The sequence below is a fragment of the Cucurbita moschata genome, unplaced genomic scaffold, assembly GCF_002738365.1.
Source record: "Cucurbita moschata cultivar Rifu unplaced genomic scaffold, Cmos_1.0 Cmo_Scf00016, whole genome shotgun sequence".
In the NCBI taxonomy this organism is placed as follows: Eukaryota; Viridiplantae; Streptophyta; class Magnoliopsida; order Cucurbitales; family Cucurbitaceae; genus Cucurbita; species Cucurbita moschata.
Window position 1 is genome coordinate 1,404,570 of NW_019268532.1, and position 69,241 is coordinate 1,473,810.

Genomic DNA, 69,241 nt, shown 5'->3' on the forward strand with positions numbered 1-69,241 from the left:
TTAAAATTGTATTTATTTGGTATTTAGTTTTTTATTTTCAAAATTTAAGCTAATAAATTTATTTGTTTTGCAATCTACTTTTTACAAATATTTTAAAAATTGTGATACTAAACAAATAGAAAAATAATTTTTTTTTTTTAAATTGAGCTAAAGAATTTATTTCAACATTGATTAAAACACCCCTATTTTAATCAGCACCTATAACAATACATTATTTTCAACATAATTTTTTCTGAAAAAAAGGATACATGAAATTAATTCAAAAGAAATCTAAAAAAAAAAAAAAAAGTAAAATTTATTCTAGTGAATAAAAAAGAAGAGAAAGCACACAGAAGATGGAATGTGGTGTTACTTTACATCAGATGTCTGGATTGTCAAATTTGTTGTTTTGTGACCAATTTCAACACATTTTTTGTAGTCTCCTTTGATGACAGCAGCAATGTCAAATTCAAATGGTTGGCAGAGAAGCCACAGAAAGATATCAGCCCTTTTTGGGCATTGCAGCAAGCCTTGTGTACATCCTTGCCATGGATTGATATCCTCGAACATCGCCCGAACGCAGAAGATTTCCTATAAACACCCACGCAATCAATTAGAAAGATTAGAAGGTCAATGGCAACCGCCTCTCGAAAATGCATTACTTTATATGCATGAGTTTCGTATCGAAAAAGTTTGTGAACCCGAGCAACAAGGATCAATCGGTTTACCTCCAAGAGGAAAGCCCAAGCCCCCATTTTATAATATGATTTCAGTTCTAAAGAAATTCACAAGTGAAAATAGTGTTTATAAGTTCAATTTTTCATAACTCCTATGCCAAAAACCTAACCCTAGTTACCACAGTTACTCCGTTAGGTCTTTCGTTCTGGAGCTGGCCCGTAATAGACCTACTTACCTTGCTTGTGGATCATCAGTAATGCAAAGAATGGAGAGAAGACAAAGACAGAGTTTACGAGGTTCAGGCAATGGACTCAACCGATAGGTGAGCTTGACCCTCTGAGCATCCAGCCTATCCCTAATATCTCGTTGACTATAAAATGTTATCAGTCGATTCAATTTCAAAATATATAACTGAACATTAGCTGATCGACTTAGTTCAGTCTTAGTGGGTTCGTATTTTCTTAAATCGATGGGTTAGTTTACATCAGTGTTGGCCAAGACCCTGGCCAACCCGACCCACCAAAATCGTCTAGCTTGGAGGGAATACTCCAAAAAAGAAATTTTAGAATAACGAACTCCCAAAAATTCAGTTGCCCACCAGAACCAGTTTTATCACATCATCAAACAGATCCCAGTAAATAAACATGTAAATCAGAAAGCTTCATCATAAGGAATCCATGTAAACTCACCAGAATCACAGTTTAGCGGGCTATCAGGTTCGGGATGAGCCATCAAAGCAATTATAGCCCTACAAACAGACTGCAGAGTCCATGCTGGGCTCCACGCGTTCTTCAGTATATCGAGGCAGATCTCGCCCGTCTGCAGGAAGGTACAGAGACACATGTAAAGTATGGTTCAACAACTGAAAAGTTCAGAATTCACTCATATGGATGAAGAACACTGTAAACTCTCCCTCGAGGCTGCAGCTTCCGCAACCAGAATTCACTCATATGGATGTCCAACGCTTCGAATCCTCGCCATAAAACATGAGTGCATCTAGCTTCCTACTCCCAATCCCATCTCGAGCGGAGAGGTCATCATCAAACTCACCCATAAAAATATTCACCCTAATTGCAACTCCACCTTGTCCTATAGGGTTTGTCAACTTTTGATGCACTCCATTTCGACCCGGTGGATTCGCTAGGGTTTTCAACCTTATATCGGTCATTTCATGACAATTATTTAAACTCTTCTCCAAACCCGAACACCACACCGGTTGTTTCATTAAATTGATTCATTTCATCGTTACACCTCCCTAGAATCCATAAGATTTTTTAATATATTTTTTATATATCCAAGAGTGTACAGGCCGGCTTGTGTGCACCTCAACTATTCTCAAAGGACAAACATCTGACCCTCAAAGTGACTGATAGGATATTAAATCCTATATACTTCCTTCCATATACTTTCTTCCTACTCAACTCACCCTCATGTATGGAGGCTAAGCATTTATTTGTTTAGTTAAGAGAGACCTAAATCCTGCTGCTAACTACTATCCCTTGGACAGCGGTACCCCCTCCTTAGCGTTTCCCTTTCCTCCCCAATGATCGCCTTCTTATAATCCCTACCGCAATCTTGTTGGTGGAAAATTAGTCGGATCTAATACAGATTATTTCGAGTCGTAATGCAGCTATTAGCCAACTATAGTTAATACTATTAACCATTGCGACAGAAGGGCTCAGAGTCAACCCACAATTTAGAAAAAGATCAAGTTGACTTCTACCTTGAAATGAACGTTTGGATGAAAGATTTTCGTTAAGAACCGCACTTGAGGAGGTTGCAAAGGATATTGCTCAGGCACCGAAAAGGCAAGCTGAAAAACACCGCCCTCAAAAGGAGTCTCTGACGGTCCCTAAATATAATGCATATCAATCACCGTAAGAAACAACTCTTAACTCAGTTTTATATCGGGATCGTTGAGAGCATTACCTTGATTAGGGCTGTCCATTTAAAAATATTGGAATCATCACAAACCAATTGAATATCCGGATCTGCTACCTTCTCTCTTTGAACCTCTTTGTACTCTTTGAACAACCTTGCTCTTGAGGCCTACAAAACCGCTATATAAATTCTCGATGCAGTTCAAGTAAATAGAACAGTCAATAAATTTCTGGAAGCTAATATCTATTTGCAACTTTTAATCATAATAGCTGTTCAGTAACAAATCAGCATGAAGGTAATTAAAATCAACCCCGACATAAAAGAAAATTAGTTTTCTATGATTATGGACAAATATGAGGTAGAAATTTACTATCATACAATCACATTAAAAAAAATGCAGATGAATCCAAAAATATAAAAGCTTTGAAGAAAACCCAAATACTGCATACTGTTATTGATCACCACTAAACAGAGACTTATGTACTTTCCATAAGGGAATGAGGAAGAAAGAATCAGCAGAAGTTCAGACATGGAATGAAATCAAACTTGAACTGCTCGAGGCTATGTTTGACTCGAGGTAGGGATCGCAGTGCTATGGATAAGGATAAAGTTTTGTGGCAGACTTGTTTCTTTGTTGTAAAATGGAGAATTCGAATTGAGAGAAACAGTAAACTTTTAGGGAGGTGGAGAGACTGTGGGAGGAGGTCTGGGAATTTGCTAGGTTTTTAATGTATCCTTGTGGCCATCTGTTACTTAAGCCTTTTGTAATTATAAGATTGGTTTAATCCTTTTCGATTGGAGTCTTTTTTTCAATAGTTAATGTAATAGCCCAAGCCCATCACTAGCAGATACTGTCCTCTTTGGGCATTCCCTTCCGGACTTCCCCTCAACGTTTTAAAACCATATGCTAGGGAGAAGTTTTGACATTTTTAGGAATACTTCGTTCCCCTCTCCAATCAATATGGGATCTCACAATCCACCCCTTGGGAGCTCGGCGTCCTTGCTGGCACACCGCCCGGTGTCTGACTTTGATACCATTTGTAACAACCCAAGTCCACCCCTAGCAGAGATTCTCCTCTTTGGGCTTTCCCTTCCAAGCCTCCCCTCAAGTTTTAAAACACATCTTCTATGGAGAGGTTTCGACATCATTAAAAGGAATGCTTCGTTCCCCTCTCCAATAAACGTGGGATCTCACAGTTAATGGGTGGACTCCTTTTTTGTAGGCTTGGTTCTTTGTATGCCGTGGTCATTTTTTCATAGTTCTTAAAAGCTCGATTCCTCACCTCAAAAAAAAATATATAAAATCTGAATGGCCAAGATAAATTTCAATGAAGCCACAACGAGGAAAAACGCCTAACTTGATAGATTTTGACAATGTTACATTATAAATGAGAAAAGTTTTGAACCTACCGCTCATAAAGTAGATACTAATAAACAACTACTCAAACTACGCTCATATTGACATTTATCTTTGCAGGATTATAGGTTCAAAACAAATATCCACGAGATAAAGAACACCGTAACGTTAAACGAAATGGAAGATCAATCAATTACAAAAGTTAGTAGTTCTACACATTGTCAGTTAATATATACTCGAAACATTGCAAATCGTCCATTAACAAAATGAACTCAACTCCCGCATTCCAAATGAGTAACACTTCTCATAGCAAAACGCAAGTTATGGCTGTAAGGTCATTATATTCACGGTCAATATCATAAGTGTATCTACTTTCAGATGACACAAGAATCAAGAAAAAGCAATATAACTAATTCTAGTCGCTTACCTGCATTATAGATGCTTGCAGACGACACAAGCAGCTTCAAGCCTAGAATTCTCAAATCTCAAACCAACACAATTACCGGCAGAAAAACTGCAATCGGTTCAAGAAACTCTACAAAAGAATGAACTATCATGAGTAAAATCATAAGGATTTGTTGTATCCATAATATATCAAACCCTAGAGAAGAAACCGCGGAGGAAAACAAAAAGAAAAGAAATGGAAATTGATAGATTAGGGAATTTCTTCTGGAGAAACCAGAGAAAGACAAATTGACAGAAATCGATAGCAAATATGATCATTTACAAGCAGAATAATCGCGAATTAGAACAAATCGGAAATTGTGAAAAACAGAACAATAGAAACACTTACAATCACCAACACGATCGATTTGTCGTCCACAAACCAGGTCGAGGTAATTCTAATTCGGAGATGCGCGAAGGGCGAAGCGCCGAAGCCTTAATCGGAGAGGATATCTATGGAACGTGGTTTGCGGTCTATCGTATCAGCAACCTTTCACGACTGGGCGTCTTCCTTTATCCGTTGGACTCCTGCTGCCGAATCTCGGGAATTGAGATTTTACTTTTCCAGTTTTTTTATTTATTTTTAACTCAATTTTCCATTATATATATATATATATATATGATATATATGTGCTTTAGATTTTTTTTTGGTAGATTCTTAATTTTTATCCTTTTAACTTGAATTTCTTTATTTAAAAAAAAAAAAAAAAAAACTGTTCATATTTGAAGCAACTACCAATTTTTTTTTAAATATTATATTAGTCTAAAAATATATATACCGTTAAAAATTAAGATTATTGTAACCATTTAGTTTATCTAAAAAAAATTAATTTAATTTATACCTAACGAGTTATTACATTAATTTTTACTTTTTTTTCAATAAAATTTTTTATTCAGAGTATATTATTTTGAACAAATTTCTAAAAAAAATAATAATAAATAAATCAAGATTTTTATTTCTATTTTTATAATTTAACCTCATAAAAATCTCTTTTCTAGTTTAAAAATAATTTTTTACTTCAAAATAATAATTAAAAAAAATAATTTCACGAACCATTGTATGTGTCTAGATAGCCCAAAGTCGCGATCTTCCAGTTAAAAAAACAACGATGAAGACGTGTAGGTGCACTATTACGTGGTGGGGATTGTTAGTTTAGTAAATCTAACCCTATGTCTTGTTTCTAACCTACAATTTATTCTACTAAAAAAATATTATTTTGTTACTCGATAGAATACTAAATAATAATAATAAATTAGTACATGGCACAATATTACGAAACATGTTAAAAGAATTTATTGATAAATGCGACTAGACTAAAATGAATGAGAGATGAAGCTTACACTAAAATTATTTATTAAAAAAGAAAAGGGAAAAAAAATCAACAGAAGTCCAATTTCAGGGCAGGTGGTCTCCCAAGGCTTTTTTTCCTTTTTCCATCCCTCTACAAGAAATGTACACGATTTCAATACTCAAACAGGCAACAAGAATGAAGGGCTAAAAGGCAAACACTATATGAATGCAATGTAAAACAGGGGAAGGCATTAAACAAGCGAAGGAAAAATGGGTTCTGATGATTTCACATGCTGCCAGCTCTGCCAGGAGTGGACTTTCCAGGTTTGAATTTAGCGATGTCGACGAGGTCCCCGAACAGTTTATCCTCTGGCTTGTTGGCTGGCTTCATGGGAGGCAGATATGATAAAGCCGAAGCCTGAGAAGACGAATGGCTCATACTCATATCGTCTCGAACGGACATGCCATACATTTGCTGCTCGAGATATTGTGGGACTTGCGGTTGTTGACCATGACCATAGCCATAGCCATAGCCAGTGTTGTATGGGTTTTGGTTTCCATACATCTGTTGAGGGTAATAGGGTTGTGGCATCTGGTTAGCTTGCGCTTGTTGTGGAGACATTGGCATACCCACATTTTGCATACCCGGGATCTGCTGTGGGTGCAGCCCCAACTGGTGGTTCGGATTAACATGGCTATTCATGTTAGACAAGTGACCACTTGTTATCGGTTGGATGTACATTCCTACACCTACAACCTCGTTCCCCATTGACTGAGGTCCCTGGGGATGTCCACTGAGTCCGTGTGAGACAATAACCTGAGTAGTAACCTGCATCGGTTGAGAGTAATGAGATCCTGCTACAGGGCTGCCACCATCAGAAGACTGAGCTTCCCATGGTGGAGGTGGCAATGAACCAGTTGTTTGCGAACCTGTCACACAAACCAACGTCGTGTAAGTTTTTCATATGTTTACACGTCGAACTCAAACAAAGAACACAGAAACCCAGGCTTCAGCACATGGAAACACAAAGATGTGGAGTTTTGTCATGTTTCAGCTAAGTGATACCGGAATAAGAATCATGATCAAGCATTCTAATGCAAGGCAAGGGTGAAGCAACATGAGATAAAAGTACCATAGCCAGGTGAAGAGGGCTGCTGTTGTTGGTGCTGCTGAGGAATTTGACCATTCCAGGAAGAACCAGGCCCCTGCATGTACATCGATTGCTCATAATTAGGCGAACCCATGTTCGCGACATTCCCATTTGGATAATATCCACCTTGTGGTGAGTGAACATTTGGCGGTTGTTGCTGTTGAAATTGGGAAGGTGGGTGAGGTTGCTGCTGTTGAAATTGGGAAGGTGGGTGGGGTTGCGCACCAGGACTGATAGGAGGAGGATTTGCAGGATTAGAGGCGGCATTGTTACCATCCGAGAACATGTCAAAAAGAACAAGAGCATTTTGATCAGATACAGGAGGATTGGCTTGTTGCTCTTCAAGAGGAACAAGAGCCAATGAAGTCTCTGCCTTTGGTGAATTGAAGTCACCGCTCAGCAGATCCACATTGGGTTCAACTTTAGCTGGAGGTGCTGGACCATTAGTTGCAGCAGGTGCAGGAAGCAGCAATTGGTTCAGGGTTTGAGAACCTTCGACGGCAGTTGAGGCAGCTCTGCAGAACAATTATACATCAATGCACAATCAAAATATGGTAAAAACAAATAATGAGACATGCAATATACTATAAATAATTACTTATTCTCAGGCTGTTTGCTGTTATCTCCAGTGTCGATAAGAGGCCGGTCTACATCAACGAGTGCTGTAGGAGATTCAGACTTTGGTTTCTGAACAACAGGTTTTCCAGAAGAAATGGATTCATGCCTCGCAAGAAGCCTCTGCAGATCATCATTAAGTGCAAGTCCTTGGCAAAGTAGTGATTCATCCCTGCACCAGAATAAGTAGTGCTGAAAGCAATATACAATGCTTGTTCTACTTGAATGACCCAATAAATACTTAAAGCTAACTCACTCAACAAAACCACAATTAATAGTTCATGTAGGCTTTTTTTTTTTTATTATTTTTTTTTTATTTTTATAAGAGACAATTTGATTGATGAGTGAAATTTGCAAGAGGGATGTATAATCCATGATGTTTACAAAAGACCTTCCCAATTTGCAATGAGGGAGGTATAACTATAGGAAGTAAAAATATTAGACAGTTTACACTAAGATATAGCTTGGTAAACAATATTGTCGAAAAGTTTTGTGTACGTCTGTGTCGTTTCTGCAAATATTCTCTGATTTCTTTCTTTCCACATATTCCAAAAGAAAGCCATGATGAGGTTTTTCCATAATACGGCTTTTGCGTTCTTGAAAGGGTGGTACATTAAGGCCATATCCAAAAAATCCTTTACCTCCCTAGGAAATGTGAGATGTCATCCGAATATATTAAGAATCATTGTCCAGAAATTTTGAGTGTATGTGCATTGCATGAACAAGTGACTTTGTCCAGAAATTTTGAGTGTATGTTCATGTATGCCATTAAAGAAGCAGCGCACACAAGTTTTTTTTTTTTTTTTTTTTTTTTTTTTTTTTTTTTTTTAATAAGATGCCAAAATTTTGTAGAACAAAAGAGTACAAAGACATACAAAAAACAGAAAAGAAGGGACTCCAATCCAAAAGAACAAGACCAAGGTCATAATTACCCAAAAAGAAAAAAGGAAAAAACTAATGACCGACGACCCCCGTGAAGAGGTACTAGATCTAACAACCTTCGAAACCTCTTCTCTCAACTTCTCTTTATCTCTAAAATTTTATTGTTCCTCTCAAGCCAACAACACTGCAAAGAAGTTGACCTGGCACAACACTTCGCTCTCTCCCTAAATGGAGAATACTGAAGTACCTCCTCCAGCAGAGATAGCCATCTCAATTGCACACCCCACTAGCCCCAAATGGGCTCCTCCAACAATCCCAAAGACGGTTAGACATACGAAGTCATTCTCCATGTAATAACTTTCTTCTTGATACAAGTCAGTTGGAAATCTTTTGTAATTCCTTGGCTTAAGGGAAATATGGTTCTACTTTTGTGCGGCCATAAATTGATAAGAAAAAGAAAGATTTAAGATTATGCGGAGGAATGCAATAAAAGCAATACTATAGAATATTGAACTGAAGGAATTCCAAAAGTTCAGTGAAAAGGGGAAGGATTTGAAAGAAGTGGTTTATACAGCTTGGTTACATGCTTTTCCAAGGTGTTCTTTGTCTAATTTTTATGTATATATAATTGCTCTATTTTAAGGATAAATTGAAAACCAGGAAGCATATTTGTGCAAGCACAAACTGGAAGAATATGTGAATGCAAAAAATTAAATAATCATAAAACAAAAATCTCAATAGTCGCACTAACATGCATAAAAGCAACTATAAGTATGAGGTCTTACGCAGTTGAGTTAACAAGATGAACCACCCTCTGCTTATAAGTACGGCACTGGTCAACCAAATCAATAATAACCTCCTGTCTAATAGCCTGCAAGATGAGATACCCCAACATGAATATAGTCAAGAATCCACACAACATCCATTTTGATGGAAGAACAACAAACATCCCAAGTAAGTCATGGGATACATTATAGTTTTGCTTTCATTTTAAACTGATGAAGTACCTCTTTATTCCCTGGTTCTAATGCATTAAGCATTTCTGAAAGGACATCCATAATTCCACGGGCATTTTGAATTTCAGTCAGGCTGGAAATATGGAATCAAAATCAGATTCGTAGTTCCATTACTATTAACCATATTCAAATAATGGACAAAAACACTTTGATGATGGAAATAAGAGAATAAAAGAAGTTTGGCACCTTAAGGTCGGAAAATCAGACTCAGAAGAGGTCTCGGCATTATCCTGCTGATTACGTTCAGTATTCCGTAGATTTGGAGGATAAGATGCCAACGGTTGTGTTTGTGGTGGGGTGAATACAGGTGCAGAGCTCTCAGACCTCTGGGGGAAAACTGCCCCAGCACGCTGAAACAAAGAACCAGCAAAAGATGGTGCATGAAAATATAGAACTCAGTCGATGCGCACAGCCATGCAAAAATGCCCGAAACTCAAAGAATAAAGTATTTCTACTGAATTCAATCAGCCTCAACTGCAAAAACATGCTTCAAAAAATGCCTTTCGACACTTACCAACAACTCCTGGTATGCGACATAGTATTGTGGATATCTTGCCCTAGGTCCTCCAAAAGCTTCTTGCCAAGTATCTATCAGAATCAATATCTTCTCTTTGACGCGAAAATCAGGCTACACCACGCCCACAAATACTGGGAGGTTATTTTACGAAAGAATGACGGGTGAAACAAGAAAGCAACAAAAACATTCTAAATGAAAACTTACCTTCTTCTTCACCATTTTTACCATATCATGAAGAAGGCCCTTCTCTGCCACATGCATATGAACAATGTCCCCACAATTCTTAATGACCGTTTCCAAAAGCTAGAATGTAGAGATAAGACAAAATAAAAAATTAACTTAATCCACTAAAACATAGAATACCAAGATTTAGTAAACTGAACATCCCTGCAGGAAACAAGTAACGTGAGCTTAAAGGTGGATCGGGTTTAGGGTATCCGGTAGCTAATGAACACAATAACATATACCGTACTAAGAAGGGAGTTACAAAAATTTTCTTTTTTTTTTTCTTTTTCTGAATATGTGACTATTTGTGATACTTACGCATCCAATCAGTGAAATCTAAAACCCTAACTTAGATATTGATCAATGACAGTGATTGAACCATGACATAATCCATTTAGAAAAAAAAAATGAATCAGACTCGCAGTAGTTGCCTCCATTAGAACAAAAAAGAACAGATTCAGGAAATAATGTGTTTTTACTTCTTTTTTGGTGAGAAAGAAGATACCATCTACGCGATACTACAGACAGCATATTCTTTGATCTTTTTAAGAAACAAATCCCGTAGCTAGCATGCAGCATAGATATTGATGTCCAAAGAAGTAAACTATTGAGCAACGAATAGAGTAAATAATGCCAAAGAAGTCAATATGATACGGAGTATAAACATAAATCGATCTTAGGACTTACCGTCAAGGCAAGAAGTTGGACTTTTGCGTTCTTGCTTCCAAGGCGTTTCTTTATACCTTTAACCACATCTTTCGCTTGCCTGAAAATTTGTGAAATGGTGAACTCCAACCCTAAAGGTTATGAAAAAGAAACAACAAATCGAATCCAACATCCAACGGAATAAAGGAAGACTCATCAATGAATCAAATTAAACGAAAACCTAATTGAAAATCCTCAACCTCAATACGCAGCAAAATAAGCTCAAAGTACTCATTCATTTATCGGGATGCATGTCAATCGCTGAGTCGCAAGTTATGATACACATTTGAATGCAAAAAAGAACACAGGCAAGAAACCAGTTTCCATTTGGCTTTTCTTGAATCTTCAGTTGGTAAGTACAACAAATTCAAAATCTCAATTCCTTTTGCGCCGAACAAATTCTCAGCAACAAAACACAAAAATCATTGTACCGAAATTCAAACAAATCTTCCGCTCAATCATGTAAAATAGCTCAAAACAAGAACATCAGACTAAAAGAATTACGACAAAAACAATCAACCAAACAAATCGGATGCAATGCGTACCCAGGGTCGTGGTTCAGCATATCACAGATCTCGATGTTCATGGCCCAATCTGGACCAATCAACATATCGCTCGTAGCACGCGCCACCACGGAATTCACCATCTCTCTTCAGCACAAACAACACCGCCCGATCGGAAGAAAAAAATCCTATTCGACAACCGTACAAGCTTCCACCGGCGACGGCAAATTATTTCCCGGATAAAATAGCTTAATATTCCGTCGACTCTCCCTCGAAATCGCCCTCCCGCCCCGAGATCGCCAGTAACCCCCCTTTCCCTCGACGAACAATACTTTCCCCTTTTCTTTTCCTTTTTTTATTTTAATTTTTTGCTCGACGCATTTTGGTTTGCTTTCGAATAGGCATTAGATGGAACTTAATGGAAGGCCACTGAAACAGCGCCACGTGTAAAACAACGATCCACTTTCGTTATGGAGTACTGAGGTGGAAGACTTTTGTTCTGTCGGCTCGACCGACCTTTTTTCCATCAAGCGGTTCCGGTTCCGGTTCTTTTTTCCAGCACCGGCTTTTGGCTGGGAAATTATCCACTGCGACGCGCGACTATGATCTGGCCAATCATTGCTCGATGCTTTTTAAGTGTCCGGGTTCGACGGTGTGGATTAAATTTAGTTATTGTTTATAATAATCTTTTTTTTTTTTTTCCTTCGAATTACATTTTTTTCGCACGAAAAATGAGAGGATAGGCCGTGAATATATTTTCAACGTTGAAAAGGGCGCCAAAAGAAAGCGAAAGCGCGTAAAAAAAAAAATAATAATAATTAAAAAATAAAATAACACACAGAAGAAAAAGGGAAGTATAAAAGGCGTGTTGGGTTCTAAAGCTTAAATAAACCCAACGTTTTCTAGCAGTCTGCGTCTTGGTTATCGAAGAATGGAGAGAGTATTCGGAACGCATTGGAGGAAACCGGCGGATCTGCAATGGATGTTTCCACAAGACGTTTTTCTCTACTTTTCTCGATGCAAATTTCTGGAGTTTTTGCAGCATCGAACTCCGTTTTCCTTGTTCGTACGTTATCCGTGCGAGTTTTCAAGCAGTCTGCGTCTTGGTTATCGAAGAATAGAGAGTATTCAGAACGCATAGGAGGAAACCGGCGGATCTGCAATGGATGTTTTCACAAGACATTTTTCTCTACTTCTCTCGATGCAAATTTCTGGAGTTTTTGCAGCATCGGACTCTGTTTTCCTTGTTCATACGTTATCCGTGCGAGTTTTCATCTTCGTGATGCAGGTATGCATTATTTCGCCGTCTCTAATTACGAAATTATGTTACTGTGCTCGATTGTGAAGAAACTTCTGGAAAAGGAGTTTCGATTACTTGTTTTTTTTTTTTTTTTTCCTTCTTTTACCTGAATCTGCATCCTTCGCGTTTTTGTTTTTGCTGTTGATTATTGCTCTGTTTTGGAGTTACGGCTTCAAGTTGGTGTAAACCGAAAAACATGAATGATGTGGATCTCTTGTTGCTTAAAACTGATGAAAAAAAGTTACGATTATCTTCTTGTAATATTCTACTAAGATTTTTGAGAGCGTGATTCTTATCGGATTGATTCCGCTGTTCTTCCTCCGCCGGTTCAAGCGGAGCCTAAAGTTTGCCTCGCAGGAAAACAACAATAATAGGCAGAAAAACCGAAATGTTTTTCACTGTATATTATAGGTGGATGCTCTCGATATTCTATCTTCAATCTTTCACAGCTTCGATAATCTGATATAGGAGAGAATGCAAAATGTCAGTATTTCTAAGTTCCATCATCTTTTGTTCTGAATTTCTGATAGAGATTGGTCAGTGTCTATAGCCTTTGTCAGTGTCTATCTTCAATCTTTCACTTCAATCTTTCACAGCTTCGATAATCTGATATAGAAGAGCATGCGAAATGTCAGTATTTCTAAATTCCATCATCTTTTGTTCTGACTTACTGATAAAGATTGGTCAGTGTCGATAGCATTAATATTTAGGAAATTGCCACATGCAGGTATCAAATAGTACTCCTGAGATGTTTGAATTATTTTATATTTCTACACTCTTTTGATTTTCTATCGAATTCACATTTCTATAATTTTATATGATTTTCTCTCAACTAATTCGTTGTTTGTAGTCCAGCTGATAGGTTCTTTTTTTAACCAGTGACCATCTTATATGACAGATCTCATTGAGTGGATCCAATTGACCTCAATTTTGGAGGTATTTTGTTACCTCTTGCAAGAAGGTAAGCTTTATAAACTAGATGGTTTAGTTATGTTTCTATTTTGTAAGTCTATTTTCAATAAGTTTGTTTCCATAACAAATGTTATAATAATGCTGGACCAACCACTCTTTTAAAAAATGCCGCAGCAGCATCAAGCACTTAATATTTCAGCTAAAGGAAAACGAACTGAAAGTTGTACTCCGTCATGGATGGCGGTCGATGAGGAAATAACCGGTACGTAATGAACTTTCCTTACATTATTTGTTTATTGTTAGTATCCGAACAATTTATTTCTTTAAACCTCAAATATTAAATTTTTGCTAAATAAAAAAACAACAAATATCATGGTAAAAAAGAAGAAAATGTTGAAAAAGAAATACTAACATTAATATAAATTTCTAGATTCTTACACTTCCTAAGTTAGTAATTTTACTGTTTACTTCAACATTTTATATTATTTTCCTTTTATCCATAAGTTGATGATCTGGATTGTATCTGAACCATAAACACAATAAAGAGGCCTATTAATGTTTATGAATTTTACGATGTCATGAAATAAGAAAAGTATAGGTAGAAAGAAAAAAAAAAGTTATTTTAAGAGTTATTTTCTGAATAAAAGTAGCTCCCAAAAAGAAAAATTATTTAGAATATTTATAAAAGAAATTGACATAAGCCTATAATTATGAACTTCTAGTATTCTATTTGAGTGTTTTGTTCCAAGATTATCAAGAGTGCTACATGAAAAGTAAAGTTATGAATTGTTCAAAGCTAAAGCATGTGTATATAAGATTGAGTAAAATGTCATCTTTATCAGTCAGTTATGAAGTTGATTTGAAAATTAAATGCATCCATATGTGTTATGATGTATAATTCCGATCAGAAAAGTAAATCGTAATGTTATGACAAAATAGGAAGACTCACCTTTGATTTTAAAAATATTACGAAGTCCTACAATTTATTGAATTCATCAATTTTGTATCAAATTGTTACATATAAAAATATGCGTTGTTCGTAAGTGGAGTATAAAGCAATTGTTTATGCCTTCAACTTTTTTTTTTCGAACAAGATTCAAATTAATAACTTATTTAATAACTTATTGAATTAAGAGTATATGCTTCATGAAAATTAAACTATCTTATTTTTAAATTTTGTCTTTTTTTAATATTTTTCCTGTGTCTAATGTATCTATAAATTTTAAGAAATATTGAATAGATCACCGAGGTTTTAGAAATTTTTAAAACTCCTTAAATGAAAAATTGATAGTCTAGAAGCCTCTTTAAGCACTAATAACTCTAAAACTTGGCTAATTGGTTTAACTTGATCAGGGAGCACCCAATGACTGCTATTTATGGAGGAAGAAGAAGCTGACTTCACATGAGCACCAATAAGGGAAGGAATCTGATGCTGCAAGTAATGAAGCTGAAACAGAGTTATTGCAGTAATTGTCGCCACAGTCGCCATACAAGGTAAGAGACTAAAATCCCGCTTAAATCACATTTTTAAATTAAAGCATGATCATTAAAATATATTAAGAACTAACGAATTAAAGTATTATCATTAAAATATATTAAGAACTAACGATACGATGCGCAACCAAAATACAACATTAGTTACTCCCGAAAGACTAACATCTCTTGGAAGCAAGATTTTTTTAGTAGAGTTTAAAGTTTACTCCGGTAGTTTCAACATATCAATTAGTTTATGTTATAATTGAGTGCTTTAAAGAAGAAAGAGATAATTTGGATAAAACCAAAGTTCAAATCTAATACAACTTTTTTGCCCGAGGAATAGATTGTTCGGTTTTCTTTTTTTTTTTTTGAACCAATTTATACCTAAATATTAAAGTGGTATCCATAAAACTCTAAACTAGTAATTATATTAATTTAAATCTAAATTTTCATTAGTGTGTCAATTTAAACTATTTATTAGATTTTGTTTAGAAAATGTTAGTTTATATGTGTGTAAACTTATATTTTATCAACTCAACTCTTAAACTCGGGTAAGTGAATTAATTTAGACTCCCAATTTAAAAATCGTTTATGTATTAATTTTTACAAATCTATTTCAAAATCCTTAATTGATTGAAATAAATAGTCTAAATTGATTCACTTACAAAAGTTTAGGAGTTTGATTGATATAATTATAAGTTTCATATATGGAAACTTACGTTTTTGAAAGACGACATTTCAAATGGTGCAAATTGATACATTAGTAAGAATTTTAGCTATTTAATTTTTCTTTATCAAATATCCTAATCTTCTCTGAGGTCAAAATTGAAAGATCATTTATTTTTTTGAGAGTTGAATAATGATTTCGTTTAGATCCTTCTAATTTGAAATTCATGTGACAGCCTAAAAATGAAACCTTCTCCATTGCTTTAGGAGGTTAAACTTTTTTACTCATTTGCTGATAATTAGTGAACACATCTTTTTATCTATTGAATAAAGAATAGAATACATTAGGTACGACGAGCATAATGCCCCTCCCCATATGTTTTTCTTTTCTTTTTCCCGAAAAGGAATAATTTAAAAGGATATATTGAACAAATCATAAACATACATTTTACGAAATATAATTAACCTGAGATTAAGGAGACTGATTTCCAACTTTTTTAACACTTTGAAATACACTATCTGCAGCCTTTCAACAGGTAAGAAGAGGGACTTGAGAAGCTTCTCGCAGTTGCACTTGCACTAGACGATTTTCCGTTTTCAGTTCCCTTGCCAGGTGTCCCACATTCGCTGAAGTCAAGTATCCGTCGCTCTTTCTACAAAAAATAAATAAACAACGAAAATATAAAATAAAAAAAAGTTGTGAATTTACGTTTTTTTTAGGTAGAAATGCTTCTGTTTTTCAATCAAGATAACTATTTTGTTTTTTAAAATTATATTTATAATCAATTTTCTGACAATATCCTTTAAAAACTAAAGAATGACTAAAATTCGAATTCTATATTTAAAGAAAAATGAAAACTATGATAGAGGAATTTTACTTGCGAATTTCTTTTGTTGTTTTGTTATCTATTTTTTACCGTTTTTTAAAAAAAGTCAAATTTTGAAAACTAAAAAAAGTAAACTTTTTTAATAGATTTTCAAACTTGTTAATCATTCAAATAAAATAAAAGTACGATTTTTAAAAACAAATAATTATTGAAATAGAAATAGAAATAAGTTGGCAGTTTATCCTACAAAAAGATTTTTAAAAATATATTAAAGATTTTCAACGACGTGAGTTATAATCATATAATGAAATTAATATTGGATTTGTAATCTATAAAAAAATAATTTAATATACTTTTTCTTATCACTTGTTGAACACAGAGAACAGATTTAATATACTTTCTAATCAATTTGTAAGAATAATTTTTAGTTGCAAGTACAAATCATTTTGTATTTAGTTTTTCGTGTTTAAAAATTAAGCCTGAATATAAAATCCTAATCCCAGTAATTAAAATCTTAACCCTAATTTTAAAACTAAAAATAAAATTTTAAATATTAATCGAGTAGTTGAAATCAGAAATCTTTAAATAATATTGAAAGAAAATAAAAAGAAATTTAAAATGTCATGGCTTTTATACTTCGTTACAAAAACAACATAATCCATGGTGTTTTAGTTCTTAGCGCTTAGATATTTCTTTTTCAAAAAGTCTTTATACGTTAAAATGTTTCAATTATATCTATATAAAGTTTTCAATTTATATCCCATACTATTATCGAAAATTATAATTGATCAACGATAAATTTACTTTACGATATACTACTAAAAAATTGGTGAAAAAAAAAAAAAAAACTTAGAAATCTCTACCAATTTTTTAAAAATTTAGAAAAATAAAAAACTCTCCCCTCAGATTAGCCCTTCCTTCCACTAAATTTCCACCAATTATCATCAATCAAACCAATGATTTAACATTTTCCAGCAGCCCACACTAAGTTGAAAACTATTAAAACATTTTATTTGAAAATTTTCAAAATATTTTATTTTATTTTTTTTAAAAAAAAAAACCCAAAATTAACCTATATTTTATATTCTATTTTTGTACTTCCGTCCATGAAAATTAAGGGGAGAGAGAGAGAGAGAGAGCGTACCAAAATATCCGGAGCCAAAGTGGAATGGGCGACCCCTTGTCTAGCGTTGGTTGCTGGACTCTTCTCCTTGATCCGGTTCCCATATTTCCTCCGTTCTCCTTTCAATAAGGATTGTGGCGTTTCATCTCCCAGAACCTCCTGAGCATTCGCACAAGCAGCGGCAGTGTGCTCACCTACCTGTTTCATCAGCCCAATTGCATCGTAGCTTCTATCCCCTGGGCTCATAAAGTATCCAACTTCCTGCAAACAAGCTCAAAATCATGAGAACAGAAGAGACCCTAAGAAACGAATCAAAATAATTATATAGACAATAATGATACCTCCATTGCTACATCACTGTCCATTCTTGAACCAAATAGAAAAGAGTTTATGAACCATGGCGACTTCCATGCCGAAGGAGATTCGATGCTTCTCTTGAATGGAGTTCCACCGAATCTAGAAACAAATGTCGTCAAATGAGAGGGCGTATGGAATAATACTCCGAGGAAAATAGCAGTAAAATCCCAACTTCAAACGCTATAGACAAAAAGATACCAAGTTTCCTTTGATAACCATTTTGTTTACCTTACTTGAAAATATATTTGAATTTTAATCTAAATTTTTAAAGCAAAATCAAGTTTTTGAAAACAACTTTTCTAAACCCCTTATGATGATAATGGTGGATTTTTGTTGTTTTCATCTTTAGGAAACATTTGAATTCTCGGCCAAATTCAAAAAACAAATCAACTTTTTTTGTAACTTAAGCTTGCATTTTGAAAACATTTGTAAAAAAGTACATAACAAAAACTTAGGTGATAAAGCAAGAAAACTACAGGTGCAATAGGGTTTTATAAGGTTAGTTTTTCAAAAACAGAAAATCAAAAACAAAATAACTACCAAATCCGGCAATTATTTTTCAGAACTGTTGTGAAAATCAGAGTTGAAAACTGTGTTGTGTGTAAGGATTCTTTCCCAACTATAAACTAATAAACTGAGGGGCTGGAAAAGTAAATCTTACAAGGTTTCAATGGAGGGCTCCTTTGAGGCATCATCACCAATAATTTCAGGGGGAGCTGTTGGAGGATACCTTCCATGACTCGTTTCATTGGCAATAGAACAGTTTGCACGTGTGCACTGATCGTCGGATAATTTTGAAGGGAAGTCCAGATCTTGTAAAGCTGTTGAGGTTCTACACTGACTTTCAGAAATTTCGTCACTTGAACCCCTGTTAGTATCCGCTCTAACACCATCGTGATCCGTAGAATACAAGAGCGAATCATTCATGTCACATTCAACAAGGATGCGTGAAGGCGGTTGGACCTGTGTACGGAAAAAATATGAAGGTGACTCTCATGATTATTTTACGAGTCCGATCGAAAACAAAAGAATATAAAGAAAGAACTCACTGTTTGGCCAACAGTGTCGACGCCCTCGGTTTTCACAGCATTATCCAGTTCTTGCCTTTTGTTCTCCTGGAAACTGCAGCTAAGCAAAATATTACTACCATCGCTTTGCTTCTCTTGCCTCCCTTCTTCTACAGGAATAATATTTTCCTTATCTTCAGAGTCTCTAGAATTGCTTGTCGGGTATGATGTTCTACTAATGCCAATATCAATCTCTTGCTTCTTGTCACGTTGTTTCTCTGAAAGGGGTGAAAAGAATTCCCTATGGCGTTTCTTCAAAATTGATGGTGTATTAGTGAAAGTTTTAGCAGCACTTTTCAGCACAGCATCAGGACTATCATCACGGGAAGGCGAGTTCCATAGCCTAAATGGAGTAAGACAGTTCATAGAGGACATCATAAGTTGACGGATACCGAGTGGACTATATTCTTGCTGCATCTCACTGGTGGATGGTGCAGCAAGATCACAGCTGAGGAATGGAACATCCAAGCTTGGAAACCGAGGAGGCTCGTAACAAAGAGCTCCAACGTCCTGTTGATCTGATTGTGTATTCTCTCTTTCACTAAAAGAAGGAAAACTTTGTGCAGTTTTGGGTTCTGAACTGAAAGTATTTACAGGAACCAGCTTTGATGGATCATTTGAACCCTGCTGCTTTTGGAGGTCTGCATCCTTTGTACCGTCCTCACGGGGAGATTCCGCGGATTCATTGGTGTAGATAAAGCCATCATGTTCATTAGCTACAAGCTCTCGTTCGAGGGTTGCAAATAAATGACTGGCTTCACTAGTATATACATAAGTATCATCATTAGCAGAAACCAAGAGAGGAGCTAGAAAAGGTTGAGAACTTGAGTTATCCAGAACATCAGTTCTTGAATGATGATACGATTGCATCGATAAGTTTCTCCGACTTTCTTGCATTTCTATGCTTAATGATTGACAGTGCAAAGGATGTGCATATCCACTCAGTTCAACCATATTTGAGGCATCCGGTGTATTTTCAGAAGGAAAAGATTCATTGTTTATTCCATCTGAAAAAAGAACCCTGCAACATTCATAATCGGATATCAGCATTTGTTCTGATCTATCTGAACCCCTAGCCATATTCTCGTCAGTAGAGGCATTCAATCCTGCAGAAGTTTGATGTGGAACATTCTCTACTTCCTGAGATCCAATTGCTTGAGACTGTGACAACTCCCGACCTAATTCCAGAGAAGAAATATTTGGTAACTCGTACAAATTATATCGGTTATCCCCAGTTGGAGAAGTTCTGCAATCCTGTGAGAAATTTTGATCAGGAGGTTTCACATAGCAATCCAATTCACCGAACATTTCAGGAATCGAAAAAGTGATGTTATCCAAAGAAGAATTATATTGCTCCGGACAATGTGGTGTTGAGATTGGTTCCTCTTTTAAAAAAGCAGCTTCACCCAACTGGCATTCCTCTTCTGTGCGTGGAACAGTAGTGGAGCAAGCAACAATAGCTGAAGTTTGACTGACTTCAGATATGTCCTCTGTTTCTGTCCCTCTGAGACTGCTGTCATCTATACTGCTCTGCACTCTTGAAGATGAATTCTTGGGTAGGCCCACTTGCAATGCACGATGCAGGGGTTGGTACTGTTCGAGTAAACCGGATGCCAAGTAAGAATCCAATTTTTTTTTCACAGAACTGTTCCAGTGGTTCTTTATGGCATTGTCTGTCCTGTTGATATCAAATATACATCAATCTGGTGAGTGTCTTAGCAATATTGAAGCTCTGTAAGGGAGAGTGCACTGAAGCAAGCCATTAAATCTATGAACGTGAAGAACAACATAGGGAATTACAAGCAACATGAGAGTAATAATTCATAACACAGGAGTGCTCTTTTTGAAATAAATATACTGAAAATCTAAGCATCTGTTTGCTTACCTGCCAGGCAAGAACTTTGTCAGCTCTGCCCATCTATTTCCATATATTTGATGAGCACGAATAAGTGCTATCTCCTCTTCCTGTGTCCATGCCTCCTTGTTTATGGCAGGATTTAGGTGATTGTGCCACCTGATTAATTCAAAAGTTTTAAGTTTATGTGAAATAATTTCACTAAAACAAAACGCATGGACAAAGTCGAGCAATAAATGGCCACCAAACTCGACAAATTGTTATATTTGAAAAACTAGACCTTTAGAGTTTAGCAGTGAAACATTCCACATAAGAGAAATTCTAATCATACCTTTCCCTACATTGCTTGCCAATACGTCCAGGTAAGTGTTGTGCTATGGTGGACCACTTCTTAGGTCCATACTTTTGCACTAGTTCGACAATTATTTCATCTTCCTATAAACAGTTTCCAAAACAATTCATCAGTTCAAATAAGAAAAGTGTGCAACAACAGAAATGTTTATCAAGAGATAACGGATACAAGAAAGAATTATTGCCATCGGCAGACAACCTCTTTAGACCATGGGCCTTTGACAAGTTCTGGATTCAAAACCTTCTGCCACCTATGTAGACATTGTACATCAGTTCGATCCTTGAAGCATTCCGCTACATGAACCAAATTTGAAATTAGACATCTGGCTTATAGGACAACGAACTGTGAGGATCAATAAATAGTCGTTGACTGGCAAAGAAAGCAAGTGTCGATGCAGATAATCGCAAGCATGGTTTCGATGAATATCAGTTATCATCAAGATTAATATATTTCTTTACTAACATACTCTCCCCCAACCCCGTAAACTATCATTTCATTCTCTTTAACTACTGACGGAGGCCTTGGCCTGCGTCTCTAAGACCGGACTCGAAATCTCACTTATCAGATTCCATTTTGGAAGAAAAATATCCAAACAATTTCATGCAACAGACGACACTTGAATTGGCTGAGACTAGCTAAAGCTCCACCACAATATCATTAAGTAAGATTTAATGATATGAAAATAGTAATCCGTTCTATGCAAAACTAAAATACTATAACAAATATTTTATAGCGTCCTCCTTCCTGCTAATAGTTTGCAATGAGCAGATTTTCTTACAAGTAATGAATACTTTATTTATCGTGAATCCAGAGTTAATTATATGTTCATATTAGGTTAAGGTACACTTCGCTGAAGAACCTAAACAAGTTGATAAATATACCAATTGGAGAGTCCCCAAAGTTCAAATGATTAAGAAGGAAGAGCAGTGTTCCAAGTGTTTGCAACAGTAATTGTAAAAGGAAAATTATATTTTTTCATCATTACCTATTTTCTTCCAGTTCTTGCCTTTGAAACGTTGGACTGCCTTCCGCAGGATTTCATCCTAATCAAATAAACAGTTTATCATATCTAATAAGACTTGGATGTAAATTTGAAAACCAATAGGAAAAGGTAACGAGACAAAATTCACAACAAATCGTGAATAATTATGATTTACTTAAAGAATAAAGTTACGCTCTTCATACAGATGGAATGAATGATAAATAACAAAACCTAAAACGATTGAAGAAATTTCTTTAGTAAGAACATAGTTTGAAGGAATTTAAATGAATATATGTTCTTCTGTATCTCAATTACAGAAAATACTCGGAAAGATCAAAATGAAAATAGTAGGTTACCTCTTCGGCTGTCCATTGACCTTTAGTGGAACGCCTCGTAGGGCCACTTGTTCTTCGGCTAGAAGTTGTTCAATCATAAGCACAAGTTTGGATAAGTAATATGGCTCTAAACCCTCAATCAAAGAAAATTTCAACACAAGGAGTGTTGAGAAAACGACGGACTATTATAATTGGAGAGGAAGATTCAATTGACATTGTTTACATTGTTTAAATGTCCAAGGAACAATGAAACTGGAAGACAGACAGTGAGAGAGTGAATAAACAGATAAACAATAGGTCGAATAAGAAGAAGGAGGATGATTTTCCAATAGAAATTACCTATGTATAGATCGAATATTCTGGCAACTGTCACCAGGCGCGTCTAAAGGAGTACAAAGCGCTGGATCACTTTCCATAGTTCCTCGGCAGGCAGACAAAGCTGCATACAACTCTCTCCAGAATATTTCCTCCAAATCATTCTACTCTTACTAAGAAGAGCCAGCAGTTAGTTTTCATTCGAAAATCCGATGGACAGCAGAAATGGAACATATACGATGGAACTCGTCAGAAGCGATTCCTGAAGTGGAGCAACTGAAGTCAATAAGACGGTACTAAAAGATCAAATTAAAAAGATAGTATGAAATCTTCATATCTGAATCCGTCGTCTCAACCATTACAATTGTAGATCTCAGGAATTTCAATTTTAAAAATAAAAAAGTTACTAATTAAACTCGAATGAAGTTTCTCTCGCAAATTCGGAAGGAACAAAATCGTCGAAGCTCCGATGAATAGGAATCGGAGCTAAACTTAAGATTAAACTAAAGAAACACTCCAGAAAACAACTTCCGAACAAGTTCGTAGATGAAACACCAGAAATCATTAAAATCATAATCGAATCAAACAAAACTAAAAGTAGTAGGCAGATACAAATCACCGATTGAAAAAAGGTCCGATTAGACAGATTTCAAACTCAGTTATCACATCGAAGTTAAAAACTCGGCAGAAATGGAACGTTTATAGAAACTTCTTCGCCTACTCGACTTACAAAATCGAAATGCGGATGAACAAGATGAAGATGTTCAAAACCTGGACATTGCAATCGGTAAATACCTGGAGAAGGAGCAGATCCAAGAGAGAACTGAGAACACGAAAAGGCGAGAGAGCGAGCGAGAGAGAGAGAGAGAGAGAGAGAAGGAGAAGATGAGTGAGATCAAAGCGAAGCCATATTCAAATACGTAAGAGGGCGGACTGGGAGATTCAAACCCTATGGTTAAAGTCAATCAAAGCTTTTTGAAATGATGCTGGACCGTCGTCGATTTAACGCCTAGGAGAGAAATGCCCATTTATTGTACCCAAAACTAAAATCCGACCGGTTCTTATTCGAAAATTTCAATTTCAACGGGCATTTAAAAAAAAAAAAAAAAAACATTTTCAAATTTAAAATATATTTCCTCTAATTTTGTCCCAACTTGTGAAACGTGTGTAGCTGTGTTAATCGTCTCATTAATTTAAGGTTACAAAAAAAAAAAATTATACCTAAACTTTGATGGTGATATGTATTTAGTAGCCCATCAGCCACATTTATGAAATTTGAACTAATCATATGGTTTTTGTTGTTTACAAAATAATAATAATTTTAAAACATTGATTCTATTTTTAATTAATATAATCTGTTAGATGAACACGACTCTCCTTGGCTTCCTTTTTCTTTTGGAGTCCTTTGTTCGACATTTAAGGATTTACCAATCTATTGGCACTACTAAGTTTAGGGCATGACTCTGATACCATATTAGATGAACACGAATCTCCAATATAGTATGATATTGTTAACTACTAAGTTTAGAGGATGGCTCTGATACCATGTTAGATGAACCCGAGTCTCCACAATAGTATGATATTGTCCACTTTGAACATAAGCTCTCATTACTTTGGGCTTCCTCAAAAGGCCTCATTCCAATGAAGAGAGTCTCCACAATAATATGATATTGTCACTTTGAACATAAGCTCTTATTGCTTTACTTTGGGCTTCTCCAAGAGATCTCATTCCAATGCAGAAAGTATTCCTCGATTATAAACCTATGATTATTCCCTAGCTTATGGTTTTACTTTGAGCTTATCATTCCCTAAAGCTTATGGTTTTACTTTGAGCTTATCATTCCCTAAATTAGGCGATGTGAGACTTTCATAGGCTTATTATTCCTTACCCTAAATTAGGCGATGTGAGACTTTCATACTTATTATTCCTTAAATCAGCGGCTTATTATTCCCTACCCTAAATTAGGCGATGTGAGACTTTCGTACTTATTATTCCCTAAATCAGCCGATGTGGGACTTTTATCATCAAACATAATCAATCTCATATACACTAAAAATTAATTGATATCTACCTACCATAATACATTAAAGAAAAATCATCAATTTCGTTCGGCTCTAACTCTCTCGCTCAAAATATGTTCAACTCTTGACATTTAATTTATTTTCATAATTATTAATTAAGCATTTGAATTATTGAAAAAAAAAAGAGAGAGAAAAGAAGTTAAAAAATTTGAATTTTTGGAAAAAAAATAAAAACAAAAGCCTTTTTAGTTTTCAAAACTTGAGGTTAAATTTTAAAAACCTTTTTTAATTTTGAACTCGAATTTTACACAACAAAAGTACACAGCCACTATTCCATTTCGTTTCTAACACGCAAAGATTTTCACTATTTTGAGGAAAAAAAACTTGTAAAGTGGGGAAGAACAACAAAATAGGGCTTTTGAATTGAGTTAGTAGCTTTATATGTTCAAATTTTCAAATATTATCGAATAAAAATTCAAAAAAAAAAAAAAACACAAAGACAACCTCTAAACTAAACACGAAGCTGATAAATAAAAAGACCAGTAGAGGTAGAGAGCTTTTCCTCCAAAATTGTAGCAGAGCTGGCCATAAGACACACCAGGCAGGCAGCAGCTCAAACTTTTTGAGCTTTGTTCGGGCGACCTCGGTTGTTGTCGTATCCTCTCGACCGACCATGCTTTCCACCTCTGTTGAATTTACCACCCCTGTAGAAATAGCAAGCAGCAGCAGAGAAGCATGGAAGATGATCCAGCATTAGTTTTCAGTAACCAACCAATTCGAATAAGACACTAATTGTCGTCGTTTATAAAACAAACCTTCCACGGTTGCCCTTAAAGTCACGATGATGCTTTTCTTGGCTGCTGCGGAGCGCCCTCCAATACTCCTTCTCAGCCTCACCTGAGATCAAGAAACCGCTCGATCGGACATGGAAAAGGAACAAGGAAGATGATCTCGGCACGTTCAACATTACTTTGCTCAATGCTCAAAGGACAGTGGAAGAATGTATGGTACCTGAAACTGGTTCTAAAGTGGCTATAAAATTCTTCACAGCCAATCCTCCTTGATCAGCAAGGACTGCAGCCGCACGAGCCTTCTGGGCAGCTTCAGGCTCATCAAACCTGATATAACCAGACTCTTCCCCCATCTTAAAATCAATGTACTTCATCATCCCAACCAATGAACAGAAAGAGAGTAAAACAAGAGGAAGATGAAGATGTGTCAGAATTGGCATGCATATATGAACTGAAAACAGTAAAGCAATACGAACATCAAAAGCATGATTCAAAGTCGAAATAGAACAATAAATATTCTTTAAACATTCTGATGAACACAGCAATTCAATGAAGAAGAATCATCTATGAGATACCTTGATACTTCCGAACTTCTGAAAAATAGCCTTCAAATCCTCGCGTGAAACAACGTTCTTGTCGTTTCTAGATGAGGCAAATGTGGGTTTTTCTTCAGCCTCTTCACGTTCGTCGGTGGGATCATCCATAGACTGATCTTCCACTTCAGGTTTTTCTTCATTGCCTGAATCATTTTTCTTATCAGCTTCTTCGATCTTATCATCAGAACTCTTCTGGATTTCTTCATCTTTACCCACGTTTTCTCCCCCTGTTTGCTCAGTTTTCTCAGAGTCATTCTTTGAAGAATCTAATCCTTCGTCTGTTTTGCATTCAGTCTTATCAGTGGTTACATCATGAGATCCATTTTCCTCAGCAGAACTTCCGGCTGTCATCTTTTTCAGTGCAAAGGCAACAATTAAGCCTTTCGGGTAGCTGCAAGAATCATGAGTAAGACCAAGTGATATGAAACCAGGAGAACTGTATGGCTAACATAACATACTTTGATTCCGAGGAATTATTGTTCTTCCAGTTTGAACTTGCGTTCGAGCGTGAACTTTCAAACTTCTCCGTCTCTTTTGATCTCTCCTCATCAAAATCCCTCCTGAAATGGAAATACTCTTTACAAACGCAGTTGAATGATACATCTAAGTTGAATATTAAATCAATGCCTAAAATTTTCAAATAAGCTTAGATAATCAATATGTTTTTTCACATACATACCAACTATAATAACAGAATCAATGCTTGAAAGGAAAAAAGCCTAAAGGAAAGGCACAGATTTGTAGCATCACACTGAGGAGTATGATGTACGAGCTTATCGTATTTCAACACCGACTTACTTTGATTTTAATTCTAACTTGGCACCAGCATAAAGCAAGCTTTCCGTCAATACTTTTTCTGCATCTTCTTCAGCAGAAAATTCTACCAAGGCAGTTCCACAGAATACACGTTTATCCGAAACATGGCGGGGCAACCTCACACTGTTGACCTGAAGATCAGTGGGAAAATTCTAATGTTCAACGAAAACGATGAAAAAAAAAATAGATACCATGAAAAAGAGCCGTGATAAAAACCCAATTAAGACTGACAGATCAGGATTTGAGCATTTGATGTGTTATGAATAACAAGAAAACAAAACAATCAGCTTAATGTCAGGAATTTTCACAACTTTTCATGAAATTGTTCAAAGACAAAGCTACTAAAAAGTAATTGGAAAGAGCTTATGTATTCATAACATATCTAAACCCAAGGGCATTCTGACATGAACGATGAATCGATAACAACAAAGAATCTACCTTCGCGATTTGACCAAAAAAAGCTTCTACATCTTCAAGCTTGACATCATATTGAAACGGCGATGCAGCAATGGTTCTATCATCCAATTGCTCTAGCATCTCCTCAGGCTTTGAGAGTTCAGCAATTCTACCAATCTTCTTCCCTGTACAATGCAAAGCCCAAACTCAATCAAATGATAATATAAAAAGTTCATAACAATCCATAACAGCGAATTACAGAGCAGGAGCTAATCTTAATAACGAAGTAAGTTGATATTTTCAAATGAATTTTCTGGAAGGATTCTGCATCATCCATATAAAAACGTAAGATTTTTATTTATCCCTTACACAAACATAGACCTTAACAGTTTTTACAGCATGAACTCCTACTCTGATTAAATTATGTAATGCAATAGATAATTCCTCAGCAGTCAAATAAATGACGAGTTCATCAATTATAAGATTAAAAACCTAACCATCTTCAGAAACTTTGATAGTTGAAGAGCTTTTCAAAGTTTCAGCAACAGCTTTTACAGTATCTTCTGGAATCGCGTCCGGTTTCACGTCCTGAGCCAAATGAAGATGGCCTTTCATCCGAGAAAACGAACAAACTAAAGACAAATCCACCACTGTAATTTCCAGTTAAGATCAACAAAAGACCTTCGAAGGTAGCACAAACGAAGAACACTATCCAAATTAAAATCAAAACGAATGCAGAAACAGGCCATTGCCATTCAACATGAAAGCAAACTAAACGGACCAACGAAGAAAAAACGCATAAACACGTAATGGCACGAGGTAAAGGATACTTCCATCGGGGCTTGCGCCAATAGTTTTCTTAAGAAAACCATCTCTAGGAAGATTACTGTCGCTGAAATAGAACTCGACCTGAAGAAGAAACATCAAACAGATGAACATTTTGAAAGAAAACGACTAGAACTTTACATGAAGAGAGATTCTGAACGCGTTTAACCTGACGAAGCACTTTCTTGGCGGTCTCTTGATCGAGAGAAGAATTCTCCATGATCGGAATGAGCTCTGAGACGGAGAAAAAACGCGGGCTGGAAGAGAGAAGCAGCAGACCAGAGAGTAGGGTTTCGATTTCGACGAGGACTGAATTTGTAAGGCTCGTATTTAAAGCTATTAATATAGATTTTAAAGCGCCTAATATAAACCGGGTTCGGTTTATTTTCCACGATCCGGCCCACGTTTGTTTAACATCGTGCCGTAGAATCGGCCACGATTGAAAACGGGTGTTGCACTTGCATAGTGGCTTTGGCCAACTCACCCGTTTTTTCAATTCAAATTACATTTTCGGACATTTATTTGATTATAAAAATAAAATAAAAAATAAAAAATCTTTTATCCTATAAAAAATCAATAAATTATTCAAAATATCTCTCTAAATTTTAAAATATTTAAAAAAAAAAATCAAGTTTATAGATCAAAATGAATAATAAAAATCCATAGGTAGTTGCAAAAATTTAATAGGTCCTATTAACTAAATCTTTTAATTGTCACGAACCGAGATCTTACATCGGTCGGAGAGAGTAACGAAGTATATTTTATAAGGGTGTGAAAACCTCTTCTCAATAGACGTGTTTTAAAATCGTGAGACTGATGGTGATATGTAATGTGATGTCCTACATTGGTTGGGGAGGAGAACAAATCACCGTTTATAAGGACGTGGAAATCTTCCCCTAGCATACGCGTTTTAAAACCTTGAGGAGAAGCCCGAAAAAAAAAACCCAAAAAAGACAATATCTACTAGCAGTGCCAGCGAGGACCCTGGATCTCGAAGGGGGTGGATTGTGATGTCCCATATTGGTGGAGAAGAAGAACAAATCACCACTTATAAGGGTGTGGAAACTTTCCCCTATCACACGCGTTTTAAAGCTTAGAGGGGTAAAGAAAAAATGTCAACAGAGTCTAAATATCAATTTAAATATAATAATTTAAGATATAATTAAAATATTTTTAGTCCTCTTCGCTGAGAACAAGTTGCGTTGGGTTTAGTTTCTGTTTCCTCATTGTCTGCCATTCAAGGCCACGTTGGGCTCATGGGCCTAGAATAAGGCCCAAGTGGGCCTAGAATAAGGCCCAATTAATGGAGAAACCATAACACTAAATTGAAAATAAACTGGAAAACTATTGGTAAAAATTAATATTTAAAAAATTAAAATAGTATTCAAAATATTATTTTTAGGTAAAACCTAATTGAATGATAAATGGGCCGTGATCAGCCCAGAACTTAGCCCAGCAAATATTCAAGCTGGCCCAAATATCACTGACAATAAGCCCAGCCCAATAACATGAAAAATAGTACAATATTCATTATAGTTTATACATGACCAATTGATGGGTCATGTTTACAAATAGTTTCCAAAACTAACTTTTTATGCAAATATTGCTTATCAAAGCCCCTCCATGAAAATTCTTGTTTCATAGGTTTGTTGTTTAGCACGAAGTAATTGATACTTCATTTCGTGGGTAAGGTACGAAAGTGTGAGTCTCTGTTGGATGAAAGTTCCACATCGGTTAATTTAGGAAACGATCATACATTATAATCAAAGAATACTCTTTCCATTGGGGTGAGAGACCTTCTGGGAAGCCCAAAGCAAAGTCACGAGAGCTTATGTTCAAAGTAGACAATATCATACCATTGTCGAGAGTCTCGATCAAGGGAAGGCTCGAGCCTCCCACCTTGAAGGCATAGTAAAAAAATGACTAAGACTTCAAAAGAAAAAGGAGTCGAGCCTCGATTATAATTTAGGCCTTTTGGGAAAGCACTTATACTCAAAGTGGACAGTCTCGACTCCAAAAAAACAAATACTTGTAAATTACGGTTGAGTTTGATTCAGTTTACAAGTGACTGAAACTCTAAACGATTTATTTTTGCTTTTGATATTTTAATTGACGAATTAAACTATATTAAAATTATTAATTTTTTTTTAAGTCTCTAATAACTTGAAGTTAGTAATTTAGTAGTTAAAATAGGGGAGTAAATAATGGTAATTAAACTTTTTTACCATAAACAAGCTTTGTAACATTCTTTCAAACGTTAACGGTAAAAATCTGTCTAGAAATACACACAAAGAACACATATTAATTATGCTCTTAAAATAAAAAGGAAATATTAAAAATATATATATATATATATATATGTTTTGAAAATTTTCGAACTAATTAAGGAAATTTGGAGACAACGAGGTCTCAATTGCCAGCTAAAAGAGACAGCTGGCAGATTGCCAAAACAATAATAAAAATAATAAATAAATAAGGAAAAAGCATAAATCAATCAAAGGCTTTATTTGGCCCAAAAGAAAGAAACCCAATAACAAACTATTCTATTCAAAAGGTGGAAATCCCCAAAATGCCCCTCCCTCCCCCACAGTTCTCTGACGTTCCCACTTGCACTAGCTTCCCAATTATGTTCATGTCCTTCTCATTGCTCATTGCAATTTACAAACCCAATTGGCAAATCTAAATCTAAATATTCACCCTTTTTTGTTAACCAAATCTACCAAAATCCCCATGTTCAATAAAGGCAAAAACACACCCGTTCTCTAGATTATTCCGAAAGTTTCACGTGAACATCATTTCATAATAATCTTGTAACAATCTAAACCCATCGCTAGTAGATAATGTCCGTTTTGACCCGTTACGTATCGCAGTTAGTCTCACAATTTTAAAATGTATCTATTAAAGAAAGGTTTCTACACCTTTATAACGAATGCTTCATTCCCTTCTCCAACCGATATGGGATTTCACATGTGCAGATTTTACCTAAACCCAAAACCAATAACTGATATTGCCTGTTTTGACACGTTACGTATCACTGTCAGTCTCACGGTTTTAAAACATGTCTACTAGGAAAAGATTTTCACACCCTTATCAGAAATGTTTCATTCCCCTCTCTCACAAATGTAGATTTTACCTAAATGCAAAACCGCTAGCAGATATTGTGCGTTTTGGCTCGTTACGTATCGCAGTCAGTCTCAGAATCTTAAAACGTATCTATTAGGAAGAGGTTTCCACATTTTTATAACGAATTTTCATTCCCCTCTCCAACCCATGTGGGAACTCACATATGCAGAATTTATCGTAACCCAAAATCAATAGTTGATATTGTCTGTTTTGACACATTACGTATCACTGTCAGTCTCACGGTTTTAAAACATATCTACTACGGAAAGGTTTCCACACCCTTATAAGAAATGTTTCGTTCCCCTCTCTCACACAGGTAGATTTACCTAAACGCAAAACCGCTAGCAAATATTGCCCGTTTTTGCTTGTTACGTATTGCCGTCAATCTCACGGTTTTAAAACGTGTCTACTAGGGAGAGGTTTCTACACCCATATAAGAAATGTTTCATTCCCCTCTCTCACAATATAGATTTTACCTAAATGCAAAACTGCTAGTAGATATTGCCCGTTTTGGCTCGTTACATATCGCCGCTAGTCTCACGATTTTAAAACGTGTCTACTAGAAAGAGGTTTCTACACCCATATAAGTAATGTTTCGTTCTCTTCAACACACAGATGCACAGATGCAGATGAAACGTGATTACTAATTAAATTATTAAAGAATTTAGATTCTAGGGTTACAAATATTTAGGTATATTTTTTTTTACTATTTGGGCAAAAATTCAGCAAGATTTTGTTAAGAACACACACAATCAAGTGGGTAAAATCATGTTGACCTTTTAACAAACACATGGCATGCAAATTTAACCTTTTTCCCCATCCCTCTCTTGGAGATCACACACAAATCTTGTGGAATAGACATAAAGAAGAATACTAAATTAGAAAAAGAGAGAGGAAAAACAAAATCAGCATTTACAGATTTATAAACTTTTTATTTATTATTTATTATTTATTTTTAAAAACAAAAACAGTAACAATAAAAAAAAATTGGAATTAAAGGAATCTTAACACGTGCGTACATTATGAAATTGTCCCGAAAAGAAGACGGAGTATAATTCAATAAATAAAATATTAATTATTATTATAAATTTATTGGTTTTTTTTTTTTTTTTTTTTTTTTAAGATCACGTGCTTAAAATTTCATGAACTAACTCGGAAGTAGTTCATCGGTTCGAGTTATCATTTTTAGGTCAAACTACAACGCTACATGTTGCATTCAATTAATAGTATTAACATTCGAGATGTGTTAAAAACAAATTTTAAAATTGAGATATGTGGTCGGAATTTTTTTTAAAAATATTTAGAAACTAAATCAGTGTAATTATCAAAGTTGAAGAACTAAATTTGTATACTGACACTTTTTGCTAAAGTCTCGATATGAAAATGAAAATAATTGACAAAATTGAATTTAATCGTCGAATGGTCTTGTTGCAAATAGGGTTGACTACAGCTTCGAGCCGTAGCACATAGTTTTGTAAAATCGTACGAACTTCTTGATCTAAATAAACTAGGTTTAATTACAATAATTTCATTAGATCACGAATGCGTGATTACAACATTTTTTTTTTTCGTATAATCAATTTAATGGATATTTTATTTCTCGAAAATAAAATTATATAAAAATGGACAATAATAAAAACAAAATCAAATAATAATAATAATAATAATAAGCCACGAGAACAGTTAAATGTAGCCTTCAAGGTGAGAGAGAAATTTGAATTATCGAGACAGACATTCGAGAAGAGGAATAATCATATATGATTGGATTAAACCCTATTCATAGATTTTGAGTCGTCTGATGTGAATGCATATGTTGACTAATAGCTATCACCCCTGATGTTGACTTCACCACTCAATATTCTTTTATTTATTTCATTTAATTTTACGTATTATTCAAATATCTAGACACCTGCAGGCTCAAATTCATTGTGACTGACCCATACTCGACTCATAGGTCATGATTGGTCGACCCGTAGTTCAATTGGGTCAATCCAAATGTGGTCAAATCACACGTAGAATGACGTGTACAAGAGCCAATTAAAGACCCAATTGAATCTGCGTAATAATTTAAAAGTTGAAAGGTAACAACGAGGCAGTTTTCACTATGCCCACTAGGCTGATCGGTTTCGTATAATTTTTTAAAAAATATATAAATTTAGAGTTATTTTTTTTTTTTAATTACAATACAATGGTCCACACCATATTAATTCATAAATTAAAATATTTTCTTATTTTTTTCCCTCCCTAATAAATAAATAAATAATGAGTTGGATGGTCCTAATTAATTCATCTATCATCACCTTGTGGATGCCATACCACTTTGGACCACATTCACTAATCAACACCTTGCTTCCATTGGTTCATTTATCACCAATCAATTAATTCTTTCAATCATTTTTTTTTTCACAATTATTTTTTATTTTTAAATATTATTCTATCTAATTTTGATTAATTAAGCTTTAAAATAATGTATGTCACTGTCGAATCAATTAAATGTATCAATTTAGACAATACAAATCAAAATTTGACTACGCGTATCTTTTCTAAAATATGTAATTAAACGATAATTATGGAAATAATCCAAAATTTAGCATATGTATTATAATAACACCTAGGTTAATTAAAAGCTTAGCCTATTTTTATTGTTATTATTATATTTGAAAATTACATTATTAAAATTATATATTATTAAAAAATAAAAATAAATAAAAAAATAAAATCATTTTCCTTAATTCCCTTTCCCTTCATTTGATGTTGATTTTTTTTCTCTCTCTTAGATTTTGAATTGGCTGAAGCTTCTGCCTTCTTCCATCATACCATCAAATATCATCCGGTCAGGATAAACCCCACCGCATGTGCATTCCCTTCAAATCTTTAAAACCCTAAACTAACTTCTTTTTTTTTTTTTTTTTTTTTTTTTTTTTTTTTTTTTTTTTTTTTTTTTTTTAATTATGTTACGTCGAACGTTGTTTGTTTAACTTGCAAATCCTCAACTCGGGATCTACTAAAACAGGATGAGAAACCCCGAGTGAAGAGAACAGTACATCCTCAACTCGGGATCTACCAAAATAGGATAAGAAACCCCCAGTGAAGAGAACATCACATCCTCAACTCGAGATCTACCAAAATAGGATGAGAAACCCTCAGTAAAGAGAACAACACATCCTCAACTCGAGATCTACCAAAACAGGATGAGAAATCCCCAGTGAAGAGAACAACACATCCTCAACTCAGGATCTACCAAAACAGTATGAGAAACTCCCCGTGAAGAGAACAGCACATCCTCAACTCGGGATTTACCAAAACAGGATGAGAAACCGCCAGTGAAGAAAACAGATTCTCACAATTTGCTAAACAGAATCAGAGATAGAGATTATACCAAAACATGATTATATTCCTCATCCTACCCGAATTGATTCTCTAAATTAACTAAACTGGATCATAGATATAGATTATATTTCACATCATATCCAGTAAAAATATATATATATTTATGTCCATACGTGAATTTTATAATAATTTTAATAATTACTCACGTAATTAAATAATTATTTTAAAAATAAAAAAGAATTTGGAGAAATAATAAGGATCGAATATGATTTGAAAGGATCCTTATTGGGATTATAAAGAAATCAAAAGTTTAATTTTAATTATTCCACTAAATCTCCTTGATCACAGTTAAAAGTAAAATATTTTTTACAAATGGTAATTTTTTTTTTCAATTTTGCTGTGAGAATTGTGTGCAATCATTAAGCTTTGCACAGTTTTAGTGGTCCAATATACTACTTGGAATTGAAAAATAAATTCTTACGACAGCGAAATTCCATTTAATTATCATCTTTATTATTCATTTAATATAAAATTAAATTTACCATAAAGTTTTTTATTTAATTCGAGATTTTTTAACGTTTAAATAATTATTGAAAATGCACAAAAATAGCGTCCTCCACTTCAAAAATGCTTATACAAATATTAAAAAGAACGAAAAAAAAAACACAATTTTGCTGTTCTCACTCGAACAAGTAATCTCGAAACGAATACATAGTTAAAAAGTAAATATTTTTTTTCCAATTTTTGTCTCGTGCATCTAACGGTTATGTTCGAGTTTCCCAAAACCTCGTCTTTTTCAAGTCGTTTCTTTTGTCTCACTAGAATATCATTCTATAACAAAAGCCAAACACCTCCCAAGCAATTCCTGTTTCCAAACATCCCCTTTCTCTCTCTCTCTCTAACCAGAGAGAAAAAATTGTTCAAAAGTGGCAGTTTTGCCCTTCACGAGAAAAAAAACTCTTCTGTTTCTTCCTCCTTCCCGAGGGCTGAACGGTAATTTCATTCGCTTTTTTTTTTTTAATTCAAATCCTTTTTCTTAATCAAAGAAGCGTCGAAACCCCGCAAGTTCCCTTTCGTCGAAGAAGGGAGCGATGAATCTCGAATCGGCGATTCAATGAATTACGATTTCTTTTTCCTACTTTTTTTTTTTTTTGGGCATTTTCAGAAAGGGTAGAGTGTCAGATTCGTCTACGTGGACGGTGGAGATAGCGTAGTGGGCGTAGAAAGCTTAGCCTCAGCTTTCCAACACCGTTCGATGTCCTCGGCGATTCTCTTTGCGTCCATTGATGCGCCGAGTAATCCACGCTTTGTGAATCCCACTGCATATAGCCCATTTTCTCCTTTCCATCCATTTGGAAATGGCCTCCTTGGCAACCCATCTTTTTTCCCAAACATTTCTCCTTCCTAAAACATTAATCAAATCAAATCAATCCCGACACTCTAAAACATGTCTTATAATACACAGGCAATTTTCAAATTTACTCTTAAACATGTCGTTCCACCTAAAAACAATCGATTCTTTAACAATCGAGCTACACTCATATCAAATAAAACGAACGTCGAGCAGGTGAAATGAACAAAAACGTAAAATTTAGTATAATTTAACGGACCCGAAAGCATAAGCATTCAAAATAGAAGGTGGGGGAAGGAAGGTAAAAAGCATACCTTTAGCCAAGAAGGGACATTACTTCTATAACCAGTAGCCAATATAATGGAATCAAATCTTTCTATTCTTCCATCAACAAATTCCACAGCTTGACGTTTCAGCCGTTTGATGCTAGGACGAATCTGAAAATCAACGGCAGAGAAAACTTCTCAATAATTAAATAACAATAATACATTTTTAAACTTTTTAAAAAATAAAGTGAAATAGTACCTTAATATGTCCCGTTTTGATTTTGGCAAGGGTACCAACGTCCAATACTGGAGTTTTTCCGGACATGTTTTTGAGCCGAAGTGGGCCCATAATGGGCCGGTCCAACCCGAATCTGGCAGTGTCTCCAAGCATCAGCCTCGACACCATTAGCAGGAACCCATCGACCAGACGTATGGGGAACCACTTTAGCAACCACATGGACAACCCGAAAGTTGATCTCCCCAGCATCTCTCGTGGTAGTACGTGCACCTTCAATTTCACAATAATTATCAAACACCCCCCTAATTTCATTACAACTTTCTAATTTCACCCCTGTACTTCGATGAAATTGTAAAACAGACCCATTACCAATTTGATCATAGCCCCCAATTTCATTACAACTTTCTAATTTCACCCCTATACTTGGATGAAATTGCAAAACAAACCCATTATCAATTTGAACATAGCTTACTAAGTGGGATGGAGTGGAGTGACACAAATACAGACAGAACATGACTCCCCGAGGCTGTTTTGTTTTGTTTCGGTTTTGTCTTTGTTCTTTTTAAACAGAGAAAAAGCACTTTCGGATTGGATTTGAGAGATTCATGATTATGACAATCTATATAAGATCCTAAGTTTTAAAATTTTTTTTTTTTTTAATTTTTTCAAAACTATATTGCGCATGCTGGAGAATCCCAAGAAAGTGAAATATCATCTCTTTCCCCTTATTTTTTTTTATTTTTATTTTTAAAATTAATAATTTCCATAATTAGATCTTCCTATAACCCTTATTTCTTCCTTTTTTTTCTTCTTGAAAATCTGTTCAAAATTGATTTTATGAGGAAATCCCATCTGGGTTTTGATTAAAACCCATAAATAAACAATACCCATAATTTATTTTTTTTAAAAAATGCAAAAATTAAAAGAAATTGAAGAAAAAAAAGGGAAAAAAAGGGGGAAAAAAAAACAGAGGGTGTTCTTACGGTGTCTCTGACAACGAGAGAAGGGCTTGCACTATGTTCACAAAGATCCAAACAAACTTCCATCCCAGAATTTCCACAGCCAACGACCAAAACCTTTTTACCTCGAAACTCCTCGCCGCTTTTATACAAACTCGTGTGTTTAATCGAGCCACCAAATTCCGTCATTCCGTCGAACTCCGGCACCACCGCCTCCGCATTTTCACCAGTAGCGACGATCAACCACCGGCAAACATACTCCATCTCATCACCACGACAACCACCGCGCTTGCTCCTCACGCGCCAAAACCCAAGGGTACGATCGTACTCAGCCTCTGCTACCATCTCGTTAAATCTGGGCCGTATATCAAATCTCTCCGCGTAATCCTCCAAATACTTAACGAATTGTTGCTTAGAAGGATACGTCGGAAAATCCCCCGGAAAACCCATAAACGGCAGCTCACAAAATTGCTTCGGTAGATGCAACCGTAGCCGATCATACGTCTTTAACTGCCACAACGACGCTATACAGTTGGATCTCTCCAGTAACATACTCGGTACTCCTCTTTGTTTCAAACACGCCGCCGCCGCTAATCCCGACGGCCCTGCTCCTACTATCACCGGTCCCGGAACCCAAACCCGCCGCATCCCGCCGCCGCCTCCGCCGCCGCTAATCTTCTCTGTTAAAAAAGGGTCATTCGATAACTTCCCTTCTATTTCCCTCAAATAAGAACCCATCTCCATAAAAAACCAAACCAAACCAAAACAAAACACAAAAATCCCTTCAATCTTGGAGCCTTATCCGTTTAGAAGAATGAGTAAAATTCGTATTTTTTTTTCAATTCTTTTATTTTCTCCAATTCATTTTTTGATTTCAAAATCTCTGCTCTGTTTCAATGAAGGGGCGAGCTACAAGTACGGGCCTAAATCAGCATTCAACACAGAGAGAGAGAGAGAGAGAGACGAGAGAGAGAAAGAGAGAGAGAGAGTATTAAGAGAGATGGCGATTTGTCTATATATATTCCTTTTGTTCACAGAATGAATTTATACGAGAGGAAGGTAAATGGGCCTTATTATATTTATATATTTATAATTTATATTTATATATATATATATATGTGTGTGTGCATTTATATAACTGATATTAACCAACAACAACTTCAAAACTCATCCCATAACTTTCGTTATCTTCTTTTTATTTTTTTATTTAAAAAAAATTAAATTTTGGGTTTTTGGGGAAGAAGGAGAAGAAGAATGTGGATAATTAATTAATATTCGGCATTAACTACGTGAGGTAATTATTCTCTTCCATTGTGTTTTTAATTTATACGACAAAATCCAAACACAATCTTTTAATTTCGTAATTTTGTTTTTTTTTATTAAAAAAATTCCATTTGGTTACATCATCCAATTCTTGTTTCTTATGGTTCGATAATGTCACACTTCTGCTAATTTAGGGAATGATATGAGTTTATAATAATAAAAAACAATACTCTATTAGTTTGAGGCCTTTTGGAAAAGCCCAAAGCAAAGGCGAGATATATGTTCAAAGTGGACAATATCATATCACTATATAGAGTCGTGTTCATCTAATATGATATCAGAGCTATACCCTAAATTTAGTCGTACCAATAGATTGGTAAATCCTCAAATGTTGAACAAAGGAGTCGAGCCTCGATTAGGGAGAGACGTACTTTGTTCGAGGGGAGATGTTGGATGATGAAAGTCTCACATCGGCTAATTTAGGGAATGATCATGAGTTTATAATCAAATAATACTCTCTCCATTGGTTTAACCCATTTTGGGGAAGCCCAAAACAAACCCACGAGAGCTTATACTCAAATTGGACAATGTCATACCATTATGGAGAGTCGTGTTTATCTAGCATAGTATCAGAGTCATGCCATAAACTTAGTCGTGTCAATAACACATATTACATTAAATTTTTTGTTTTCATTCTAATTTGTTTCGCATGTTGGACGAAAATCATCGTAGGAACTACAAGATCACCTCCAATGATGTCTTCGGCATTTATAGCTCGTGGACCGACCAGGAACTACGAGATCATCTCAAGGACGCCTTCGATATCCAAAGGTTGTAGATCGACCATAAAACCCTGTTCAATAAGTGAAACGAATTAGCTCTTCAAGAAGAATATGGTATAATATAAATATATATTGAAGGAAAAACAATAAATATATTCTTGTTAAGACCTCTCCGTACTTTGACTCTCTTTAATTAATTACCTTTTAATTTCTCATCTTAGTATCTATATATCTATTATTGGGATTGACATTGTACGTTAAATTTGATGGGAAATAAAAATCCGTACTAAAAAGGCAAACACATCAATAATACCTATATTATTTAATGTACATTCATGTCTTTATTTATTAGTTATAAAGTTTACAAATTTTTTTAAATATTTAATATTATTATTAAGAAAAGTCAAACCCAAAAAAAAAAGTCAATAATAAAGCTTATAATATATATCTATATATTTTTTTAATTTTTTTTGAAAATATTAATAAACTATGTCATATTTGGAATGAAATAAAGGCCATTTATTTTGATGACTTGGAAGAAACAAAGCCACCGGACAATGTAGGTGGTTTTATTAACTCTCTATATATTTTTCAAAATAAATAATTAATTAATTAAAACCCATACCCCTTCATAAAGGCGAAATTAAATAGGCTATGATTATAAGTACATTTTGGTATATATATAATCATAGGTTAAACATTACATATGCAATTTTGTATAGTCTATTTATATATATTTGTGTTTAATATTTTAATTCGTCTATTTATTTTTAAAATATTAAGAAATTATGTAATGTTTTCTTTGGATAAAGATATGGATAACATATTGATCTATTTCTTATTTGTAAAATTAAATTAATTTTTTTTAAATTTTTTACCAATAATTATTAAACGAGCGAGTTTTAGTTAGCCACGAATAAACCCTAGAAAACGGCTTGTTTCTTCAACGGGAAGAGAGTGGATCGTGTGCGGAGGAGTACACTGTTTTTACTGTGGGGTTGGACACGTGTCTCATGGGAATTTTGATCGTACAGATAATTGATTAAAAGGGTTGGGGGTAGTTGAGAGAGAAGTGAAGGAGGAATGAATGGCACTTCTCACAACGCTAATATTTTCTTAATTATTATCCAATTATTTGTGAAAAAAAAATATTTTTTATTTTTATTATGACATGAATATATTCTCGAGATGAAAGCGAGTATTCAAGAGTTCTGCTAGATTCGAGCCGTTCGAGAGTGTTGTTTTACAGGAATTGGAGGTTGCAAATCCGAGCCGAACGGATAATTGAAAAAAATACAGTATGAGAAATAAATGAGCAATAAATGATACGTATAAAGATAGGGCTTGTACTATAGAAAATGAAGGAACAATTGGTTTATAAAAACGTTTGTATCTATGTTCGATAAAATTTGCCTCAAAATATATTATAGGAGCATGTCGTCGATGGTCAATTTTTCATATTTGGATCATATGCTATTAATGTTTCGTTCCCCTCTTCAGTTAGAGAGGAGAACGAAACATTCCTGATAAGGGTATAAAAATCTCTCTTTAGTCGTGTTTTAAAAATTTTAAAGAGAAAGCTCAAAGAGGACAATATATGCTAGCGGTGGGCTTGGGGTGTTACAAACATATTCGCTAACACAGCCTGATGTCTAGGTCTGACTCACTGCTAGTAGATATTGTCTATTTTAGCTCGATAAAACAATCCAAGTTTTAGTTGACTAACTTACTTAAGGGCGAGGGTTAGTACCATACAATCACGTTATAAATTATGTCCGTTTCAATAAAACAAATCAATCGTTATTGTCATGTGTAAGTCATGTGTATTTGTTCGGTATCCAAATTTGGACAAAGAATTATCGGTGAGATTAGAAATAAGCAAGTTGTGTAGGAACAACCAAACGACGCCTTTATGAAAATTCAATGAGGGGACTTGAGAATTTAGCCACAAATTAAATTTGTGGTTTAGTAGCATGCTTCAACTGCCTGCACAAATATATATATATATATATATACACACATATATATATACATATTTTCATAAACTGTCTAATTTATTTATTTATTATATATTAATATTTTAAATTTAAAACGAACAAAAAGTCTTCTATTTATAGTTTTCTAATTTTTAAAATATTTTCAAACTCCAAATTTAAAAACTAAATATTCAATAAATAAATAAAACACGATATTAATTCATTCAAATGTTTAGATATTGAATTTCAAATTTTCTAAATTAATAATTATGTTTAAATTAGAAATATAATAGATTTTTTAGCTTTAAAATTAAAAGAAAATTATCCCATCATACACGTCTATTTTTATACCTTGTAAACCTAATTATGCATAAATTAAAGCACGTACACATGATGTCAAGGATATTTAGTATTAAATTATAATTGATCATATATATCATATTTGATAATTTATTATACGCAAATATCTAGGTAGTTTTTATTTTATTACTCTTTCACACACGCCAGTGTGCGATGGTTTCAGCAAATATTCTCAAAACCAATGTTCACTGATGCACTTAAAGGGTGCAGAGATGGATATATTGTTTAAATACAATAAGATTAATTTTTAAATTTGTTATTATATATATATATATATATATATATATATATATATATATATATATATATATATATATATATATATACATTTATGATCGTTTGCCTTCTCTTTGAGTTTGAGTGTGTGTGTGGTGTAATTTAGTAGGGTCAAGTTTTTGGTGATTGAGTTGGACATCTATTTATGTCCCGTTTTCTGAAAGATGCTTCCCAATTTTTCTAAGCCACTATGGATTGCTCCCTCTTTTATTTACATTTTTTATATTTATCATCCCTTTTTTTTTTTTTTAAACCTAAATATTTGGTAAACAATATCTAATTCAATATTATAAATTCGGTACCCGTGTTCAGACAATCTTTCACGTTTTCAAGCTGTTTGGTAAAATTGAAATCCTGGTTGGGAACGAAATTTTTTGTTCAAATCCAAAGTCTTTTGTCCCCTCTCGGACTAAGGTTGAAATCTGTAACAATTCGGCTTAAGACACGTGGATTGCTCAGAGTCTTCTTCGGCTAATGATACCTCGATCTCGAAGTCTTAAGAGTATCTTTTTCATAGGAGGCTCGAGATTTATGGGAATTCGCTGCAGATAGATCTCACCCCATTGCCTTCCGAGATTCTTTGAAATTTGAATTTTGGGTCTAATACATTTTTTAATATGAAAACAAAAATCAATATATCTTACAAAATTTAAAAAAAAAAAGTAATTATAATTTGATGGGCAGCTGCCCTTGTTGCCCGTACATGGACTTAATAAAATAACAGAAAATATATAATTTTGTCACCGTGTAAATAAAAAATATTTATATTCTAATAACTAAACATTCCTTTACTAAATTATTATGGAGCACATCACATCACTTAGATTATTTAAATATAGCATAAAGAAAACCTTATTATATAACATTTACTTTTTAATATAAATAAGACAAAATATTCCTTTCATATTATACTCAAATGCATTAAAATTTCCAAAGTCAAAATCTTAAAATTCTAAACGAGAAAAAAAAATCGTTAGTAAAAACCGACCTCCAAATTAGAGGAAATAGGGTATATAGCCTTTAGAGTTTGGGGTCTCGGGTTTGAAATTCAAATCTAAACCCGTATATCGAAATAGTTACTAGTTAATGATTCGACAATAATTCAAAAAATAATGTAATTTTCCTTTTTTTCACAAACCAATTTTTTTATTATTAATTAATTTTAATAAATAACGGTAAGATTGAAATCTGTACTCTCAGAATATAGATTTCAACAGATTTATGATTATGATGAATCGACCGTTTGATTTTTCAGACCTCGGAATTCTTACTTTTGAACTAGTGCTTGGGCAACTAAGCTAAAGAATAATGTTCGGGTCTAAAAATATTAAAATTTTTAATTAAGGGTCGAAAAGTTGCTATCTATGGTGGATTCTTACCCTCACCCTTTTATTAAGATCTGATTAAAAAATTTAAAATAAAGAAAGGTACACATAAGGGGGCTTTGGCAACCTTTTTAGTCCCTCTCCACTGGGAACTAAGATTGTTACCTAAGCCTAGTAGCCTACCCTATACCCTATAGCTCTTAGATTAATTTTATTTTTATTTTTTGGAAAAAAAAAAGTCAGATGGGCCCAAGGAATGTGGTGGGAGGCCCAAAATAAAAAAATGGGCCTTTTCAGAGCACGCTTGTGGGCCTACATATGTGGGCCTCCAGCTGTCCTTTATACCTCTTCAAGACATCGAATTATTAGAAAAATATAATAATTAAAAATATTTAATTTTTTTTCTTACAAAATTATATTTGCATTCGTCATGGCTTACCTTCTTCAGCTTTTAATCGTAGTGTGGCACTTGTATCCAAAAAAAGAAAAAAAAGGAGCAAAAATAAAATATAATAATAATAATAATTATTATTATTATTATTTTGCCTACTTTACCTAATAAACATAATTGATGTCGGAAAACTTTATCTTACAACATTAAAACTTTATATTATACATAAGTGCACATATATAAATCTAATAATGATTATTTTCCTCTATGCTTTCTTCCACTTTTTATTCGTCACGTAAATCTCAATCTCAATTGGATTCGAATGAATATTTTAATTTTATATTAACCACCGAAAAATTCATCACCAGCTTTTGCACTTAAATGATTTTTTCGATTCTATTTTAGTCAACAAGGTTTATATTTTCTTTGATTAATGATGCTAATACGATTAGTTGGGTGATTAATATATGTAGGTGGTGGATTAATGATGATTAAGGATATGTGTGGGATTTTATTATATGGTTTGTTTAATTAAAAAACTATATAATATATGAATTTGATATCCATAGCTGAATTATATTTAAAAGCTTATTTTATTTTATGTAATGAAAATTGAGGTGCCCCATTGTTAATAAAGGGAATGATCTAATCATGATTAGGGAACATGGAGGTATTAAGTTAACTGTTAATGATAGGGAACATGTTTTTATATGTATATATGTTACTTTAAAAAGACTGAATAAGTCAAAACCTATGTGCCTTCCTCTAATCTTTTTTTAATTATTTTAATATTTCAACGTGTCATTTTGGTAGAAATAACGATCAAATCTTATCTTCATAACAATTATTTAACGTTTGAATTATTGTTTAATAACTTATTTTATTTGGTTGAAGATTCAAATCTCTAATATACTCGACAATTAGGTCAGTTTGTAAGATTCGGTTTCCTTCTGTGTTTCATTGGAGAATGAGACGACCTCGATAGAACAAAAAAGCTTACACTTCTCAATTTAATCATCTCGTGGTTGGATGGGTGCCACTTGAGGGTCAAATCGTCCGTTGTCTGTCTTGCATGTCGGGTCACAACCTATTTTCACTTTTGCCCACTTAACCTAGTCATCATCCTTGATGGCTTTCTCAGGGACACAACTGAATTGTCGACGCAAGGTCACAACCTACTTTCATTTCTCCCCACTTAACCTAGTCATCAGCCTTGATGCCTTTTTCAGGGACACAATCGAATTTTCGGTGCTTACCCTTCGAAGAACTAGATTGAAAAGACTAATATAGGCTTCTCTCGAGTATGTTTTTGTCTCTCGACGCTTACCCTTTTCACTTTTTATCCATTTTTTTCTTGTCGGGTTCTTATCCTTTTCGTTTTTATTTAGTTTTAGATAAATCATTAATGGATATTTGAAAGTAAATTAGTGGAAGTTCATAGAGTTATTGCATAATCCATAATATAGTGTTAAGCTAAAGGACAAGCAAGTTATGAGCCTATCCCCTTTAAGCATTATCTCTATTTCATATATTGCTTCTTAGGTCATTGCACAAATAAATAGGCATTCCAAAATAAATAAATAAATAAATAAATAAATAAAATAATAATAATTTTAAAAAAAAGTGGAGAGTGATAATCTCATTCTTAATGGCCCATTTTAAGAAATTAATTAAATTTATAATTAAATTCAAATATTATTTTTTTTTTCTAATAATACTTCAAAAAAAAAAAAAAAACATTGTATATAAAAGATTTTCATAAAAAATAAGAATTGAAATATCTTCGTAATTAATATATTATAAATTCAAAATTTTTAAAATTGAGAATTTTTTTCGTCATAATTAATTAAAAATTTTATTAAAATAGAAAAATATCGGGTCATCGATCAAACTATTAATATGTCACGTCAATTCGTTATTTATATAATTTTAACTTAAACGGATTAAGAACTTTTTTTTTTTTTGTAAACATTTTTAAACATTAATAATTACAAAACGAGATTCAATTATTATTGAAACATTAATTAATAATTTAAAAATGAAAGGACGGTTATTGATGTAATTATAACAATGAATTAGGATAATCATTTGTTGTTCATGCAAATTAATGGAAATAATTAGATGGATTAAGAACATAATTATCCGAAGAAAATAGAGGCGCGCGTGCACATGTGTGTTGAGTTTGGTCGATCGAGTTGACAATTAAATTTATAATGTGGGAATAATTATTATAAGTTTGATTTGACATTATTATAAAATAAATAATAAATAAAGCAATTGTGGAACTTTTTATATTTTATAAATTTATAAAGTATAGTTTGATATATTATATAATAAAAATGTACTATATTTAGATATAATATTAAACAAAATCAATGTGTAATTATGAATTAAAGTGGAGAGCTAAGTAAATAAATATAAAGCTAACACCAAACCCATAACACTTTGTGAAGTACTTCGCAAGTCTCTTAACTTTTCACACAAGTGTGTGATTTAAATATAGAATTAATTTTTTTTACATTTTTTTAATCCATGATTTGACAACATAATATATATGTCTATTTTTATATTAAGATGGAAGGTTCTTGAATTTTTTTTTTTTAAAAATTATATTAAAAAGTTGAATTAGGTTTAGTTTAAATTAATAAAATTTTTATACATTAATGTAAAAAAAAATATATTTCTTTGATAGACGAGGCTGTCAACGATACATAACGGGCTAAAACAGATGATATCTGCTATTGGTGGGTTTGAGTTATTACGAATGGTATTAGAGCTAGGCATCAGTCAGTGTGTGAGCGAGGACGCTGGGTGTCACGGTCATGCATGTCCAAGGCGTGTTGTCAATGGCTGCATGACAGATATCCTGGTCTTTCTTGTTCAGGACGTGTTGTCCATGGTTGCATGCGTGTTCCAAACCCCTTTTACATGCTTTTATCCTAGATAGGTCTTTACCATTCCATATTGGGTCAGTATGACGGTGTATGACCGTTCAGTAAAATCGTGTCTACACCTACAACGGCTAAAATGCCTCAAAATGTACTATAGGGAGATATGACTAGTTGTCAACTTCTTCTAACCTAATAGTTATATACAGTAAGCGGTTGTTGTTGCCTTTTTGCTTACATTCCCATATAACACAATTTTCAATTTCTCAAATCTTGCTTTCAAAACTCTCTTTCGAAATCTCTCTGCTCCCGTTTTCTAAATCTTTCTTCTTGAACTGGGGCCAGAGGCTCGACCATACGTCGCTTGGCCGTAGGCGACGCAAGAATGAATAGGCTTTAACTCACTTGTTGCTGGGAAGCGAGTGCCGCACAATCGCAAGTCCGCTGCCATCAAAGTGCAATTGTGACACTGGGCATCAAGGGGTGGATTGTGAGATCCCACGTCGGTTGGAGAGGGGAACAAAATATTTGTTATAAGAGCGTGAAAACATCTCTATAGTGGACAATGTCTATTAGCGGTAGTTAAAGTAGTTTGAACCCAATTCCGGAACAATTCTAGTAAAAGTCGAATTTTAAAATATAATAAGATTAAAGAAAAAGACGTAATTAAAGGGATTTTGAAATAAGCATCATTTAATCATATGAAAATGAAAAGGGAGTAGAAAAATTAAAACAAATCAAACACTAAGACATGATTAATTATGACTTTGTTGTTTTTATAGTTGACTTATAGTGTTTGGTGCTCTAATCATTTTAGGTTTGATTGGAAATTATTAAAAAAAAAAAAAAAATCCATTTTATATTTTAACTTTTTTTATTATACACCCAACCCGAACATAATTCAATTCATATAAAAATATTCAACATGTTTCAAAATGTTTCGTTATCCGATTCTAAATTTCTCGACTTACCTTTAGTTATACAATTTGAGCAAATTGGAGAGAAAACTATATAACTCTATTTTTTTTTTTTGTCGATAAAACATGTTTTTTAGTCTGTCTTTTTTTATTTAAATTCTGTGTCTATGAATTTGGTTATTGGGTTTAAATAAAAACAGGTCTCATGGATCCAAAAGGGTTAATTTTGAAAGCTCTGAAAATAAAATTGAAATTACGTTCAAATTCTAGAGACCAATAGATAAATGTCAATTTGAACATATCTCAATGCACGACTATTTTTAAAAAGTTGAAGTTTCAATCTTTTTTACTGTCGCCATCATATGTTCGTCGAGCTAAAAAACGGCGCAATTGTTTCATCTGTTCGTATCCGACCATGTTTTGTCTCTTTAGGTCTCTCTCTAGATGTCTTTTTAGGGTTTTAGGGCTACAAAATCTAAAACAGTGAGTTTTGTTTTGTTTTGTTCTTGTCTTTCAGGTTGGAATTCCATCCAATGTTGTAAGAAAGAAGGAAACTTTAATGATTAAAAATTTTCAATTAAATAAGTTCAAAAGAGAGCTTTTTAATACTCCTTTTTAGCATTACTTTATATTCCCCATCAAATATCATTATCTCCACAATATTAAATTATTTCTATTTTCTTAGTTGTCATATCGCTCGAGGTAACGAGATTCTTCATATTCTAAAAATTATTTATGATATTATTAGTCATTTTAAATTTCATCTTATTTTATTTTGACCCGTTACGTATCGTCGTCAGTCTCATAGTTTAAATATACGTATACTAAGGAGATGATTCTACACCCTTGTAAGAAATATTTTGTAATATCCCACATTGCTTGTTGAGTAGAACGAAACACCTTTTATATGGGAGTGAAAATCTTTCCCTAGCAGATGCGTGTTAAAGCCTTGGAGGGGAAGCCCAAAAAGGACAATATCTGCTAGCGGAAGATCTGGGTCATTACAAATGGTATTTGAGGCGGTGTGCCAGTATGGACGCTAGACCTTGGAGGGGGATGGATTTGGTGGCGTCTCACATCGATTGGAGAAAGCAACGAGTGTCAGCGAGGACACGGGCCCTAAAAGAGGTGGATTGTGATATGCCTAGTAGCAAATATATTCTAGTTTTTGTTTAAATTTTAAATTAAAATTGATAATTTAAAATTTAAAATATCATAATTAATATTTATTTATTTTAAAATTTCATATCAAATTCAGTGCATGTGACCCAAACCCAAAGTCACATAATGCCAAATATTTTTTTTTATTAATTAATTTCTTTAAAAAATTGCTAAAAATCAAAATATGCCCAAGAAAATCTCCTGAGAAAATTTAAAAAAATGTGTGTATATATATATATATATATTTATTTATTTATTTGTATCGAATCTTTTTCTTTCCACTCTCACCATTATAACTATATGTTAAAATAAAATATAATATTTGGCCTTAAGCTAAAGTATGTATGAAAATAAAATTTAATTGGCCTTCGAAAAAAGTATATATTAAAATAAAATTTAATTGGCCTAAGGCAACAACCTCCACTCCACTCCAATTATCAGCCTCTTTATTAAACTTAAATTTAAATTAGTGTATTATTCACTTAGAATAAAGTTTGATTAGACATTTGTGGGTATATATATTTATGTTTTCAATGCCTTAAAAGTGCATTTTTCAAGCCCTTTTGCCCATTTTTATGTAGAATAATCAAACTATATAATATACCATTATACAATAAAGTTTACATCATTAAATATATGGTGAGAATCTACCAATTTGATATATTTAAATATAAGTTTAAAAAGACGTTGTTAATTGTTTTTAATTTATATATAAGAAAATAATTAGCCTTTGCATCTGATTGGATAATATTTTAAATGTTTTTCGAGTATAATTTTTAAAAATATATAATCTTATACATATCAATATTTTATTTTTATCAATTTTTTTAATAAATGACTCAAACCATCTAAATCAACCGAACCCATATGTTTTATGGCTGAGTCAATTGGGTTCGTTATATAATAGATGTTGTTTGAGTTAAAAAAATTTACAACCCGATCAATTGAGTTGAGTTTAAAACATGTCTCAATTCAATTTAATCCAATTCAGCATTGAAGGTCTCAAATATTATATATATATATAAATTTATTTATTATGGTTCGTGATTCTTGCATCTTGCTCGAACTCCAATCATTTAAGTATTATAAAAAGAATAGGAAAAAAAAAAAATTATGGTCACATTCCATTACGATTTCATTTTATATATTAGTTTATTATTATTATTATAAATAAATAAATATATACAAATTGAATTAATTTAATAATTAATCTAACAATTTAATAGGCGATTGTATTGTGACATAAAATTAGGATATTTTCACAATTTTTTTTTTATAAATTATTAATTATTCTTCGAAATTATAGATAATAAAATTAAAAAATTAGCGGTTCAAATTTTCAATATTATATATATATATAATCGTCGAATTTAAAAATAAGAAATTAAAGTGTATATAGGTCATTAATTATTAATAAATACTCTTGAGATCATATTCACTAACCAATTAAATTATAACTCTGAAAAAACGAAGTAAATGAAATAAAAATAAATTAAAATATTTTAAAGAAAAGATATTGGGAAATGAATAAGCTAAACCAAAATTTATAAAACCAATTAAATTATAGTTTTTATTAAACTAAAAAAATAAGAGTAATATTTATGGATATCAGTCTACCTCAACTATAAATAAATAAATAAATAAATAAATAAATAAATAAATAAATAAATAAATAAATAAATAAATAAATAAATAAATAAATAAATGAGGTTTTCTGTTCGACTATTGTGTTAATCGATTATTAAACAAAATAAAGATTTGACTGTTAAAATTTAAACTCAATTTCAATTTAGTCCCTCAAATTTTATAAATTACAAATTTGATCAAATTTAGATGGGTTAGTGTTGGAATATGTGTGATATATATATATTTTTAGTGAGTTGATTTGTATTGCAACACAAACCGGCCCACTAAGAGTAAGGCATGTGCTTTGCCTTACAACCCTTCATCTATCCTCATCATATAAAGAGAAGTTTAGTTTGACATTTTTTCCTTTGTTCTTCCTTTTATTTCATTAGTGGATGTCACTATTCCCACCAAACATTTCTCTCAAAATCACCTTTTATCTAAAGTAAAGTAAAAGAAAGTATGTTTTTAGATTCACCTGAAATAGTTCGCATGTGACGCTTTCATAATAACAAAGACGAGGTAGGAATTTTTTAGTGGGTTTCCGTTGGCCAGCCCACCATCACAGTCTGTCTGTACACATTATATTCGATGTTTCACAATCGTTTCAAGACTGTCTTCCCGAGTAAAAATTCAATAGAGTTTTAGACAAAAATGAAGAATTCTAATTACTGTCATGTCGTTTTAGGTCATCACCACGTTGTTTTCTCTTCCAAAATGGATTTTTTTTAAAAAATACTTTATTGAAATGAAATTCAAGGTGGCTCCCGAAAAAGTAAAGGCAAATATAGAAACGAACGATTTCTCTTTATTATCTTTGAAAAGCCCATACTATGCCTTTGCCTACCTCCATTTTCATTATTTCTTATAAACGCCTTTCATTTCTTCTCTCACTTATTTTGTAGAGCGTTCACTCTCAACTCTTTAGATTGGTCGGCGATTATTTATTTTTTATTTTTAATAATTCTCTACCTACTTTGATAGAATGATTTTAAAATGTGATTTTTATGATTTTTATCCAATAATAATTTAAAAGCAAAGATTAAACAATAATATTAATAAACTTACAATTTTTTTTTTAGAATAACTTTCCAAATAATTCATTAAATATTAAAAAGCATTACTTTGATTTTATAATTTTTTTAATCTATAAATGACAGGCTGCACGTGTTTTTTTTAAAAAATATTTGCGAACTATCCAATCCATGAGCTACTCACACGTGCAGGCTTGTCATGTAATTTGAGAAGGCCGGGTCGGGTCGAATATCCGAAATGAGTCGGTGAGAGCAAACGTCGATTTAGGCTTGGACTTTTGAAATCCATGTTGAGCGAAGCCCAATTAGTTATTGGGCCATTCGTCGTACATTTGGGCCCAAAATTAGAATTTTGATTCGAATTGATTATTGGGCCTTATGGATACAAGTTGGGCCAGATTTGAATTGTGGGCCAGGCTAGATTCATCAGGCCCGGGTTGAACTCATGATTTATGTATTTTCAGTAATATTAAATAAAAATTCTGTAGAAAATGATATGACATTACGTTGAATTATAATTTTGATTTTGACTCTTTTTAATTTTTATCAAAATTATCAAAATTTTTCATTTTTAAGTTAGAATCTATTAGATACAAAATCGAACTATATATTGCAGCGACAGAAAACTTATAGCCATTGTTAGAACGTGCACACGAAGTTTGAAGTTCATTCTCGGTCAACAAAGGGTGGCCAGATGCTTTATCTCACGTACAGTGGAAGTGGCGCTTTGAGTTAAGATTGAATGCACGATTCATTCAAGACCAATCTCGGAGAGGTATATCAATGGATACTCAAACGAGGTGGGCAATATTAAGATCCAATACCGGAGAGGAGAACGAAACATTCTTAATAAGGGTGTGGAAACCTTTCCTTAACAGACACATTTTAAAACCGTGAGGTTGACGACAATACGTAAAGAGTCAAAACAGACAATATCTACTAGCAGTAGGCTTAGGCTGTGTTACATCAATCGAGGTATAGAAACATATTTACGATGTTTTGACATTTTACTTTCCATGCGAACCGTAATTCTAATAGCTTAGGAGAAAAACCTTTCAGTCTAGCTCCCATTTGAAGTAAATCAGATCAAAATTCTAATATGTTTCAGTAAAAAAGATGAATGTAAAGTGCCTGAAATGTCTAGGGAGGTAAACAACTCATTGCTTCAATCAAATGCGAACCCAGAAGGCTCAATCCTTCCAACTCATGGTGCTGCACTAATACGTCTGTAAACTGCCTGAAATGTCTGTCCCTCATTTCTAGCAACCTTCTGCCCTTCCTCAGTTGCAGAACTCAACAGCTTTACGGCTGGATCTACCTCGAGCTCTTCCGCTGTTAGAGCTTCGAACAACGGGTGGTTTTCTAGACAAGATTTCATCCATTCTCCAAGCTCTTCCACGTCTGTAATTGTGTATATAATCCCTCCGACTCTCAGGGTATATGCATACTCGTCGAGCAAATGTGGACTGATAACGCGTCGGCGATGATTCTTCTCTTTGAAATGAGGGTCCGGGAACAAGAAAAACATTTTTGATAGTTGAGCTTTTTCGAAGTAGTTTGGGATGTATTTCATGGAATTTGTTCGAACTACCGAAACGTTTTGGTACTGGCCAGGATTTGCTACTCTCAACGCTAAGATCCGTTCCTTAACGTATTCGGTTACTTTATCTCGGAGTTCCATTCCGATCATCAAGGTTTCAGGGAAAAGGGTCGAAAGGCTGATCAGAAGACCTCCAAAACCACAGCCAATATCAGCAAATTCAATCTTTTTGGATCTATGTAGCTGATCATTTGAAGGGAACAGTTGAGGGTAATGAAGGGAATAGTCAACTTCACTGGGGCAGATTGGTATTGGGAAGTGAGAGTCGCTCAGAGGGTTGCTGTGCGCTCTAGCACGGTAGAAACGCTTCCGAGGCAGGCCCGTTGACTTGCTGATAGTTGAATTAGCATCATGATCCAACATGTTTAATGCTGCAAGACCACATGAAACACAAGTTAATAGAGAAATCTGACCTACTAAGAGACACTTACAATGAAAAGAAGTTCAGACCGAGAAATTCGTAGCGAGCACAGTCATACGAGTGTAATCATCCAGTATGAAACCTAACGAGTGCAGAAATAGAAACTATTCGGTCTCACGTATAACAGTCGGGCCGTTCCATTAGAATGAATATTCATGAAAAGATACAAATATCACAATTCTTGTATGAGGGGATCGAGCTAATAATGTACTGAATATTGGTCAAAGTATTTCATTAGTTCGAATAACTGTCCCGAATTCAAGTTAGAAGGTTAGCTCACTACAACATAAGCCAAACAATCAAACATTTTTCTTCGGAGTTCTGACCATATGCAAGGAAACCATTTATCAAGGCATTTAAAAATGCTCTAACACCTTTAAGTTGCTATATTTTGGCACTTTGCAAAAGATAATCATCTAGTCTCACATATAGAAGTACAATCCGATGCAACTGGAAGGCCTTGCACGGACCAATGGTTCGTAGAATCGGAGTCAAATTCTTGAGTCCTAAGGCCCTATAACTAGGTGTCCACTTTAAACCCCTTTTACTCCTCCTTTGTGGTCGGTTCCAAAAATCAATATGCCATAAAATAACAAATAGGAGAAGAAGAGAAATGAAGATCGAGGGACAATGTAACGGTCCTAAGGCCTTGTACCTATTGTCTTCTTTGGGCTTCCCCTCAAGGTTTTAAAACACGTCTACTCGGGAGAAGTTTCCACACTCTTATAAGGTCTCTCCAACCAATGTGGGATCTCACAATCCACCACCCTTGGGGGCCAGCGTCCTCACTGGCACACCGCTCGATGTCTGGCTCTGATACCATTTGTAACAGTCCATGCTCACCGCTAGCAGATATTGTTCGCTTTGGTCCATTACGTATCGCAGTCAGCCTCACGGTTCTAAAACGCGAATGCTTGGAAGAGGCTTCCACACCCTTATAAGAAATTATTCGTTCTCCTCTCCAACCCACGTGGGATCTCACATACAAAGATTTTGGAAAAACCCACCAAGAAACCCAACAACTAAGACATAGTTTGACAGCCATTTTGTTTTTGAAAATTATGCTAATTTTCTCACCATTATTTGTTAAGTTCTACATGTACCTCCAAAATATATTTGAATTCTAACGTCAAAAAAGTAGATAATGAAGTAAAAGCAATCTTTTGGGAGAATCGGAAGCAGTGTTTATAAGCTAAATTGTCAGAAATAGAAAACCAAGACAAAATGGTAATCAAAATGGGATAACTATCAGAAGAGGTAAAAAGGTTGATAGTAAGTATGTAAAGGGCTAGAACATGAAAGGATATCCCGAATTACAACTATCATAAGCAACAGAAAGCAAAACAGTTCAAGGCGGCATTTCATCAAACACCTAGTCTGCATATCCATAAGCAAAGAATTTCTCAAACAATATGCAAACAGGAACGAATTGAAAACGATAAAACTCGAATCAGAAAAAAAAAAAAAAAAAAAAAAAAATTAANAGGAACGAATTGAAAACGATAAAACTCGAATCAGAAAAAAAAAAAAAAAAAGAAACAAATTAATCAGAAATCAACGAGCTCAGTCAAATAATCATGACGTTTTCTACTAGCAACGCATCAACGAACAAGAGAACAAAGCCAGAATACCAGAAGATTTACCCAATAGGTATCGCCAAATGCTGAAGCCCGCCGGAGAAATGGGTACCCGCCGCCGCCAAAAGTTGCGGTTTTTAGCGAAATCTTAGTCCTTGTTCTCAAATGGAGCCTGGGCTCGGGGCACTGTTAATTGTGGGCTTCGGCCCAACTATGACAAGAGAAACGGTTTACTGGACCACATGATGGGCCTTTCGAGCTTAACCATTGGAGCCCATATATATTCCATAAAGATTTACCCTTTATTTTGTTAGTATTTATAGTTGAAATTAATAAAACTACTATTTTACCTAAAAAAAATAACTCTAAATTTTTAAAAGTTTAAATAATAATTTAAACTAAAAAAATTAAAAAATGAAACCCGTTAATATTTTGTTTAAAAAATATCATTGAATTTTTAATTTTTAAAAATACCAACTTAATTTTTCTTTTTAAACCCTTCATTTTTTTAAAAGTTCAAAATGGCCAGTATTATGTTTGAAAAATATTATAAAATTTTAAAAATAAAATTAACACTCTAATTTTATAAAAAAAAAAGTTAAAAAAAATTATCACCGTTAATATATGAACAAAAATTGGGTCACTTTATAAGAAATTCAATAGTATTTTTTGAAAAGCGTTACTAGCAGTAAAAATATTAATGTTAACTGTTTCAAGGACACTTTTTAGGAAATTCATTAGTATTTTTTGAAAAGTGTTACTAACCGTAAAAATATTTTTAAATATTTTTTTTAAAGTTTAAAGATATTTTTGAAATATTTTTAAAAATGGATGATTGTATTAAAATTTTTGAAAATTGTTAAAAAAATATTTTTATTAATCTAGCCTTTCACATGGATTAATTACAAGATTAACCCTATTTTAACTCATAAATTTTTAGTGTCTCAAAATTTTAATTATAATTAGTCTCTCCCTATCCAATATTTTTAATTTAATTATTTATTTTTTCTTATTTATCCAATGATTTAGATATAAAATTAATATTTTAAAAAAATTAAAAATTAAATAAGGTAATTGAGAATGTTTGGTTAATGGTGGTGTAGGAAAGTTCTCTATTTATAATCAAATAAATTACAAGAATATTGAAACAGTAATAAATAGAAATAACAATTGAAAGATACCTATAAAATATCAAATATGATATATACGATAAACCATAATACAGTAATAATATAAATAAACCTCAGTAACAAATATTATACACTAAAGTAACTTATTTAACTTATGTTCATGAACATTCATTTCCCCAATGCCATTTTCAAGGTTGCTTATCTACTTTTTATAAACTTTTGGATAATGTTATAATTTCAAAATTCAAGATTTGACCCTTAAATCTTAATTATTTGCTTAGCTACCCACAATCTCTACATAATTAAATTATAACCATAGGCTAAATTGGTAGTGCTTCCTTTTTAGTGACAAAGAATTAGTTAATTATCTCAATTAATTCACAATCAATTTTAGGGATTTCCAATTAATAAGGATATTGATTGGGAGATCAATCTAATACCCATATGATATTATTAACTTTTGAAGTGTTCGACAAGTTTATCGATAAACCCTAAATGACTTAGTGTGTCGTTTTAGGGTTAGTTCTTCGTTTCTTCCTTGCTTCTAGAGCGTTGTCGTCTTCTCGTGATAAACATATTTCAACTACTTCTTATCAATTGAGCTGTTGATTACGTTGTCGTAACTGATGATTCATTCTTTTTCAAAAAAATAATAAACGAACGGTCAAGAACGTACAGAATCAAACATGTATCGTCATGACGTGTTCATCAAGCTATTGAATTGGTAGAAATTTTCGTAGCTGGCGTTTATCCAATGAAACAAGAAAAACTTTGTTTATTGTATTAGTTGCATAACAATATTGTCAAACATTGTATTACAAGGGTTATGTGACATGAAATAAAAAACTTTATGTTAAAAAATTTAAATGTTTTCAGGAACAAATAATTATGGATTTTTTTTTAAGAAAATTATATGTTTTAAAAATTATTATATAGTTTGGCTGGAAAATCTTGTCTGCTGAAGAAATCTCTGTCTTTTTTACTGTCAGAATCTAATTAATTATAAACAATATCTCATAATTGTTGTTGAAATTCAGACAAACTGTGTTTGATATATAAGAATTTGATCAAGACAGGACATTATTCTTAAAGAAATTTGATGTTTTTAAGATTAAAGGTTAGATTAGATTAACGTAGCTTATAATCGTGTTTTTACGACGAACATGCTATAAAAGAGAAATAAAGAGAAATTTAAAACTATGAGGCTGAATTTGACGAACATGTTGTCGTCAGCCTCTTAATTTTAAAATGCATCTACTAAGGGGAGGTTTTCACACTTTTATAAGGAATGATTTGTTCACTTCTTCAACCGACGTGGAATCTCACAGAGTGTCGAGAAAAGCTTTAGAGTTTTGATGAACTGAATGAAACTTATCGAACTTACCTCTCTGCAATTGGAGAAAATAGTTTATATATAGCTCAAAATTAGCATTTTTCTTGAATCCTTGAGGGTTATGATGAAAGAAGCCTGAGCTGCAATTTGGTTAAGATTACACATCTCCTCGTTAGTACATTACCCAGTGTCTGGCTTTGATACCATTTGTAACAGTCCGAGACCACCGCTAGTAGATATTGTTCGCGCTGGATCATTACGTGTCGCCATAAATCTCACGTTAGTTTAGACGGGAAACCAGAAAATATAATCTCTCTCCAGCTTGTGACACGTATGTAAGTTTTTTTTAGTTCAACAATGTGCATCAATGTGAACACAAATCTCTCGTGCTTTAGTTAATGATATCAAAGCTATGGTCGGGTTAACTTTTTCCCGACCAACAAAAGAAAAAAAAAATCGAAAAAAGACTTCGACAAAGTATTATAAACAAATTATAGCTTAGGTGAAAACTTGAAGAACACACTCCCACCAGTTGTCTTCTTCTAAGAAGGTTAAATTCCCATAGATTTCTTGCATTACATGCTCACCAAGAAAGAAAAAAAAAACCCCATCAAGCAACCCAAAAACAACCAAGACTCCATGCAAGTTAGCTCTTTCTTCTCTCTCTTTCTATCATAAAATGATGGTAAGTTTTATTGATTTAACGTTGTTGTTGTTGTTGTGTTTCGATTTCTCGAGGTATCGAGCGGTGATAATTTGGGGACGGAGAAGGACGGGAAGACGCCGGAGGTGATGAAGAAGAATACTGTAGCGGAATCAGATCGTAATCATCAAGATCATGCACAAGAGCAAGATCAAACGTTGCCTCCAGGGTTTAGGTTTCATCCTTCTGATGAAGAGTTGATCACGTATTATCTTTTGAATAAGATATCAGATGCTAATTTTACAGGAAGAGCGGTTACTGATGTTGATCTCAACAAGTTTGAACCCTGGGAACTACCAGGTGATTTCTTGTTTATCATCCTCGAGTTTCGGGTGAATTAGGGTTTGTTCGAAAACTTTTAATTTTGATCTCGAACTATTCTTAAAAATTGTGATCTTATAAACTATCACTTTTGTTTCATTAAATCTTAACACGTTCGGCCGCTGTTATATTATTTATTTTTCATAAAAAGGTGTTTACTAGCTTAATTTTTAAAATTAAAAAATAAATAATCAAACAAATTTGAAATTTAGAGATTAAAATATATAAACGAATTAGACTAAAATTACTGCATGGAAGCTGTTTAAATCAGAAGTATTGTTATTAAATATCAGACTTGGGCTGTAAGGATTAGGGTTTGCATGGAGGCTATTTAAAGCTGAATATTAACGTTATTATTGTTGATTTTCAAACAGGGAAGGCTAAAATGGGAGAAAAAGAATGGTATTTTTTCAGCCTTAGGGATAGAAAATACCCGACCGGAGTTAGAACAAATAGAGCGACGAACACAGGCTACTGGAAAACCACGGGAAAAGACAAAGAAATCTTCAATACTGATACTTCAGAGCTGGTCGGGATGAAGAAGACGTTGGTGTTCTATAAAGGAAGAGCTCCGAGAGGAGAGAAAACCAATTGGGTTATGCATGAATATCGACTTCATTCCAAAACCGCTTTTAGAACAGCTAAGGTAAATGTTTTTTATTAAAAAATTTGTTTTTTTATTATTAATATTGATATTTTTGTTATCAAAAGCATCCGGCTCTCATGTTGATCTCAAATTCATAAACATATGAAAATATCGAGACGCCGATGAAAATTTAAATGTTGATTTAGAAGGGAATTTTCGTACACACACGATGATTTATTTGGTATATAATTTTTTTTATAAAAAGAAAAATTGATATAAAATATGTGAGATCCTCGCGTCGGTGAGGGAGAAGGCTGTGAAAACCTCTTCCTAGCAAACCCGTTTTAAAACTTGGATGAGGCTGTGAAAACCTCTTCCTAGCAAACTCGTTTTAAAACTTGGATGAAAAGTTCGAAGATGACAGGATCTGCTAGCGGTGGACTTGAGCCGTTACATAATATTTATCGAAAATCGAATCAAAATGCCTACTTTATGAGTTAAATCTCATCTTGTATTGTTAATCATTTGCAAAATCATGTTTTTGCCTCTTTTTTAAATCCCTTAATTATGATTTTTATTGGGCTGTTAAAACAGGACGAATGGGTGGTTTGCCGAGTATTCCAAAAGAGTGCCGGACCCAAAAAGTATCCTCCAAACCAAACAAGAGCAGTGAACCCCTATGTCAACCTTGAAATTGCCCCTCCTCTTCTTCCACCACCCCTCATGCAGCTCGGAGACCCTGCTGCTCAATATGGCTATGGGCGTAACTACATCACCGGCGCAGATCTGGCCGAGCTCAACCGAGTCCTGAGAGCCGGTGGAGGCGGCAGTGGCAGCGGAGGATCAACTCACGGTATCAACTTATCGATGCAGCCCCAGTTTAACTATCAACCTGCAGGAGGTTGCTTCACAATATCCGGGTTGAACTTAAACCTTGGAGGAGCTTCATCGCAACCAGTTTTGCGACCGATGCCGCCCCCAGTCGCAGCACCAATGAAAATTGGCCAACAAGACATCGGTTCGTCTGTCATGGCAGCTACCATGGCTAATTCATCTGTGATTGCAAGCACGATCGGTCCTGAAACTGCATATGGGGCGGAGATCAGCAACAATGGCAATGGACCTGGCAACAGATTTATGAACATGGACCATTGCATGGACCTGGAGAATTACTGGCAAAACTGGTAAAGGCCGCCAAGCTATGCATACATTTCTCAGTAAACACTGAAGAAGTTGTTGCAGTAATAGAGATAGTTTTCCCTTTTTTCCTTCGTTACGAGTTTTCACAAACCCGCCTTTCGTAGTCGATGTGTAACGTTTAACTCCGAGATTGGAGTCTCTAGTTGTTTCTGTAAGCAGTCGAAACACCTCTTTTTCAACCACTTAATATCTATAATCTCATAGCCGGTGGACGGATCATCGAGGATGAACCGAACCAAAGTTTGTTGTTTTCAGGACTTCATAATCAATAGCTGAAAGACCCCTTCAGCAGCAAAGTCATACAAGCTGCTAACATTACACTGATGGTAGACTTGAACGGAGCGGAGTAACGAGAAGAAAATTTGAAATAATTTATTCGACTTCGCAACTATTTTACAACGAACAAAAAAACTTACAACTCTGGCATCATAGTCATAAACATGGAAAACAAAATATAACTTCAACGTCTAAACTTCTTGGGTGTATCTAGCAGCGGGAGTGATAATCATGGCTAACAACCGACCGAGACTAGGTGATGAAACTATAAGAGCTTCGAAAAAATATCAGACTTCTAAGTTCCAGATTCCTAAAGAAAGGCAAAGATGTCATGTCCACCTGCAGAGAATCGAAATACGATTATATGTAAGTGATGTACTCACTAAGAGCTTAAATGATAGTATCAACAACTGGTTTACCCACGGGACGATAATGGAGACGACATAATAGCAATCACATTGCAATTTATAGTGCCATAAAATCGAGCATCGTCTTTAGATTTTCTCATGAAAACTATCACAATCAACAGAATCCATATACTTTATCACAACAGAATTATGACTGAAAAACAAATGATCACTTCAGCTGCATCAACATTCATATACCCGGAAGTTGAAAAATTTCCTACCAAATTTTGCTAATTGTGATTATCCTCGTATCTCTTCGTTTTGGAACCAAGAGTTGGGAAGATTCAAATGAGGCATTCCAAATGGAAGCACTTCACTTTTTCCAGTCAATTAAAGCTTGCTTTGGCTGGAGCTTTTTGTCCAATTTTCTCAATTACTCTCTTACTTTTTCAAATGTTGACTAGCGGTTTAGGGATTTGTTCAGGGATGACCCCTCTCTCTTGATTGGTGGAAGCCACTCAGTTAGGGGCAACGTGGTCTCTCCATGTTTCCAAATGCTGTTTTAATGTCCTGAACATTAGGAACAGACATAAAGGCTTCATCGGCTATATGTCTCCAGAGGTTTTTATGGGGAAACTGAAGAAGACAACTGATGGAAGAGAGGCGTTATGAGTATGTATGTTAAAAAAAGAAGCTAGTACTATCACGCTTAAGTTCATACATCGAACAAATCTATTTTCTTATAGCCTTCAAGCGCTATCTAGTGTCTTCGTATGATGGTCGTTAAGAGTTGCAAAGTGAAAAGAAAATGTTCTTGATAAGACATTGCAATTCCACTATGGCTGGGCTGCAAAGGGAGCTCTAATAATCGTGAAGATAGCATAAGGAGAGTTGTAATGTAAGATAAGGTCACTAGAGGGAGAGAGTGGTTTGAATTAAAACTCCATCTTTTATAGCTGTAGCATGAACAGAAAGTGAGTTGAATTATGTCTCAAGCACCATATGGTGGGACTGCTCACAGGATTAACTCCTTTAACAAGACATATCGGGTTGATTTCAGGACCTGTTTGGAATGAAGGTCATTCCAAACACTTCAATATGCGATGAGAAGCATCCAAACAGTGCCTTGTGGCGTTGGAAACTGCCATGTCATGCTAAGCAAGACAAGGTGAGACTGAAAAGGCATTCCTCACAGTTGCAAAAATACCGAGTCAACAGTAAGGTGGCCATGGCCATGAGAACCAATCAAGTAACGATGGTGCAGTATCACAATGAGTTCTTAAAATATACCACCTCACATAGTAGTATAAATATGGAAAAAGCAGATAATTTATTATTCTAAGCATAAATGTTAAAGATAAAGCAAACCTTAAAAAGTCTCCAACAGAGGACCAGCAAATGATGTTACAAACTTTACTTGCCAGAAGTTCCCTTTTTGGCCTTATGACGTGCTTGGTTGGGGCGGGCAGGCTTCCTAGCCTTTTCACTGCACAAAGATATATTATTCCCTCAAGTGCCTCTATCAAAAGGAGTATACATTTGATACGGTAAAATGAAAAAAATCATACCGGGAAGGGCCGCAGCAACAGCAAAGACTGAACAATATTAATATGGGTAGGATCAACAAGGCCGAATACTGGATCGAGTCAATAGCAAAATATCAACAAATTTAGTAAAATAAGATGTAGATTTACTGGTAAATCCTATTTTGTCCCAGAATTTTCACACTTGTTTCATTTTCGTCCTTATACTTCAAATATAGTTTTAGTCTCAGATAGAAGCGTGAAACTTCACATATGTAAGTTTGAAACCTAAAATTTGCATCAAAGATCTTTTTATATTGTCATATTTTCTAGAGTAATACAAACCAAGAGCCACTCGAACTCTTTAGTAGCAACCGCTCTTGTAATGTCATGTCTGTTGAGCACTTCCTGGATGGTGGATTTAACCTGAAGAAAACATAAGAACTTCAGAAATCATACCGTAGGCAGTAATTTTTGGTTCCTGGTAGCACAAGAATAATTATTCCTGCTGGCGAGCTCAGCAGCTTTCAGCACAATGAGACGTTGTATGCCATATGCTAATAATTTATGATACTAAGCAATTTGAGATTGAAATGTTATCAGCCACATGATTACTAAGGTCAAGACAGTTTTCTGATACTATACTTGGGCGACTTGAACAAGTTGGACAAAAGTTTTGCAACAATGACCAGCAGACCTTATTAAGGGTATTTTTTCTATTTCTGGAATATAAATAAACTAATCTCAAAAGGAAGTTTTAAGGTTCTCACAAACACCATCATCTCAGAAGTTAAAACCGACTCTAAAGATTCTGTAAGAACAAGATCTCAGAGAACAGGAATGAGACCTTATGTTCATATTTCCTATCACAACTTCACATATTCCTTTCCATCCATGCTAAGAAATGAGTTTTAAAGTTCCAAGAAATGCTTTTCAGTTCCAGGTCCCGATTGTTGGTTAGCTGAAAGGAAACTCATGGCAAATTCATTGTCTCTCCAAGCACATATATATGCATATATGATGTTTTTAATTTAACTGGTCTTTGGAAGTACATATACACAATTTCAGTTTCAGGTATTGCAGGAAAAATGAAATTTTAGGAATTAGAAAAATTGCACTATGAACTCCAGACTAATTATAAATGTTTGTTTACTCTGTCTTGTTGACAGTTGTCATCTCACCAGCCAATTATGACTTTATATGAATTCCGAAACTCCAAAAACATGTATGTAGAAGTAAAGATCCAACTTATTTCAGAAAAGATAGAAAATATCATCAAGATGCAAGATATTCTAACTTGCATGCAGATCTGCAGATCTTCCAACATTTCTAGACTCAGCATGCTTTTGAAAGAGGGTGCTGAAGGGGATCAATCAAACCTCAAAATGATAATAAAAAAGACTCTAACCTTGTACACTCTTTTGCTTCAAGTTAGAAAAATATTTGACCTAACAATAGTTGTTTTTAAATAAAACCCTTCATGAAATACTCGTATCCAGACAACAGGTCCACACAGGATTTTGGATCCATAAACTCTAGACCGAAATCAAGGGACTCATGTCACCACAATTGCCCAAACGAATACCACTTCCTATCAAGTCACGGTTAATAGAAAAGTATGTTCTCAAAATATCCAGAATTACAACCATGAAAAACTACCAATTTTAGTTTTGTAGTTTCAGATTGCATAAAATTTCCACAAACGTGCACTAACTCCTGTGTGTATGAATTTAATGCTACTCAAACTTTGTCAACAAGAGGTTTTGTCACAGTAGCGACATGATCAACATATGGTTCGCTGACCAGTTTTACTTTCTATCCCCCATCAAAAAGGAAGATGAAAAAATAAAGAATATAAATAAAATAATAAATAAATGAAAAGAGTGATATGAAGGAGGAACAAAGATGATTAACAAGCAGAGTGAAGACTACATGATATATACCTGAAAGTAGGGATAGGCAAACTGTTAAGGATATTTAGTAATAAATTATAGTTTACCATATATATTATATTTGATATTTTATTATAAGGCAAATATCTAACATTTGCCTTATTACTATAGTATCTTTCCATTTATTGTTATTTCCATTTATTACTATTTCCATATCCTTGTAATTTATTTGATTATAAATAAGATAACTTTCACACCATTTAGGTGTGGTGGATTCAGCAAACATTCACACAAACTCTTGTACTTTTATAATATGTGGAGTCAATGCTTGTTTTGAAGCCTCATAAGCTTCTGAACTTCTTTTACATAACAATTCGAAATGCGGTTTAGAATTCGTTTTCACCACCAACCACTGTTCATGTATGGCAGGGATCCATTTCTGCATTTGGCAAGGAGGAAGTAAAAAAGTTCATTCTACAAAAGTCTTAGTACAACTCACCCAATAACCCCTATGTTTGTACCTTTAGAATAAATATAAAATATAACCTTCAATTATTAACTGCCTAACCAATAAACCTACAAAATCAATTTTACTCAAATCTCTAAGCTCATTTTATACACCTTCCAACTATTCTATTTGCAGTTTAAGAAGTTACTAAAAAAATGTTATAACACACCCAACGTTTTTCCCTTTTTATTTTTTTTCTCCATAAATCAACCCTAATAATGGAACTCACAAATTGTTTCTGCAATGTACCGAGTCCTTAACAGAAACAGGCAAAGTCTGAGTAAGCATGTAAACATAATAAATCATTTGATATATTATGTTGAACTAACAGTTTTTCTTCGTGTAAAAAATAGCTTGTTATAACGATTTGAAACATAAAAAGATCAAGATCAAAATTTAAGCCCAAGGTTTGATATTTAAGACAATTAAATAGAAGTTGATAATATATAATTGTTACAATATTTAAAAATTCTTCAAGAAGAATATACGTCAGAGAAAAAATTTAATACTTTCTCTAATGATTTTAATTTACTAAGCTATACTTCTATGTCAAGAAAATACAAAAGCAGAAATTAAGAAAAACTCACAGATTTAATTGGTTCTACGTGGGGTCCCACCCAGTTCTCCACATGTGTCTTTCCAACCCACATCTGCAACCGATTAGAAAAAGAAGGCATTGATGAACTTAAAGTAACAAAGATGCGCAGATAGAAGGTGCATATGATGCAATTAAATTATTCACAGGGAATCAACAAATAACCTCAAGAAACCAGAAAACCGTACCTTTTGCATCACCATATTCACTGCAGGTTTTGCATGCTTGTTCCAGAATGAAGCAAGCCATGGTGGAAACCATGCACCGTGGACCTGATAATGAATTACGTGAAAATTCAGCCAAGCTCCATTCCATTCATAACCCCATCACATGTTAGAATTCTATTTGGCTCTTAATTTCCAAAAAAATTAACTGTTCAACATCTCAAGTGTTTCGACTTGAACTCTGAAATCACTGTGTCAAGTAACACTAACAAAGAGCAAGATGGACCTGTCAAGTATTGATGTGTCAATGCTCATTTGACTCTTTTATATAATATAATTTTTTTCTTAACAAGTCATTTCATTGTTATTTTTACACTAAACTTCCAAAACCCTCTCCTCCTCCCCCTCCCCTTTTTCCCCATATTTTCTCTTTCACTCCCCACCTTTCTCCACTTCTTCCTTCCCCACTACCTTCATTCTTCACCGATTTTTAGATCCCTCTTCTTCTTGATATCATAGGAAACCAGATAAAAAATGCATAGAGGAGCTCCAGAACCAGTTGGGATCAATAAAATAATTCTGGAAGATTTTATTTGTTTTTGGGCAGAACTTAAATGATGAAATTGAGGCAGAAAATGTTTATCTTTAGAGTCATCGTACAACCACTTAACCTCGCCTAGAATCTAAATACCCCCATGAAATTTTTTATTGAAATCACATAGTCAACTATTATCTGACCATATGGAAGGATGCATAAGATAACTGGTATTTAGTTGCATGATGATAGAACAGAATAACTTGATTAATAAACTTCACCTCCATCAACTCTTCAGTTGTTGAAGTGACCTCAAACTTGGCTTTTATCATTTCTTCCTGAGAATAGACAAGAAAATTGCTAAGATAGGAACAATCAAATTCCATAAAATGCACGTTAGCAGTAGAGTACCTCAGCCACTTTAAGTGCACGTTCGAGTTTCTTAATTTTTTTCTTCTGTTCTTCGTTACTGTTCTGAAGCTGTAACAAAATCAAAATTGAAAGACTGAGAATACAACTAAGGGAAAACGAAAACAGTTCCTCTCTTCCAACTATGAACAGCAAAAGGCTGCAAATTCAAATCTACATATTTCCACAAATGCACTCAACTTACTTTCTCCAGTGTCGAAATAACTTCATGCATCTTCTTCTCAGCTTCATTTGATTGTGCTTCCAGTGCATTTTTCTCTCTGTTTTGAGCATCTAGTTCTCTTTTAAGTTCACTGACCTGAAAAGACCAATAAAGAGACAGACAGAGTAAGGGCATACTGTAATTACAATGGTCATTATGTTCAAGATTTCTATATCGAATATACCTGCTTCTCTAATTCACCAGCACGTGAATGAGCCTTCGCAGTTGTTTCCTCAACATGTAATTTCCCTTCTCTCTACTCAAAGCAAGAATGAGAATTAGATGCAAAGTTATAATTATGCAAAAAGAGAATAGAGTGGAGTAAAGACTACATGAGGCAGTTACAGTATCAGAAAATCAATCTCTATAATTGCAATAATACAAATATCGGTATGGATTTTTCAGTCCAGATAAATATTGAAGCCAACCTGAAGAGATTCTATCTCGCTTTCCAGAAATGAAACTCTAGCTGACTTGTCCCTAAATATTTCATCCTTTTGAGATATTAGTTCATTCTTTTTCTCCAATTCCTGTGCTTTTTCATCGATAAGGACCTCTGCAGAAATAGCAAAAAACGAGCCTCTCAATACATGAAAAAGACGGAGAACGAAGTCAGTAAACATAAAAGCAGATAGAAAACGCATGGAAAGCACATTAAAATTGGTGACAATCTTTTTCAGAAATCAAATCACTAGTCTTATGAGAAAGATCATGAGTTTATAAATAAGGAACACTATCTCCATTGGTATGAGGCCTTATGAGAAAACCAATTGTGAGAAAACCAAAAGTAAAGCCATGAGAGCTTAGGCTCAAAGTGGACAATATCATACTATTGTAAAGGTCGTGGTTTCTAACATGTTATCAGAGTCATGCCCTTAGCTTAACCATATCAATAGAATCCTCAAGTGTCGAATAAAGAAGTTGTGAGTCTCGAAGATGTAGTCAAAGGTGACTCAAGTGTTGAACAAATGGGTACTTTGTTCTAGGGCTCCAGAGAAGGAGTCATGCCTCGATCAAAGGGAGTAGTCTCACATTGGCTAATTAGGAAGAAGATCATGAATTTATAAGCAAGGAACACTATCTCCATTGGTCTAAGGCATTTCGGGAAAACTAAAAGCAAAGTCACATGATCGAAAGTGGACAATAGTGGGATTCGTGGTTTTCTAACCAGAACATGGTGGACTCCGTTCAATCACAAGAAACGCTATCGTAATTCTGAAAATCCCCACGGCTTGGAAATACCAAATCAACTTGAAAGTTGAAACAACATCAATTCGGCGGAAAAGAGAATCAAAACAGCCAACAAATAAATAAACACTTCCCAAACCGTTCCAAATTAAGTTTGCTTCATCAAAATACGAAAGTTCGCACTAATACTTCATCCGCCACATTTCCCCACGCTTTCTCAACAATCAAACAAACTCAAATGCGCAATAGATTACGATAAACTCACCAAGCTCTCGGATCTTAGAATTGAGTTTCTCCAATTCTTTTTTAATCACAGAGGATTGATAGCCATCCTCTCTAGCAACTTCAATTGCATCCTCTCCACCATCGACGATCACGTCCGCAGCGACAGAGAAAACAATTAAAGCTAGAAAAATCGTTACGCTCGCAAGCTTCGGAGCCGCCATGGATTCCAATTACCAATCCGAATTCCGAACTCAGAAGAGGCAGAGAAAGAGTTGCCGCCAGTCCAGCGATTTTGTGTTTGACGTGAAAAACGTGCAACGTTGCACCGCTTCGCGGTTCGAAGATGATGAAGAATAAAGATATTTATTTTTCGCTTTTTTTAGTACAATTTTCTAAATTGAGGAAATTATAGGGGCAAAAACATAAAAGGCCCAGAGGCTGCCAACGGGGCTGCCACGTGTACTGGGCCTTCAAAATCTTCGTACGTGGCACTCGCTTTACTCGATAAGACAATTTCCTTGGCTTCATCATAATTTTTTTTCCTTTTTAGGCAATTATGTTTTTTTAGAATATTACCATTTAATCCTCATAATTAGTATTAGTTTTTTTTTATGTAACACATTTATTTTAGAAGTATAGTAAAAGAATATGATAAGTGGGCCCACCCACGATGTATATGAATTGTTGTGCTATGTTCAAATTGGACAAGAAATATAAGAAAATGTAATTAAATTAGCCTAAGTTGGAAAAATTCCTACTAGGGGTAATTTTGTCCTTTGAGTATACGCTAAGAAAGAGAGAATCGAGCACAACATGGAGTGAACAGGAAAAATCATGGAACGCCCAAGCTCTGTAGTAAAGAGATAAGAGGAATTAAACCAAACCCACTTCCCCTCCCCGGCACGTGTGCAATAGCCCAATCCCATTTTTAGCAAGTATTGTCTGCTTTGGCCCCGTATTGTC

At 34.1% G+C, this 69,241-nt stretch overlaps 9 protein-coding genes across 17 annotated transcripts; 2 read left to right on the forward strand and 7 right to left on the reverse strand.

Moving 5' to 3' along the window:
* Positions 1-277: 277 nt before the first annotated feature.
* On the reverse strand, positions 278-4,920 carry LOC111453964 (protein PEROXIN-4). Of its 3 annotated transcripts, XM_023095212.1 has the most exons (7): positions 4,689-4,920; positions 4,323-4,430; positions 2,587-2,706; positions 2,381-2,509; positions 1,347-1,476; positions 464-570; positions 278-426 (listed from the first exon to the last, which is right to left on the reverse strand). In XM_023095212.1, the coding sequence occupies exons 2-6, from the start codon at positions 4,326-4,328 to the stop codon at positions 482-484; spliced, it is 474 nt and encodes a 157-aa protein (XP_022950980.1). In that variant the 5' UTR covers positions 4,329-4,430; positions 4,689-4,920; the 3' UTR covers positions 278-426; positions 464-481. The 3 variants fall into 3 exon arrangements, with proteins under 3 accessions (XP_022950980.1, XP_022950979.1, XP_022950978.1); XM_023095211.1 differs by having other exon boundaries at positions 278-570; positions 4,323-4,409; positions 4,689-4,919; XM_023095210.1 differs by having other exon boundaries at positions 278-570; positions 4,689-4,919.
* A 750-nt stretch (positions 4,921-5,670) lies between these two features.
* Positions 5,671-11,589, reverse strand: LOC111453963 (TOM1-like protein 9). The gene is made up of 10 exons (XM_023095208.1): positions 11,287-11,589; positions 10,724-10,802; positions 10,016-10,114; positions 9,809-9,922; positions 9,481-9,644; positions 9,286-9,367; positions 9,064-9,149; positions 7,380-7,568; positions 6,764-7,296; positions 5,671-6,560 (listed from the first exon to the last, which is right to left on the reverse strand). Exons 1-10 carry the CDS (start codon positions 11,385-11,387, stop codon positions 5,917-5,919), a joined length of 2,091 nt encoding a protein of 696 aa, XP_022950976.1. The 5' UTR covers positions 11,388-11,589; the 3' UTR covers positions 5,671-5,916.
* A 558-nt stretch (positions 11,590-12,147) lies between these two features.
* LOC111453965 lies at positions 12,148-16,206 on the forward strand. 3 transcript variants are annotated; one of them, XR_002712336.1, is made up of 5 exons: positions 12,148-12,532; positions 13,443-13,505; positions 13,634-13,718; positions 14,810-14,950; positions 16,124-16,206. XR_002712336.1 is itself a non-coding variant. In XM_023095213.1 (4 exons), exons 1-3 carry the CDS (start codon positions 12,223-12,225, stop codon positions 14,821-14,823), a joined length of 387 nt encoding a protein of 128 aa, XP_022950981.1. In that variant the 5' UTR covers positions 12,148-12,222; the 3' UTR covers positions 14,824-14,950; positions 16,124-16,206. The 3 variants fall into 3 exon arrangements, 1 of the variants encoding a protein (XP_022950981.1); XR_002712335.1 differs by lacking the exon at positions 13,634-13,718 and having other exon boundaries at positions 13,424-13,505; XM_023095213.1 differs by lacking the exon at positions 13,634-13,718.
* On the reverse strand, positions 15,861-23,790 carry LOC111453961 (transcription factor MYB3R-1-like). Of its 4 annotated transcripts, XM_023095201.1 has the most exons (13): positions 23,542-23,790; positions 22,836-23,073; positions 22,518-22,575; positions 22,165-22,222; positions 21,378-21,472; positions 21,159-21,262; positions 20,858-20,986; positions 18,955-20,650; positions 18,567-18,868; positions 17,890-18,004; positions 17,570-17,809; positions 16,073-16,251; positions 15,861-16,026 (listed from the first exon to the last, which is right to left on the reverse strand). In XM_023095201.1, the coding sequence occupies exons 2-12, from the start codon at positions 22,910-22,912 to the stop codon at positions 16,114-16,116; spliced, it is 3,012 nt and encodes a 1,003-aa protein (XP_022950969.1). In that variant the 5' UTR covers positions 22,913-23,073; positions 23,542-23,790; the 3' UTR covers positions 15,861-16,026; positions 16,073-16,113. The 4 variants fall into 4 exon arrangements, with proteins under 4 accessions (XP_022950969.1, XP_022950970.1, XP_022950971.1 ...); XM_023095202.1 differs by having other exon boundaries at positions 15,861-16,251; positions 23,607-23,790; XM_023095203.1 differs by having other exon boundaries at positions 15,861-16,251; positions 23,583-23,790.
* Positions 23,791-25,225: 1,435 nt separating this feature from the next.
* On the reverse strand, positions 25,226-28,566 carry LOC111454576 (la protein 1-like). Its single transcript, XM_023096078.1, has 10 exons — positions 28,427-28,566; positions 28,263-28,341; positions 27,930-28,082; positions 27,475-27,617; positions 27,019-27,167; positions 26,679-26,780; positions 26,200-26,611; positions 25,845-25,992; positions 25,649-25,730; positions 25,226-25,537 (listed from the first exon to the last, which is right to left on the reverse strand). Exons 1-10 carry the CDS (start codon positions 28,475-28,477, stop codon positions 25,447-25,449), a joined length of 1,410 nt encoding a protein of 469 aa, XP_022951846.1. The 5' UTR covers positions 28,478-28,566; the 3' UTR covers positions 25,226-25,446.
* Positions 28,567-35,364: 6,798 nt separating this feature from the next.
* LOC111453983 (indole-3-pyruvate monooxygenase YUCCA6-like) lies at positions 35,365-38,546 on the reverse strand. Its single transcript, XM_023095241.1, has 4 exons — positions 37,549-38,546; positions 36,587-36,835; positions 36,376-36,498; positions 35,365-36,114 (listed from the first exon to the last, which is right to left on the reverse strand). Exons 1-4 carry the CDS (start codon positions 38,266-38,268, stop codon positions 35,899-35,901), a joined length of 1,308 nt encoding a protein of 435 aa, XP_022951009.1. The 5' UTR covers positions 38,269-38,546; the 3' UTR covers positions 35,365-35,898.
* Positions 38,547-52,436: 13,890 nt separating this feature from the next.
* On the reverse strand, positions 52,437-55,254 carry LOC111454015 (tRNA (guanine-N(7)-)-methyltransferase-like). Its single transcript, XM_023095283.1, has 2 exons — positions 55,188-55,254; positions 52,437-53,494 (listed from the first exon to the last, which is right to left on the reverse strand). The coding sequence occupies exon 2, from the start codon at positions 53,484-53,486 to the stop codon at positions 52,728-52,730; it is 759 nt and encodes a 252-aa protein (XP_022951051.1). The 5' UTR covers positions 53,487-53,494; positions 55,188-55,254; the 3' UTR covers positions 52,437-52,727.
* A 2,902-nt stretch (positions 55,255-58,156) lies between these two features.
* LOC111454573 (protein CUP-SHAPED COTYLEDON 3-like) lies at positions 58,157-60,643 on the forward strand. Its single transcript, XM_023096074.1, has 4 exons — positions 58,157-58,229; positions 58,323-58,587; positions 58,983-59,254; positions 59,789-60,643. Exons 1-4 carry the CDS (start codon positions 58,164-58,166, stop codon positions 60,380-60,382), a joined length of 1,197 nt encoding a protein of 398 aa, XP_022951842.1. The 5' UTR covers positions 58,157-58,163; the 3' UTR covers positions 60,383-60,643.
* A 98-nt stretch (positions 60,644-60,741) lies between these two features.
* LOC111454574 (coiled-coil domain-containing protein 150-like) lies at positions 60,742-68,650 on the reverse strand. Of its 2 annotated transcripts, XM_023096075.1 has the most exons (14): positions 68,319-68,649; positions 67,294-67,421; positions 67,050-67,121; positions 66,848-66,961; positions 66,646-66,714; positions 66,516-66,572; positions 65,724-65,807; positions 65,528-65,590; positions 64,728-64,871; positions 64,484-64,504; positions 62,886-62,966; positions 62,586-62,653; positions 62,386-62,503; positions 60,742-61,009 (listed from the first exon to the last, which is right to left on the reverse strand). In XM_023096075.1, the coding sequence occupies exons 1-13, from the start codon at positions 68,497-68,499 to the stop codon at positions 62,431-62,433; spliced, it is 1,155 nt and encodes a 384-aa protein (XP_022951843.1). In that variant the 5' UTR covers positions 68,500-68,649; the 3' UTR covers positions 60,742-61,009; positions 62,386-62,430. The 2 variants fall into 2 exon arrangements, with proteins under 2 accessions (XP_022951843.1, XP_022951844.1); XM_023096076.1 differs by lacking the exons at positions 64,484-64,504; positions 64,728-64,871 and having other exon boundaries at positions 68,319-68,650.
* Between the last annotated feature and the right edge of the window lie 591 nt (positions 68,651-69,241).

Bases quoted from the DNA above. Each gene is read 5' to 3' on its own strand.
- LOC111454576 (XM_023096078.1), bottom strand. From the start codon at position 28,477: ATGGAGAATTCTTCTCTCGATCAAGAGACCGCCAAGAAAGTGCTTCGT. The intron at 28,342-28,426 runs GTTAAACGCGTT...TTTCTTCTTCAG, and splicing joins CCAAGAAAGTGCTTCGTCAG to GTCGAGTTCTATTTCAGCGA. The intron at 25,538-25,648 runs GTTTGTTTTATA...CTATTTCTACAG, and splicing joins TTTAAGGGCAACCGTGGAAG to GGGTGGTAAATTCAACAGAG.
- LOC111453983 (XM_023095241.1), bottom strand. From the start codon at position 38,268: ATGGAGATGGGTTCTTATTTGAGGGAAATAGAAGGGAAGTTATCGAAT. The intron at 36,836-37,548 runs GTAAGAACACCC...GTGAAATTGAAG, and splicing joins CTCTCGTTGTCAGAGACACC to GTGCACGTACTACCACGAGA. The intron at 36,115-36,375 runs GTATGCTTTTTA...TTAATGTTTTAG, and splicing joins ATGTCCCTTCTTGGCTAAAG to GAAGGAGAAATGTTTGGGAA.
- LOC111454574 (XM_023096075.1), bottom strand. From the start codon at position 68,499: ATGGCGGCTCCGAAGCTTGCGAGCGTAACGATTTTTCTAGCTTTAATT. The intron at 65,591-65,723 runs GTACGGTTTTCT...AATCGGTTGCAG, and splicing joins TGAATATGGTGATGCAAAAG to ATGTGGGTTGGAAAGACACA. The intron at 62,654-62,885 runs GTTTGTATTACT...GACTCGATCCAG, and splicing joins AAGAGTTCGAGTGGCTCTTG to TATTCGGCCTTGTTGATCCT.
- LOC111454015 (XM_023095283.1), bottom strand. From the start codon at position 53,486: ATGTTGGATCATGATGCTAATTCAACTATCAGCAAGTCAACGGGCCTG.
- LOC111453961 (XM_023095202.1), bottom strand. From the start codon at position 22,912: ATGGAAAGTGATCCAGCGCTTTGTACTCCTTTAGACGCGCCTGGTGAC. The intron at 20,987-21,158 runs GTATGATTAGAA...TGAATTAATCAG, and splicing joins GGCAAGCAATGTAGGGAAAG to GTGGCACAATCACCTAAATC. The intron at 17,810-17,889 runs GTATCATTATTG...GCTTGTTTGCAG, and splicing joins ACAGTGATGTAGCAATGGAG to GAAGTTGGATACTTTATGAG.
- LOC111454573 (XM_023096074.1), top strand. From the start codon at position 58,164: ATGCTCACCAAGAAAGAAAAAAAAAACCCCATCAAGCAACCCAAAAAC. The intron at 58,230-58,322 runs GTTAGCTCTTTC...CGATTTCTCGAG, and splicing joins ACAACCAAGACTCCATGCAA to GTATCGAGCGGTGATAATTT. The intron at 59,255-59,788 runs GTAAATGTTTTT...CTGTTAAAACAG, and splicing joins CCGCTTTTAGAACAGCTAAG to GACGAATGGGTGGTTTGCCG.
- LOC111453964 (XM_023095212.1), bottom strand. The intron at 2,510-2,586 runs GTAATGCTCTCA...CATTATATTTAG, and splicing joins AATGGACAGCCCTAATCAAG to GGACCGTCAGAGACTCCTTT. The intron at 1,477-2,380 runs GTAGAAGTCAAC...ACCTTCCTGCAG, and splicing joins ATCCAAACGTTCATTTCAAG to ACGGGCGAGATCTGCCTCGA.
- LOC111453965 (XM_023095213.1), top strand. From the start codon at position 12,223: ATGGATGTTTCCACAAGACGTTTTTCTCTACTTTTCTCGATGCAAATT. The intron at 12,533-13,442 runs GTATGCATTATT...CTTATATGACAG, and splicing joins TTTTCATCTTCGTGATGCAG to ATCTCATTGAGTGGATCCAA.
- LOC111453963 (XM_023095208.1), bottom strand. From the start codon at position 11,387: ATGGTGAATTCCGTGGTGGCGCGTGCTACGAGCGATATGTTGATTGGT. The intron at 9,923-10,015 runs GTAAGTTTTCAT...GGCGTGGTGTAG, and splicing joins TAAAAATGGTGAAGAAGAAG to CCTGATTTTCGCGTCAAAGA. The intron at 9,645-9,808 runs GTAAGTGTCGAA...TCTTTGTTTCAG, and splicing joins TCGCATACCAGGAGTTGTTG to CGTGCTGGGGCAGTTTTCCC.